Consider the following 57595-nt stretch of genomic DNA (forward strand, 5'->3'; position numbering starts at 1 on the left):
GGATCTGGTACTTTGGTAGCAATCACCAGATTTGAATTTCAGCGCAGTGACTCTGGTTTGCGTGAAGAGCAGACCAAAGGCTGCTAAGAGTGGAAAGGTGCGCGGGGGGGGGGTTGTCTTTGACTTCGGACTGAGTCTGGAAAACTTGTGGCTCCAACGGGACTAACAGACTCTCTTTCTAAGCATCCTGACTTGCACTTGGCTAACACCCAGCCATTCCGGGATCTCCCAGTTTTCTCCTCCCCTAAGGCCCCGTGGGCGGGAAGGCCAGCAGGGAGGGCGAGGCCAAGGGTGGGCCTGCCTGGGTGGTCTCCTGACCCGCCCCCTCCGCCGTTACCTAGCAACCGCTCGGTAGCACGGCTCTGGCTAATTTGCTGCCCCTTCAGCCAATGGGAGGGCGTCGCCCAGCCCGTTGCCTTTTTCTGAGGCCGCAGCTGCCCCCCCAGAGCTGTCTTGAGCTGTGCGCGCTAGTTCTACCTACACGTGGAGGCCACTGGGGGCCACCCGGCGCTGCACTTGTGCACCCAGCCTCTCCTACCAGGGAATCCCCGAGCGAGGCCGGGCTGTACAAGGGCCCAAGTTAGCCCATGGGAACATTCAGATAACGCAGGTTGGGGGCGCCAGTCGCGCCCCCCTCTTCATCCTAAACAGCATGGCGGGGCCACCGCCTCTTGGAGAGCTGCCTCCGTGCTATACACCCCCAGCTGCATCTTCAGCACCTCAAGTGAGTAAATGAGAGGCTGGAAAGAGTATGACGCGTCTGTCACTTGGACCTTTGCGGGGTGTGTTAAGGTCTTTTAATGCTAATGTCATTGGATATGTCTTTGAAGACAAGACGTTGTGCAAGTGCTGTGTGTCTGTTTCTTCTTGTCATCTGGGCAGTGAAAAAGTGTGTGTGTGTGTGTGTGTGTGTGTGTGTGTGTGTGTGTAAACTCACAAAATGGATCTGTATCTTATGTGTGTGGTTTTGTTAGGGGGGAGGGTAGAGGGGAAGGAAGTAAATCGTCCACGTTTGAGCCTCTATCTATAAGATGCATCCTGTCCTGCCTCCAAAAATCAAGAAGCTAGGGCTTGATAGAGGGTGAGAAGAGAAGAATTTCTTGCTTTGTTACAGTGACACCTGGCTGACCCTTTTCTTTCCATCCCAGATTCTAGCTGGGAGCCTGAAGGCTCCTCTCTGGCTTCGTGCTTACTTCCAGGGCCTGCTCTTCTCTCTGGGCTGTGGGATCCAGAAACACTGTGGCAAAGTTCTCTTCTTGGGACTGTTGGCCTTTGGGGCCCTGGCACTGGGTCTCCGCGTAGCCACTATTGAGACAGACTTGGAACAGCTCTGGGTAGAAGGTGAGTTCTGGACCCTGGTCATAGTTGCTTGGGTATGTCAAGTCCAAGACCAGGAACAGGATAAGGAGCTGGTCCCTGAGCCAGAGATCAGATGGGGCATCTCCTGGCCAGAACCTGTGTACTTAGGCATGTTGGAGAATTCCTGCTTTTCCCCCACACTTCCCAGAGCCTTCTGCATGCTAGGCAAGCACTTTACCACAGACATCTTCAAGCCTCTCACCCATAGAGGATGACTGCAGATTTAGTTATCTATGAATAAATGTGTAGAATATTTACTTTCATTATACAAATGCTAATTTATCATTTATTACCAGCCTTCTTTTTATTTATTTTTATTTATTTATTTATTTATTTTTGTTTTTTGTTTTTTCAAGGTAGGGTCTCACTCTGGCTCAGGCTGACCTGGAATTCACTATGTAGTCTCAGGGTGGCCTTGAACTCATGGTGATCCTCCTACCTCTGCCTCCCGAGTACTGGGATTAAAGGCATGCGCCACCACGCCCGGCTTCTTTTTAATTTTTTTAAATTTTTATTTATTTATTTGATAGCGACAGAGAGAGAGGGAGAGAATGGGCTTGCCAGGACCTCCAGCCACTACAAATAAACTCCAGATGCATGCAACCCCTTGTGCATCTGGCTAACATAGGTCTTGGGGAATCAGAGCCTCGAACAGGGGTCCTTAGGTTTTACAGGCAAGCGCTTAACCACTAAGCCATGTCTCCAGCCCACCAGCCTTCTTTTTAAAAAAAAAAATATTTTTTATTTATTTGAGAGAAAAAGAGGCAGATAGAGAATGTTTACACCATGGCCTCTAGCCACTGCAAACAAACTCCAGATACATGCACCACTTAGTGCATCTGGCTTATATGGGTACTGAGGAATCAAACCTGGGTCCTCAAACTTTGCAGGCAAGTGTCTTAACTGCTAAGCCATTTCTCCACCCCACCAGCCTTTTTTATTGTACATCAGTGTTTACAAATACAAGAAAATCCATTTTTCAGTAGCAAGGAAAGTAAAATACATGTTGGGATAAGTGAAATAGAATACAATTATTGAGCTGGGTATGGTGGTGCACGCTTTTAATCCCAGCACGTGGGAGGCAGAAGTAGTGAGTTAGAGGCCACCCTAAGACTACAAAATGAATTCCAGGTTAGCCTGGGCTAGAGCAAGACCCTAACCTCAGAGAAACCAAAAGGAAAAAAAAAAAAAAGACAAAAGAAAGAAAAAGAAAATGCTTATTGTCATGTAAGAGAAGGCAGAGAAAGATCTCTGACCAGGAGATTCAGAAAAGTTAGGACTGTGGTCCTAGCTACTTGGGATGCTGAGACAAGAGCATAACTTAAGCCCGGAAGTTCAGTGCTAACCTGTCAAGGAGAGAGAAGAAGAAAGAAAAGTCCTAACTGGAAGTATGGGAAAAAAGAGTAAACCATCTGGCTAGGTCTTCAGATAGAAAGCACATACAGCCAGACCTCCACAGCCATTTAGTGGAAAAGTAGCATAAACTGCACTTTGAGGCAACAGTCAGGGTCACATGGGATCAAATCCTTACTTCCTAATAGAAGTATTAGGAAATTAATAATTTCAGCATGTCTGTATTCTTTCCTGAAACCTGGTTTCATATGGCAATCATTTGAAAAAGTCAAAAGTCGGCTCTGTTCTTCCCTGGGAAATTTTACATTTGTGGGCTCCCCAGACCTCCCCCAACCCTGGCTTATACCCAAAGGCAGGGCCCAGGTTGGAGTCTCACCCTTGAATCATTTCAAACGCTGGCAAGTCCTAGGATTCAGAGCAGATGTTTCTTGGAGCCTGCTTGCTTCGTGGGCTCCCACACTCCATCCCCACCCTACCCCCAGTCCTTTGCAGGCACTCTTACATTCACACTCTACAACAGCCCTAGGGTCCAGAGCAGATGTTTCTCCCTGCCTGCCAGCCTGCCCCCAGCATCAGGACACTCTTGTGCATACATGCACGTATGCATATATCCACCTCTCCACACACACAGACCATTGCTTTCTGGGTGGTCCCGAATGACTTGAGTTTCCTGACATAACTCTAAGCAGTCTCTTCCTTTCCCTCATCTTCCTCTTTCTCCATTCCTCAGATGTTCCCTGGCTAAACACTTTTTGGACTCCCCATGTTTCCTTCAGCACAGGGAGTCTAGGTCACCCCTGGTTGTTTTTTTGTTGGTTTTGGTTTTGGGGTTTTTTTGTTTGTTTGTTTAGTTGGTTGGGTGGGTGTTTTGTGTGTGTGTGTGTTTTTGGTTGTTTTTTTTTTTTTTTTGTATTTCAAAGTAGAGTCTTGCCCTAGCCCAAGCTGACCTGGAATTCACTATGTAGTCTCAGGGTGGCCTTGAACTAACAGCAATCCAGTCCTCTTACCTCTGCCTGGGATTAAAGATGTGCACCACCATGCCTGGCTTTTTTTTTTTTTTTAAACCATTGTTTGAAGAAGGGTGTAGCTGATTCCTAAACTTCTTGAAACAAGATCTCCTTATGTCACTCAGGCTAACCTAAACCTTGGGGTCCTTGGTTCAACCTCCCTCCTGTTGAATCAGAGCCATCACACCAGTCTGAAAAGGCCACAACCTGGGTCTGGAGAGATGGCTTAACGGTTAAAGTGTTGGCCTACGAAGCCAAAGTACCCAGGTTCAATTCCCCAGGACCCATGTAAGCCAGATGCACAAGGGGCACATGCATATGGAGTTAGTTTGCAGTGGCTGGAAGCCCTGGCGTGCCCGTTCTCTCTCTGTCTGTCTGTCTCTCTGCTTGCAGATAAATGAATTAAAAAAAAATTTTTTATAAAAGGCTATAATCCTGACACAACCTTCTCTATAGTTGAGGCTCCCCACATAATGCCCTGTGCAATGAGTAGTTGACCAAATTGAGAACTGAAGGGTATGTTTCTTTTCCATTTTGCTAATGCACAAAGGAGAAGCAGGACATTGATTATCAGAGTTCATCACCAAATCCCTCAACCCTGGTCAACACTAAAGGACTCAAGGCAGATAGTTCTGTAAAATAAAAATAATATCTTTAGGAAAAAAAAATAATAGCCAGGTGTGGTGGCTCATGCCTTTAATTCCAGCACTTGGGGGGCAGAGGTAGGAGGATCGTCATGAGTTCGAGGCCACACTGAGACTACATAGTGAATTCCAGGTCTGCCTGAGCTAGAGTAAAACCTTACCTCAAAAAAAAAAAAAAATCATATCTTAGGGCTGGAAAGATAGCTTAGCAGTTAAGGTGCTTGCCTGCAAAGCCTAAGGACCCAGGTTCAAGTACTCAGTACACATGTAAGTCAGATATAAAAGGTAACACATGAGTCTGGAGTTTGTTTAGAAGTGGCTGGAGGCCCTGGTGTGCTCATTCTCTCTATCTGCCTCTTTCTCTCTCTCCAATAAATAAATAAAATATTTTTTTTAAATAATTAAAGTAGCTGGGCATGGTGGCACAAGCCTTTAATCCCAGCACTTGAGAGGCAGAGGTAGGAGGATCACTGTGAGTTGGAGGCCACCCTGAAACTCCATAGAGAATTCCAGGTCAGCCTGAGTTAAAGTGAGACCCTACCTCAAAAAACAAAACAAAAGTAATAAAAGATACTTTTATTTATTTTTTTTTTTTTTGGTTTTTCGAGGTAGGGTCTCAAGGCAGCCCAGGCTGTCCTGGAATTCATGATGTTGTCTCAGGATAGCCTTGAACTCATGGCAATCCTCCTACCTCTGTCTCCCCAGTGCTGGAATTAAATGCATGAGCCACAACACCTAGCTAAAATACATTTTTTAAAAATATTTATTTATTTATTTATTTAAAGAGAGAGAAAGAGACAGAGAGAGAATGGGCATGCCAGAGCCTTTAGCCACTGCAAACAAACTCCAGATGCATGCGCCTCCTTGTGCATCTGGTTTACTTAGGTACCGAGGAATCGAACCTAGGTCCTTCAGCTTCACAGGCAAGCACCTTAACCACTAAGCCATCTCTCCAGCCCTATTTTAATTTTTTTAATTTGATGAGAGAGAGAAAGAGCCAGGACCTCTTAACCTCTATAAATGAACTCCATATCCATGTGCCTTTATGTATCTGGCTTTACATGTATGCTAGGAAATTGAACCTAGGCCAGCAGGTTTTGTAAGCAAGCACGTTTAACTGCTGAGCTATCTCCCCAACTAAAAGTTTTTGTTGTTGTTTTCGAAGTAGCGTTTTACTCTAGCCCAGTCTGACCTGGAACTTGTCTTGAACTCACAGCAATCCTCCTACTCTGCCTCCAAAGTGCTGGGATTAAAGGTGTGTGCCACCACACCATGATGGTATTTTTACGCGGGGAGGGTTTTGAGCTAAGGTCTCGCTCTAGCCCAGGCTGACCTGGAACTAGCTATGTAGTCTCAGGGTGGCCTTGAATTCACTGTGATCCACCTACCTCTGCCTCCCGAGTGCTGGGATTAAAGGTGTGTGCCACTACGCCCAGCTCAGTTTATTAAAAAAAATTTTTTTTAATGTATTTAAGAGAGAGAGATGGGCGTGCCAGGGCTTCTTACCCCTGTAAATAAACTCCAGATGCATGTGCCATTTTATGTGCCTTGTTTCACATAGGTGCTAGGGAATTGATTGAGCCCAGGCTGGCAAGATTTGCAACCAAGCATCCTTAACCACTGAGCTATCTCCACAGCCCTAAAAGTGTGGGGTTTTTTTGTTTGTTTGTTTGTTTGTTTGTTTGTTTGTTTGTTTGTTTGTTTGTTTGTTTGAGGTAGGTTCTCACTGTGGCCCAGGCTGACCTAGAATTCACTATGTAGTCTCAGGGTAGCCTTGCACTCATGGCAATCTACTTACCTCTGCCTCCTGAGGGCTGGGATTAAAGGTATACCCCACCATGCCCAGCCCTAAAAATATTTTTTCACATTTTATTTATCAGAGAGAGAGGGAGAATGAAAGGGTGAGAGAGAGAAAATGGGCAAACCAAGATCTCTAGCCACTGCAAACAAACTCCAGACACATGTTCCACTTTGTGCATCTGGCTTTATGTGGGTACTAGGGAATTGAACCAGGGTTGCTGGGCTTTGCAGGAAAGTGCCTTAACTGCTATGCCATCTCTCCAGCCCCTAAAAGTTTGTTTTTTTTTTTTTAACATTTTATTTATTTATTTGAGAGAGTGAGGGAGGCAGATAGAGAATGGGTGTGCCAGGGCCTTCAGCCAGTGCAAATAAACTCCAGATGCAGGTGCCACCTTGTGCACTTATGTGGGTTCTGGGGAATTGAACCTGGGTCCTTTGGCTTTAAGTGCCTTAACTGGTAAGCCATCTCCCCTTTGTTTTTTGTTTTGTTTGGTTTGGTTTTTTATTTTTCAATTTTTTTTTCTTTTCTTTGTTTTTTTGTTTTTGTTTTGAGAGTGACAGAGAGAAAGAGGCAGAGAGAGAGAGAATGGGCATGCCAGTGGCCTCCAGCCATTGCAAACAAACTCCAGATGTGGGCATTCCCTTGTGCATTTGGCTAACGTGGGTCCTGGGGAATCTAGCCTCAAACTAGGGTCCTTGGGCTTCACAGGCAAGTGCTTAACTGGTAAACCATCTCTCCAGCCCTTATTTTGTTTTTTTTTTGAGGTAGGGTTTCACTCTAGTCCAGGCTGACCTGGAATTCACTCTGTAGTCTCAGGGTGCCCTTGAACTCACAGTGATCTGCCTACCTTGGCCTTCTGAGTGCTGGGATTAAAGGTGTGTGCCACCATGCCTAACTAGAAGTATTTTTAAAGAGGACTGAGGATATAGTTCAGTGATAGGGTGCTAGCCTGACATGCCAGTGCTCTAGGTTCAATCCCCAGCACCACATAAACCAGGCAAGGTAGATTGTGCCTTTAGTTCCAGCTCTTGGAAAGGAAAAGCAGGAGTATCAGAAGTTCAAGGTTATCCTCAGCCTGAGATACATAAGACTCTGCCAATAGATGGAAAGATGATGATGATAGATATATACATAGATGATAGTCATATAGATAGATAGTTGGATAGATAGATAGATAGATAGATAGATAGATAGATAGATAGATGATAGATAGGTAGGTAGGTAGAAAAAGAGAGCAAGAGGGAGAAAGGAAAAAATTACCAGAAGCCCCCCAGCCCATTTCCTATTTGATGTCTTTGGCAAAAACATACTATTCCCAAATCCCTCACCTCACTTGACAAAATGTAATAAGGTGAATGTGACTGGCTTCTTAGTCAATCTGATTTCACCTCCTGATGCTGGGATGGAGTCCATTTGTCCTTAATAAGTAGGCCATTCAGAAAATGGCCAATGAGGGTTGTGGGGATGGTTTGATTTAAGTGCTCACAGCTCAAGCTGGAGTACCAGAGTTCAATCTCCAGGCCACACATAAAAAGCCTGAAGCTGTGGTGGGCGTCTGTAATCCCAGCTCCTGACACTGACAGTGAAGTGGGAGGTGAAGATGCGAGCATGTGTGAACATGTACATACACACAAATAGATAATGAAAAAAAATGTTTTTTAATGGAGGCTGACCCAAACATGGTGTCGCACATCTCTAATTCCAGCACTCGGGAGGCAGAGGTAGGAGGATCACTGTGAGTTCAAGGACACCCTGAGATTACATAGTGAATTCCAGGTCAGCTGGGCTACAGTGAGACTCTACCTTGAAAAAAGAAATTGACCTGGGCTACAGCAAGACCCTGCCTCAACCCCACCCTCCCCCCCCAGCCCAAGAAAAAGAGAAATTGGCAAGTCTGGGGAGTTGGCTTAGCAGTGAAGGGTGCTTGTTTGCAAAGCATGCAGCCTGGGTTTGATCTCCCAGTGCCCACATAAAGCCAGATGTACAACTTGGCATGTATGTCTGGAGTTCATTGCAACAACAACAGGCCCTGGTGTACCCATACTTTGTGTGTGCCTCTCACTTTCCCTCTCTCTCCTCACAAATAAATAAATTACACTAAAAAAAGAAAAAAAGCCGGCCATGGTGGCACATGCCTTTAATCCCTGCACTCCTTTAATCCCAGCACCAGAGGCTACCCTGAGACTACATAGTGAATTATTCCAGGTCAGCCTGGACTAGAGTGAAACCCTACCTCGAAAAATGAAAGAAAGAAAGAACGAACAAAAGCCATGTGTGATGGCTCACGCCTTTAATCCAGCACTTGGGAGGCAGAGGTAGGAGGATCGCCGTGAGTTCAAGACCAACCTGAGACTACATAGTGAATTCCAGGTCAGCCTGGGCTAGAAGAGACCCTACCTCTTTGAAAAAAAAAAAAGAAAGGAGGAGCCGGATGTATTGGCGCACGCCTTTAATCCCAGCACTCAAGAGGTAGAGGTAGAAGGATTGCTGTGAGTTTGAGGCCACCCTGAGACTCCATAGTGAATTCCAGGTCAGTGTGGGATAGAGTAAAACCCTACCTCGAAAAACCAAAAAAAGAGAGATCAGCCTCACCTTCAAGTCTGCCTCCATATCGCCCTCGTGTGGTAGATCTAAAAGCTGGCCAAGTCAGTTCTGGGCTTAGAGCCTTTCCCTTTGCTCTCTGTCAGATCTTAAAGTCTCAAAAGTCCTATCTAAGTTCTACACAGCACACATTCTAGGTCCTTCATAGACTGCCGAAATTGCTTCTCCAGCATTACACTGGCTCCTCCCTGCTGCCTCTTAACACTATCAAAACTTCAAGCAAAGCCTGTGGTTGTTACAGATCTTCACCAAGCCTGTCTACTTCTTCTGAGTCTAACTCAAAAAGCCCAACTTTGGGCTGGAGAGATGGCCTAGTCGTTAAGATGTTTGCCTGCAAAGCCAAAGGATCTAGGTTTGATTCCCCAGGACCCATGCAAGCCAGATGCATAAGGTGGCACATGTGTCTGGGGTTAATTTGCAGCGGCTGGAGGCCCTGGTGCACCCATTCTCTCCCTCTCTTTCTCTCTCTCCTTCTTTCTGCTTCCTTCTCTCTCTCAAATAAATAAATAAAATTTTTTAAAAGCCTATTAGCCGGGTGTGGTGGCGCACACCTTTAATCCCAGCACTCAGGAGGCAGAGGTAGCAGTATCACCAAGAGTTCAAGGCCACCCTGAGACTACAGAGTGAATTCCAAGTCAGCCTGAGCCAGAGTGAGACCCTACCTCGAAAAAAGAAAAGAAAAGGAAAAAAAAAAAAAAAAGCCCAACTTCCTTTGCTCCACTTTTTCTAGGTCTTCCATGGGTACTGGCCAAAATCCTATGCATGTTTGCCCTGAAATGGTGGAACTTCTCCCTCTTTTTCTACAGCTGCTTTCAGACCTCTATTGCTGATCCTAACTCAAAAGGCCTGGTTTTCTCTCTTCCTCTTTTCCATTTCCCTCTTTCTACCAACTACTAAGATTTACAGCTGACCTGCTGTATTGCTTTTCTCTCTAACTGTAATAAAATGATCCTTAAACTTTAAAAAAAAAAAATCCTCCAAGTCTTTAACTGTGCCTTGCAACACTGGATCCTAAATGCCTTTCCCTGACTAATTCCCTCGGCCAGCTCTTTCTTACTAGGTAATAAGAAGGTCAGATCATCTCCCTCTGTTCAGAACCCACATTGATTCTAAAGTCTCTAAAAAATAGGCCTCAGCCAAGCCAGGCATGGTAGCTCACACCTTTTTCCTAGTAGGAGGCAGGTAGGATAATCACCGTGAGGTCAAGGCCACCCTGAAACTACATAATGAATTCCAGGTCAGCCTGAACTAGAGCAAAACCCTACCTCAATAAGCCTAAAAAATAAAAAATAAAAATTTTAAAAAAGGCCTCAGTCCCTAAAATGGCTCTTAGCTCTTAGGAGTTGTTACTCAATAGATCAATAGATGTTGTAAAAGGAAATGATATGGCAGGAAAATCAAAGTGTCAGGCATGGTTGTAGTGCACACCTTTAATTCCAACACTAGGGAGACTGAGGTAGGAGGATCACTGCGACTTGGGGCCACCCTGAAACTTACATAGTTGAATTCCAGGTCAGCCTGGGCTAGCGCAAAACCCTACCTTGAAAAATCCAAAAAAATAAAAAGTTTCTGGACCAGTGATTATGAACAGTAACATTGCAGAATCCAGATCTTGTACCAAATTATATTCCCATCATTGATTTATATAATCCAGCAATGGATGCTATCAATGTTTAATTTTTTTGCTAATTTGGTAGCTAATAACTCACTACTGCTTTATTGTGACTCTCAAGCCGGCCTGAAATTCACAATACTGCCTCATCTTCCCAAGTACTAGGATTTGAGGGCCAGCCTCAGCTACATAGTGATCTGGAAGCCAATCTGGGCTACATGAGAACACAAAACAGGAAAAGAAGGGAAGCTGGGATATAGTCATTTGGTAGAGTGCCTGTAATCTAGCATTTGGGGGGTGATACAGGAGGATCAGTAGGTCAAGGTCTGCATAGAAACTTCAAGGCCAGCCTGGGCTACATGAGAACTTGTCTCCAAAAAAGGAATGGTGGCACACACCTTTAATCCTAGCACTCAGGAGGCAGAGGTAGGTGGATCGCCGTAAGTTGGAGGCCACCCTGAGACTACATACTGAATTCCAGGTCAGCTTTGACTAGAGCGAGACCCTACCTCAAAAAAAAAAAAAAAAGGAGAATTAGGACAAGGACACTGCAGATTAGCTCAAAGACAGAGAGCTTGGCTAAGGTGCTACTTCCTATGAGGCAGACTTTTTCTATGTCTTCATCCTACCCTCTTCTCCTGTCCTGATCAACCCACAATCCTTTTTCTCTTCCAATTCTTTCTGAATTCGATTTTTTTTTTTTTTCTGTAGGTTCTCACTCTAGCTCAGACTGACCTGGAATTCACTGTGTAGTTTCAAGATGGCCTCAAACTAACAGCAGTTTTCCTACCTCTGCCTCCCAAGTGCTGGAATTAAAGGCATCTATCACCATGCCCAGCAATATATATGTATGTATGTATGTATGTATATATTTTTTTAAGTTAAAATCAGTGCTTGAGAGATGGCTTAGTGGTTAAATTAAAACACTTACCTGCAAAGCCTAAGGATACAGGTTTGATTCCTCAGTACTCACATAGAGTTAGATGTACAAAGTGGCATACGTGTCTGGAGTTCAATTTTTTTTATTTTTTGAGGTAGGGTCTTACTCTAGCTCAGGCTGACCTGGAATTCACTGTGTAGTCTCAGGGTGGCCTCGAACTCAAGGCGATCCTTCTACCTCTGCCTCCCAACTGCTGGGATTACAAGCATGTGCCACCACACCTGGCTAAATAAAATATTTTTAACAAGTTAAAATTGGTGCTGGAAAGGTAACTTAGCCATTAAAAGCATAACAGCCTATGTTTGATTCCTCAATGCCCACATATAGCCATATGTACACATGGGCACATGCATCTAGAGTTCATTTGCAGTGGCAGGAGGCTTTGGTGTGCCCATTCTCTCCCTCCCTTTCCCTCTCTCTCTCTTTACAAATAAGATAAAGAATCCTTAGGAGGAAGAATGGCAAGAGAGCCAATTATGCATGATGGTGCATGCCTTTAATCCCAGCACTCAGGAGGATCATATGATTTCAAGGCCAGCCTAGGCTTCAGAGTGAGGTCCAGGACAGCCTGGGCTACAATAGAGAGACCCTACTTCAAACAAAACAAGACAAAAAAAAAACGCAGAATGAGGGCCCATATATTCTTTCTCGCATGTATACACACACACTCTCTCTAATAAATAAATAATTAAATTATTATATTTATTTATATAATATATATAATATGATTATATATAATATAATAAAATATTTACTTATTAGAGAGAAAGCATGGTTGCACCAGGGCCTCTAGCTGCTGCAAATGAACTCCAGATGCATGTACCACCTTGTGCATCTGCATTATGTGGGTCCTGAGGAATTGAACCTAGATCCTTTGGGTTTGCAGGCAAGTATCTCACTGCTAAGCCATCTCCCCAGATCAAATAAATTTTTAAAAGTTAAAAAAGCCAGGCATGGAGCTAGAGTGATAGCTTAGCAGTTAAAGCACTTGCCTGTGAAGCCTAAGGACCCTGGTTCAAGGCTCGATTCCCCAGGACCCACTTAAACCAGATGCACAAGGAGGCACATGCATCTGGAGTTTGTTTGCAATGGCTAGAGGCCCTGGCGTGCCCATTCTCTCGTGCTCTCTTTCTCTCTATGCCTGCTTCTCTCTGTCTGTTGCTCTCAAATAAATAAATAAAAATTAAAAAAAAAAAAATAGCCAGGCATGGCTAGGCATGGTGTCGCACACCTTTAATCCCAGCACTCGGGTAGCAGAGGTAGGAGGATTGCCGTGAGTTTGAGGCCACCCAGAAACTACATAGTGAATTCTAGGTCAGCCTGGGCTAGAGTGAAACCCCATCTCGAAAAACAAAAACTAACAAACAAAAAAAGAAACAAAAGGCCAGGCATGGTGGTGCACACCTTTAATCCCAGTACTGGGGAGGTAGAGGTAGGAGGATCACTGTGAGCTTGAGGTCAGCTTGAGACTACATAGTGAATTCTAGGACATCCTGGGCTACAGTGAGACCCTACCTCAAAAAAAAAAAAAAAAAGAAAGAAAGAAAGAAAGAAACAGAAAAGATTCCTAGACAGAAGGAAGCAGAACTAGGTCTTATAGAAGACAAAGTTCACTAAGCTTCCCTGCTGTGGCCCTTGCCCACCTCCAAATCATAGGTCCTATCCCTTCAAAATGTGACTACATGGTTAGCATAATGCAAGGCTTGATGAGAGATGCTGAGATAAGGAGACTTAAGAAAGGACTGGCACTACACAGGCTGGTGAGAGAGATCTAGACCTTTTGACTCACATTAATTCACCTCTGCCAGGGTACTTCTTGCCTAGGTGTACGGGAGGATCACACTGACAGACTGAACCACAGGGCCCATCATTACCAGACACTGCCATCGCTGACCCAGGCAACCTAAGCTATAAGCCAGACCCTAAATCTATTCGTTTAGGATATCCCCCTAATGGCAACCTCCCCACTGGTCCCTGTTGTGCCTCCTATCCTGCCCTGCTGAGCAGAAGGCCTGAGTAAGGTGTCCTCCAGAATCTACCATAACACTAGCCCAAATCCAGCTCATAAATTCATATCATATATAAATTCAAGGCCTTATCCCTGCTACACGGGTGCTCTGCCTCTGAGCAACGCCTCTAGCCCCTATTCTCATTCTTACTTTTTAAATATTTTTTAAATTTTTATTTACTTATTAGAGTAAGAGTGAGAGAGAGCAAAAGTGAGAATGGGCGCACCAGGGCTTCTAGCCACTGCAAACAAACTCGAACTCCAGACACATGTTCCCCTTTGTGCATCTGGCTAACATGGGTCCTTTGGCTTTGTAGGCCTGGGCTGACCTGGAATTCACTTTGTAATCTCAGGGTGACCTTGAACTCACAGTGATCCTCCTACCTCTGCCTCCCAAGTGCTGGGATTAAAGGCTTGAGCCACCACGCCCAGTCCCTCATTCTTAAATTTTTGTCCTCAAACCAGCCAACGTGGCTCACACGTAAACTCCTGAGTGCTGGAATTATAGAAGCCCATCATGCCTGAACTCTAAAGCCCCATCGTGTCCTACAACTGGGACTTCCTTTGCTTGAAGAGGGGCGGGAGCTTGCAGAGTCAGTGTGGGTCATGGTAAGGCCTTCAGCGAGAAGTCAGAGCCTCTTCTTACAGCACTTTTCCCTGTTCTGGGAGTCCTTGGGTTATAGAACCCTGTCTCCCAGAACTGTGGTCCACCTGGGCTGTCTGTCCCAGCTTTCTCTTTCCTCTGGCAGTGGGCAGCCAGGTGAGCCAGGAGCTCCATTACACCAAGGAGAAGCTGGGGGAGGAGGCTGCGTACACTTCCCAGATGTTGATTCAGACTGCACGCCAGGAAGGGGAGAACATCCTCACCCCTGAAGCCCTTGGCCTTCACCTCCAGGCAGCCCTCACTGCCAGTAAAGTGCAAGTGTCTCTCTATGGAAAGTAAGTCTAGCTAAGTCCCTGAGTGGCTGGGGGTGAAATGTGCTGTGGCAGCTCTAGAAACCGTCTTCCGATGATCATGTACTATAGGTCCTGGGATTTGAACAAAATTTGCTACAAGTCAGGAGTTCCCCTTATTGAAAATGGGATGATTGAGCGGGTGAGTATCCTGAGCGGTTCCCATGGAACTGAGTAGAGACATTGGAAGGCTCAGAGGGATGCTACAAGGGTGCAGGTGTGAATGCTGGGAGGATTACAGAGGGCACCCTACCTAGTTCATGAGAACAGGAGCTCAGGGCCAGGACTGACATGACCTCTGGTGTCCTTGGCAGATGATTGAGAAGCTGTTTCCATGTGTGATCCTCACCCCACTCGACTGCTTCTGGGAGGGAGCCAAGCTCCAAGGGGGCTCTGCCTACCTGCCGTGAGTGCTGGCTGCCACAGCTGCTCCTGGAGCTGCTTCATCTCTTGCCAGGGGCTTCCCCCGCAGACAGCGGGCGCAGACAGCGGGCGCGAGACAGGAGGGAAGAAGCCCAGGAAACCTTGCCAAGTCAGTTACCTCTTAGCACAGGGTCGACTCTGAAGGAAAGGAAGCTTTGACCTGTCTAATTTAGACTACACACATCCTTACAAAGAGGAGGAAAAGATCCCCAGAAAGACACTTGCCTGCTGGAATTAGTATCAACTAAGCCATTGCCTGGACTAGGAACAAAAAAAAAAAAAAAACCTGTTAGGTAAAGGTGTCTGTCTGATTATAGGTTAGAACCATGGTTAGACAGCTTAGTATGAACTCACTGGGCTTTTCGGGTCTTTTCAGTGCATTAAGTACATATGTCCTATTGTCCATCTTAGCCCCTCATATGCATCCACAGCTCACTGCAGCAGCATCTTTTTTTTTTTTTTTTTGAGAGCAACAGACAGAGAGAGAAAGAGGCAGAGAGAGAGAGAGAGAGAGAGAGAATAGGTGTGCCAGGGCCTCCAGCCACTGCAAACAAACTCCAGATGCATGCGCCACCTTGTGCATCTGGCTTATGTGGGTCCTGGGGAATCGAGCCTCAAACTGGGGTCCTTGGGCTTCACAGGCAAGCACTTAACCACTAAGCTATCTCTCCAGCCCCAGCAACATCTTTTTTTTTTTTAATATTTTATTTATGCCGGGCATGGTGGTGCACACCTTTAATCCCAACACTCAGGAAGCAGAGGTAAGAGGATTGCTGTGGGTTTGAGGCCATACTAAGACTACATAGTGAATTCCAGGTCTGTCTCAGCTAGAGCGAGACCCTACCTCGAAAAACCAAAATATATATATATTTATTTATTTGAGAGAAAGAGGCAGCTAAAGAGACAGAATAGGCACACCAAGGCCTCTAGCTACTGCAAATGAACTCCAGATGCATGTGCCACCTTGTACATCTGGCTTACATGTGGGTCCTAGGGAACTGAACCTGGATCCTTTGACTTTGCAGGCAAGCACCTTAACCGCTAGGCCAGCTCTTCAGGCCTACAGCAATATCTTGCACAGTCTCCTTATGGAAGGAGAGAGAAGCACATAGGAGGATAGAGTGCAGCAGGGGTCCATAGCAGCTGTCTGGAGGATAGGTATTGATTCCTGATCTCCACTAACAATGAGCTCATCCTGTAGGGGTCGCCCTGATATCCAGTGGACCAATCTGGATCCCCAGCAGCTGCTAGAGGAGCTGGGTCCTTTTGCCTCCCTGGAAGGCTTCCGTGAGCTGCTAGATAAGGCACAGGTGGGCCAGGCCTACGTGGGACGGCCCTGTCTGGACCCTAATGATCTGCACTGCCCACCTAGTGCTCCCAACCATCACAGCAGGCAGGTGGGTTCCAATAAGCTCTGCCAGGTCAAGTCTGTCCCTTCTCTTTCTCACCTGTTCCTCTCTTCTGGCCACCTCCTCCCATTTTCTGGACATTGGCCACTCTCCACCCCTACTGTGAGTGATCCATGTGCTAACCCTCATGTGGCATATGATTCTTCCCCATTTTGTTGAGGCTGGGACTTACTCTCCCCCAGGCTGACTGAATTCAGGGTAATCAGCAATCCTTTTACCTCCACCTCCTCCTGAGTGCAGAATTAGCCATTTTCCTCTCCCTCTATCCCCCAAGTCAGGGTCTCACTCGATAGCCCCAGTCTGGCCTCAGGAAATCCTTCTACCTCAGCCTCCAGAGTACTGGGATTAAAGGTATGCATCTTGAGCCAGGTGTGGTGGTGCACGTCTTTAATCCCAGCACTTGGGAGGCAGAGGTAGGAAGATCGCTGTGAGTTCAAGGCCACTCTGAGACTACAGAGTGAATTCCAGGTCAGCCTGGGCTAGAGTGAAACCCTACCTTGAAAAACCAAAACAAAAAAAGGTATGTATCTTTATGACAAGATATTGTGTGTGTGTGTGTGTTTTTAATTTATTTGCAAGAAAGAATGGGTACAGCAGGGCCGTCAGCCACTGCAAATGAACTCCAGATGCATACACCACCTTGTGCATCTGGTTTATGGGGGTCCTGAGGAATCAAACCTGGGTTCTTTGGCTTTGCCCACTAAGCTATCTCTCCAGCCTTTTGGTTTGGTTTGGTTTGGTTTTGGCTTTTCAAGATAGGGTCTCGCTGTAACCCAGACTGACCTAGAATTCACTATGTAGTCTCAGGGTGGCCTCGAACTCAGGGTGATCCTCCTAGCTCTGTTCTGGGATTAAAGGTGTGTGCCACAATGCCCTGCTGTTTTGTTTTTTTTGTTTTTTGTTTTTTCCTTTTTCAAGGTAGGGTCTCACTCTGGCCCAGGCTGACCTAGAATTCACTATGAAGTCTCAGGGTGGCCTTGAACTCCTCCTACCTCTGCTTCAGGAGTGCTGGGATTAAAGGTGTGTGTCGCTGGGCGTGGTGGCGCACGCCTTTAATCCCAGCACTCAGGAGGCAGAGGTAGGCCGATTGCCATGAGTTCGAGGCCATCCTGAGACAACATAGTGAATTCCAGGTCAGCCTGAGCTAGAGTGAAACCCTACCTTAAAAAAAAACACAAAATAAATAAATAAATAAAGGTGTGTGTCACCATGCCTGGCTTAAAGATTTATTTTTATTTATTTATTAGCGAGAAGGAGAGAGAGAGAGATAGCCATGTCAAGGCCTCCAGCCACTGCAAATGAACTGCAGATTCATGCATCACTTTGTGCATCTGGTTTATGTGAGACCTGGAGAATGGAACCTGGGTCCTGAGGCTTCATAGGCAAGCACCTTAACTGCTAAGCCAACTCTCCAGCCCATAAATAAAATATTTTAAATATTATTTCTTTCTTTCTTTCCTTCTTTCTTTCTTTCTTTTTTTGAGAAAGAGGGAGGGAAAGAGAGAGAACAAGGCAGAGAGAAAGAATGGGCACATCAGGGCCTCCAGTTCCTGCAAACAAACTCCAAACACATGTAGCACCTTGTGCATCTGGCTAACATGGGTCCTGCAGAGTTGAACCTAGGTCCTTTGGCTTTGCAGGCAAGTGCCTTAACCACTAAGCCATTTCTCCAGCCCAATAAAATATTTTTTTTAATGGGGTTTCATATAGTTACAGGCTGGCCTATAACTGTGATCCTCCTACTTCAGCCTCCTGAATTCTGTGATTAAAGGTATACACCACCATGCTCTGTAGCCTCTAATTTACCCTTAAACTGCTGATCAACTTGCCTCTGTCATCCAAGTGCTGGGATTGCAGGTGTGCACCACCACATTTAGGTTCCTTTTGCTTCTTTCCTTCTTGGCTTTTTTTTTTTTTTAAAGATTTTTTCGAGGTAAGGTCTCACTCTGGTCCAGGCTGACCTGGAATTTACTATGTAGTCTCAGGGTGGCATCCAAACTAATGGCGGTCCTCCTACCTCTGCCTCCCAAGTGCTGTGATTAAAAGCATGTGCCACCACACCCAGGTTTTTGTTGTTGTTGTTATTTTTTAAGGCAAAATCTCCCTCTGTAGTCCAAACTGGCCCGGAACTCTTCTTTCTCGGTCTCTTAAATGCTGGGATTATATATGTGAGACATTGTACCTGACTCCTTTTAAGCTTTTCTAAGCTAGACTCTATCAAAATAGACTATATGGGCTGGAGAAAATGGCTTAGCAGTTAAGTTCATTTGCAGTGGGCCCTGGCACGTCCATTCTCTCCCCCTCTCTCTCTCGCTCTCTTTCTCTGTCTCTATCTCTCAAATAAATAAGTAAAAATTTTAAAATTATAAAAAATAGACTACACATAGAAACCAAGAACAAAATAAATATAGTTATCATACCTAGTTTCCTAAAACCCACTATAGTTATGCCACCTCTTCCCAGCAGCCTAGTTCCAAGCCTCTGCTCCCTCTTGTGGCCTGCTGTCTGCAGAACACTAGCTCTTCACTACAACAGAGAAGGCAAAAGGCTCACACCTATAATCCCAGCACTGGAGAAAAATTACTTCCACTTCAGACCCACTAAACTCTGTGGCAGGCATGGCTCCTAGAGGTAGGTAGGAGCCGAAGCCATACTTTTTTTTTCTCAAATTTTTGCTTTGTAACTTTTTTGTTATGTTAGTGAACTTACTGGGCTACAGGAACATGGGTGACTCAAAGGTGGCAACATCTCTAGAAATCCTACCCCAGTATGAGCTTCCTGAATCATTTTCTCTCCCTCTGCTTTTTAATTTTTAAAAATATTTTTATTGAGCTGGAGAAATAGCTTAGCTGTTAAGGTCCTTACCTGCAAAGCCTAACGATCCATGTTCTACTCTCCAGGTCCAATGTAAGCCAGACACACAGGTGATGAAAGCATCTAAGGTCATACGTGCCCACAAGATGGCACATACCTCTGGAGTTCTATTGCTGTAGCTGGAGGCCTTGGCATGCCAATTCTTTCTCTCAAAAAAAAAAAAAAAAAAAAGCTGGGCATGGTGGCACATGCCTTTAATCCCAGCATTCTGGAGACAGAGGTAGGAGGACTGCTGTGAGTTCAAGGCTAGCCTGAGACTACATAGTAAATTCCAGGTCAGCCTGGGCTAGAGCAAAACTCTACCTTGAGAAACCAAAATAATAATAATAATAATATAGGGCTAGAGAGATGGCTTAGCAGTTAACTGCTTGCCTGTGAAACCTAAGGATGCCAGTTCAAGGCTTAATTCCCCAGGACCCACATAAGCCCAATGCACAAGGGGGCACATGCATCTGGAGTTAGTTTGCAGTGGCTGAAGGCCCTGGCATGCCCATTCTCTATCTACCTCTTTCTCTCTCTCTGTCGCTCTCAAATAAATAAATAAAAATAAAATGCAAAAAAAATTATTTATCTGCAAAGAGAGAATGAACCTACAAGGATCTCCTACCAGTAGAAATGAACTCCAGATGCATGCAACACTTTGTACATCTGGCTTCATATGAGTTCTGGGATCAGACTGAGCCATCTCTCCATCTCCAGCCCTTTTTTTTTACTTTTAATTTTTTGTTTTATTTTAATTGAGAACTTTAATATATGAACCTATTGCAAATTGGTCATACTCCCATCAGGTTATACTCTTTTTTGTTTGTTTGTTTGTTTTTGTTTTTTATTATTTTTTTAATTTTTAAATTTTTATTAACATTTTCCATGATTATAAAAAAATATCCCATGGTAATTCCCTCCCTCCCCACCCCCACACTTTCCCCTTTGAAATTCCATTCTCCATCATATTACCTCCCCATTACAATCATTGTACTTACATATATACAATATCAACCTATTAAGTATCCTCCTCCCTTCCTTTCTCTTCCGTTTTTTTGTTGTTGTTGTTGTTGTTTTTCAAGGTAGGGTCTCATTCTAGCCCAGGCTGACCTGGAACTCACTACATAGTCTCAGGGTGGTCTCGAACTCATGGCGATTCTCCTACCTCTACCTCCCAAGTGCTGAGATTAAAGGCGTGAGCCACCACGTCCAACTCCCAGGTTATACTCCTATGTCCCCTCTCCCTTGCCACCATTTCTCTGAGGACCTGCCTCAGTAGGATTATTGGTAATTACTATGGGGCCATGACTATACCAGTCAGTTTTTGTTGAGGGGACACAACAATGCCTCAGAGTACATATTTTCCTTTATTTTAACTTTTTAAAACAATTTTTATTTTACTTTTATTTATTTATTTACTTACTTATTGGTTTTTCAAGGTAGGATCTCGCTCTAGCCCAGGCTGATCTGGAATTCACTGTATAGTCTCAGAGTGGCCTCAGACTCATGGTGATCCTCCTACCTCTGCCTCCCAAGTGCTGGGATTAAAAGCGTGCACCACCACGCCCTGCTATTTTTTTATTTTTATTTATTTATTTGAGAGAGGGAATGGGTGCACCAAGGCTTTCAGCCACTGCAAACGAACTTATTTTTTTTATTGATTTATTTTTGGTTTTTCAAGGTAGGGTCTAGCTCAGGCTGACCTGGAATTCACTCTGTAATCTTAGGGTGGCCTCGAACTCACAATGATTCTCCTACCTCAGCCTCCCGTGTGCTGGGATTAAAGGCATGCACCACTACACCTGGCTTTTTAACTTTTAAAGTATGGTTTTTCTATTTAGAACTCAAGATCTTCCTGCCTCCGCTTGCTATAGGCTGTTTACCATGCTAAGCTGAATCACAGCCTGTTCTTTTCACTTCTTTTGTATTTTTCTTTTATTTCTTCCTTTTGTTTTCTGTGGGGATTGAATTTAGAGCCTCAAGCATGCCAGGCAGGCTCTCCATCACTTCAGCTTTATTTCTGGCCACCTAGGGCCTTGAAAATTAAACCTTCCTTAATCCCTTCCAGGTTCCCAATGTGGCCCAGGAGCTGAGTGGGGGCTGCCATGGCTTCTCCCACAAATTCATGCATTGGCAGGAGGAATTGTTGCTCGGAGGCATGTCCAGAGACCTCCAAGGACAGCTGCTGAGGTAGGGCCTCCCTTGGGAGTCAGTGAGTGAACCTGGTACAAAGGAATACACACTGTAAGGCCAGCCGGCTCTGGAAAACACACTGTCCATACTCGCACTGTGTGTTGAGCCAGCTCTGACCCCTTCTCCTCACCCCAACTAGGGCAGAGGCCCTGCAGAGCACCTTCCTGCTAATGAGTCCCCGCCAGCTGTATGAACATTTCCGAGGTGACTACCAGACGCATGACATTGGCTGGAGTGAGGAACAGGCCAGCACCGTGCTACAGGCCTGGCAGCGGCGTTTTGTGCAGGTCAGTCAGTGTGGACAAGGACAAACAAGAATGCCCTGTAGCTGCTCCTTTCTCCTGTTCCTTCAGATCTCCTGTCTCTCTCCAGCTAGCCCAGGAGACCCTGCCTGCCAATGCATCCCAACAGATCCACGCCTTCTCCTCCACCACCCTGGATGACATCCTGCATGCATTCTCTGAAGTCAGTGCTGCCCGTGTGGTGGGAGGCTATCTGCTCATGGTGGGTCCTTCTCCCAGAACTTTGTCCCACCCCTACCCAGTACTCACCCTGGAAGCCCCTGTCTGAAACTGTCCTCTCTTCTCACAGCTGGCCTATGCCTGTGTAACCATGCTACGGTGGGACTGTGCCCAGTCTCAGGGTGCTGTGGGTCTTGCTGGGGTGTTGCTGGTGGCCCTGGCAGTAGCCTCAGGCCTTGGACTCTGTGCCTTGCTTGGCATCACCTTCAATGCTGCCACTACTCAGGTATAAAGGGGCTTTGTAGGGAAGCCTTTGGGGGCCATCACCAAGCTACGCTATCCTCTAGCTGCTTCCCCCTCTCCCTCCCCAGGTGCTGCCCTTTTTGGCTCTGGGCATTGGTGTGGATGACATATTTCTCTTGGCACATGCCTTCATCAAGGCCCCACCTGGCACCCTTCTCCAGGTAAGGCCTCATCAGGACATTCAGTATAGTAGCTAAGAACTTTTAGTTCGTTTTTTGTTGTTGTTGTTGTTGTTGTTGTTTGGTTTTTTGGTTTTTCAAGGTAGGATCTCACTCAGGCTCTGGCTGACCTGGAATTCACTATGTAGTCTCAGGGTGGCTTCAAAGGCTAACTTTTGGGTTTTTGAGTGAGGTTAGGCTGACTGTTTGATTCACCTCTTTGTGTGCTGGTTTTCCATCTGTAAATGCAGATAATAATAGTGCTTATGTCCTTTGGGTTGATGTAAGAGTCAGTGAGATCATTCAAAATGTGTGCTCAGAACAGAACATGAACCATTCATGGTTCTCAGAAATTATTGCTGCTGTGGTATGAAAGCTCCGTCTGCCACCCAGGTTTCTGAGCCTCCTCTTCGCCCTATCTTGAAGACCTCTAGTCCTTTTCCCCTGTGACTTAACAGTGTGCTTGCTCTGTCCTAGCAGGACCGCATGGGCGAGTGTCTGCGGCGCACAGGCACCAGCGTTGCACTCACGTCCGTCAACAACATGGTGGCCTTCTTCATGGCTGCTGTAGTTCCCATCCCAGCACTGCGAGCCTTCTCTCTGCAGGTAAAGCCTCAGGAATGGGCAGGTGGGGCGGAGTGGCTGTGGAGCCAGGAACAGGCTCCATCCAGCCTTTATACCCCCTCATACACTCCCATCCCAGGCAGCCATAGTGGTTGGCTGTAACTTCGCAGCGGTGATGCTTGTCTTCCCAGCCATCCTTAGCCTGGACCTGCGCCGGCGCCACTGCCAACGCCTTGATGTGCTCTGCTGCTTTTCTAGGTACTGTCCCTGCGTGCCTACCTGCTTCTTCCTCACCCCTACCCTAGTGTGTCCCCTGCCCTGCATCTATTTTTCCTTTTCTTTTCTTTTTATAGTTGCATTTCTTAAAAAAAGAAATATTTACTGGGCTAGAAAGATTGCTTAGTGGTTAAGGCACTTGCCTGCAAAGTCTAAGGACCCAGGTTCAATTCCCCAGTACCCACATAAGCCAGATGCACAAGATGGTACATGCATCTGGAGTTTGTTTCCAGTGGTTGGAGGCCCTGGCATGCCCATTCTCTCTTGATCTGCCTCTTCCTCTTTCTTCTTATCTCTCAAATAAATAAATAAAATATTTTTTAAAAAAATATTTAACAGTCAGGCATGGTGGTGCAAGCCTTTAATCCCACTACTCGGGAGGCAGAGGTAGGAGGATCACGGTGAGTTGGAGGCCACTCTGAGACTACATAGTGAATTCCAGGTCAGCCTGAGCTAGAGTGAGACCCTGCCTTAAAAAACAAAACAAAATTTTATATATGTACATATATATAATTTATTTGCAGATGAGAGAAAGAATGGGTACTCCAGGGCTTCTTGCTGCTGTAAGCAAACTCCAGATACATGCACCACTTAGTGCATCTGGCTTTACATGGGTATTGGGGAATCAAACCTAGATCAACATGCTTTGTAACCTTTATCTACTGATCCATCTCCCCAGCCCACATTTCTTTTTTTTATTTTTATTTATTTTTTCTCAATTTTTATTAACATTTTCCATGATTATAAAAAGTATCCCATGGTTTATACAATGGAGTTCTACTCAGCGGTAAAGAAAAATGAAGTTATGAAATTTGCAGAAAAATGGATGGACCTGGAAAGGATTATACTAAGTGAGGTAACCCAGGCCCAGAAAGCCAAGCGCCACATGTTCTCTCTCATATATGGATCCTAGCTACAGATGATTGGGCTTCTGTGTGAGAATGAAAATACTTAGTAGCAGAGGCCAGTAAGTTAAAAAGGAGACATAAAGGGAAGAGAAAGGAAGGGAGGAGGATACTTAATAGGTTGATATTGTATATATGTAATTACAATGATTGTAATTGGGAGGTAGTATGATGGAGAATGGAATTTCAAATGGGAAAGTGTGGGGGTGGGGAGGGAGGGAATTACCATGGGATATATTTTATAATCATGGAAAATGTTAATAAAAATTTTTTTAAAAAGTATCCCATGGTAATACTCTCCCTCCTCCCCCCCCCCCCACTTTCCCCTTTGAAATTCCATTCTCATTATATCCCCTCCCCATCTCAATCAGTCTCTTTTATTTTGATGTCATGGTCTTTTCCTCCTCTTATGATGGTCTTGTGTAGGTAGTGTCAGGCACTATGAGGTCATGGATATCCAGGCCATTTTATGTCTGGAAGGAGCATGTTGTACGGAGTCCTACCCTTCTTTGGCTCTTACATTCTTTCCACCACCTCTTCTACATTAGACCCTGAGCCTTGGAAGGTGTGATTGAGATGTTACTCAGTACTCCAGTCACTTCTTTCTAGCACTATGATATCTTCTGAGTCTTCCCAAAATCATTGCCATCTGAAAAGAGAAGATTCTCTACCCAAAATGAGAATAGCATTATTATAAGGGTATAAGTATTAAGAGAAGTGCTTACTGGGCAGTTTGATAAGCATAGTATATACGTTTTTCCATAGCAGATGTTACACCCCTAGGGCTCATGACTACCCCTGTTTTAAGTTTTCAGTATTAGGGATATGTTCCCCCATGGAGCAGGCCTCCAGTCCAATTGGAGGGCAGTTGGTTTCCACCATGACAGATGTGCCACTATTGCACCCGTTGGCTCATTTGGCCTGGCTGGCCAATTATAAGGCTTGCAGTGTCCACTGTTGAGTATCTTCACTGGGGTATCTCTTTTTCCCATTGAACTACATGTAGAATGGCTTCTTCCAACTTTCTGTCAGCTGCATTTCTTTTTTTAAAAGACTATATAGGGCTGGAGAGATGGCTTAGCAGTTAAGTGCTTGCCTGTGAAGCCTAAGGAAACCAGTTCGAGGCTCGATTCCCCAGGACACATGTTAGCCAGATGCACAAGGGGGCACAGGTATCTGGAGTTCCTTTGCAGTGGCTGGAAGCCCTGGCGTATCCATGCTCTTTCTGTCGGCCTGTTTCTCTCTCTGTCTGTCACTCTCAAATAAATAAGAATAAACAAAGAAAATTTAAAATGAAATAAAAGAATATATATATTTTTAAATTTTTAAATTTAATTTTTATTTATTTGACAGAGAAAGAGGCAGAGAGAGGGAAAGAGAGAATGGGTATGCCAGGGCCTCCAGCCATTGCAAATAAACTTCAAACACATGTGCCCCCTTGAGCATCTGGCTTACATGGATCCTGGGGAATCGAACTGAGGTCCTTTGGCTTTGCAGGCAAATGCTTTAACCACTAAGCCATCTCTGCAGCCCTTTATTGTTTTTTGTTTTTTTGTTTTTTTTTTTTCAAGGTAGGGTCTCACTCTAGCCTAGGCTGACCTTGAACTTACTCTGTAGTTCTAGGCTGTCCTTAAAGTCACAGCAGTCTTCCTACCTCAGGCTCCCAAGTGCTGGGATTAAAGGCATGTACCACCATATATATATATATATATATATATATATATATATAGTTTTGTTTTGTTTTTTGAGGCAGGGTCTCACTGTAGCTCAGGCTGTCCTGGAATTCACTATGCAGACTCAGGATGACCTCAAATTCTCAGAGATCCTCCTACCCCTGCCTCCCAAGTGCTGGGATTAAAGGCATGTGCCACCCACCATGCCCGGCTCTTAAAAAATATTTTTAATTATTTATTTGAGAAAGAGAATGGGTATTCTAGGACTTCCTGTCACTGCATACAAAATCTAGCCACATGTGCCACTTTGTGCATCTGGCTTTATGTGGGTACTGGGGAATTGAACCCAGGCCAGGAGGCTTTGCAAGAAAGTGCCTTAGCCAGGCATGGTGGCACATGCCTTCAATCCCAGCACTGGGAGGCAGAGGTAGGAGGATTGCTGTGAGTTCAAGGCCACCCTGAGACTCCATAGTGAATTCCAGATCAGCCTGGGCTAGAGTGAGACCCTACCTCGAAAAACCAAAAAATAAAAAATAAAAACAAAAACAAAGTGTCTTTAGGGCTAGAGAGATCTGTCTTAGTGGTTAAGGCACTTGCCTGCCAAGCCTAAGGACCCAGGTTTGATTCCCCAGTACCCATGTGAGCCAGATGCACAAGGTGGCATATGCATGTGGAATTCATTTGCAATGGCTCGAGTCCCTGGTGCTCCCATTCTCTCTTCTCTATCTGCTTCTTTCTCTCTCTCTCAAATAAATAAATACATAAATAAATTTTAAATAAAAGTGTCTTTAACTTCTGAGTCATCTCCCCAGCCCTCCCCTGCATTTCAAGGTACAACCTGTCACCCAGTCTCTGCCTCTTTCAGCCCCTGCTCTGCTCGAGTGGTTCAGATTCTGCCCCAGGAGCTGGGGGATAGGACAATACCAGTGGGCATTGCCCACCTGACCACCACAGTGCAAGCCTTTGCCCACTGTGAAGCCAGCAGCCAACATGTGGTCACCATCCTGCCTACCCAAGCCCACCTGGTACCCCCGCCTTCTGACCCACTGGGATCTGAACTCTATAGCCCAGGAGGGTCTACACGGGACCTTCTAGGCCAAGAGGAGGAAACAAGGCAAAAGACAGTCTGCAAGTCCCTGCTCTGTACCCACTGGAATCTTGCCCATTTTGCCCGCTATCAGTTTGCACCCTTGTTGCTCCAGTCACAAGTCAAGGTAAGTAGGTGAGGAAAGACAGATGCTCAGTGTCTGTGGGGCCTGAGAAGGGCAGGGGGCCCAGGCTACCACCTGAAGGCTAAAGGACAGCCTTGAGTTTCTGGCTTAGCTACTGCCATTTTCCACAGGCTGTGGTACTGGTTTTCTTTGGGGCACTTCTGGGCTTGAGCCTCTATGGAACCACGTTGGTGGAAGATGGGCTGGCCCTGACGGATGTGGTGCCTCATGGCACCAAGGAACATGCCTTCCTGAGCGCCCAGCTCAGGTACTTCTCCCTGTATGAGGTGGCCCTGGTGACCCAGGGTGGCTTTGACTACGCCCACTCCCAACGTGCCCTCTTTGATCTATATCAGCGCTTCAGTTCCCTTAAGGCTGTACTGCCTCCACCCGCCACCCAGGCACCCCGCACCTGGCTGCACTATTACCGCAACTGGCTACAGGGTAAGAGGCCAGGAGGCTCGCAGGAGGGCTGCTATAGGAAGAAGCCCCCAGGGGCATAGACTCATTTTACCTTATCTTGTTCCTCACTAGGTATCCAGGCTGCCTTTGACCAAGACTGGGCTTCTGGGCGCATTACCCGCCACTCTTACCGCAATGGCTCTGAGGATGGAGCCCTAGCTTACAAACTTCTCATCCAGACTGGGAATGCACAGGAGCCTCTGGATTTCAGCCAGGTAGGGAGAGCACTAGTCAGAGTGAAGCGGGGCTCCAGACCTCATGTCCCAGCTCCACAGCTGCCCCTCTACCTCCACAGCTGACCACAAGGAAACTGGTGGACAAGGATGGGCTGATCCCGCCAGAGCTCTTCTACATGGGGCTAACTGTGTGGGTGAGCAGTGACCCCCTGGGCCTGGCAGCCTCTCAGGCCAACTTCTATCCCCCACCTCCTGAATGGCTGCACGACAAATATGACACCACTGGGGAGAACCTTCGCAGTGAGTGCTGGGGGGCTCTCCTCGAACCTCGTCCTCGGTCCGCACAGGCCCTGCTCACTGTTCCCATTCTCACTGTCCCTTTCCTCTGCCCACTCTCTCCTCCACAGTCCCCGCAGCCCAGCCCCTGGAGTTTGCCCAGTTCCCCTTCCTACTTCATGGCCTCCAAGAGACTGCAGACTTTGTGGAGGCCATCAAGGGGGCCCGGGCAGCATGCACAGAGGCAGGCCATGCGGGGGTGCATGCCTATCCCAGTGGCTCCCCCTTCCTCTTCTGGGAGCAGTATCTGGGCCTGCGGCACTGCTTCCTGTTGGCTGTCTGCATCTTGCTGGTGTGCACCTTCCTCGTCTGTGCTCTGCTGCTGCTCAACCCATGGACAGCTCTTCTCATAGTGAGTACTTGCAAGGATTGGTTGGTTGGGAGGGACCCAGTGGGACTCCACCAGGCCCTGTTCAGCCCCACAATCCTCCAGCTAGGAGCCCTGGGTAAGCCCTGCCATCCCCAGGTACTGGTCCTGGCTATGATGACTGTGGAGCTCTTTGGTATCATGGGATTCCTGGGCATCAAGCTGAGCGCTATCCCTGTGGTGATCCTTGTGGCCTCTGTAGGCATTGGTGTTGAATTCACAGTTCATGTGGCTCTGGTAAGCATAGGCACCTGGAGGGAGGGGTCAACTGATTCAGTAGCCAACCAAAATAGTTAAAGCACCATCTGTGTACTGGGAAATTGGGAGATGGGCTAAGGAGTTGGATCTGTTGGTAAAGTGTACACCATGTAAACATGAGGACAATAGTTCTGATCTCTGCCACTCAATGTAAAAGCTGGTCCACCCAACAACAACCTCAGATCTCCATAGACATCCACCTAAATGCACACACGCACACATACACACACACATAAACAAATAAATAAATAAAAGTGGCTAGGCATGGTGGTGCATGCCTTTAATCCCAGCAATTTGGGAGGTTGAGGCAGTGAGACCCTTCCTTGAAAAACCAAAAATAATAATAGTAATAATAATAAGTTGAGTGTGGTGGCACACTCCTTTAATCCCAGAATTTGGAAGGCAGAGATAGGAGGATCACCATGAGTTCAAGGCCACCCTGAGACTACATAGTGAATTCCAGGTTAGCCTGGGCTAACCCTGCCTTGAAAAACCAAAACCAAACAAACAAACAATAAATAAGTAAGTAAAACTAGGGCTATAGAGGTGGCTTAGCAGTTACAGAACTTTCCTGAGAAGCCTAAGACCCAAGTTTGATTCTCCAGGTCCCATGTAAGCAAGATGTACATGGTGGTGCATGCATCTGGAATTCATTTGCAGTGGCTAGAGGCCCTGGTGTACCCATTCTCTCTTTCTCTCTCTAATAAGTAAATAAATAAAAAGAAATATGAAAACAAACTTAAAAATAAGTAAAAATAAAGCAAGGTGTGGTAGCACACTCCTTTAATCCCAGCACTTGGGAGGCAGAGATAGAAAGATCACCATGAGTTCGAGGCTACTCTGAGACTATAGAGTGAATTTCAGGTCAGCCTGGACTAGAGACCCTACCTTGCAAACAACAACAACAACAAAAAAAAAAAAGTTAAAATAAAAGCCTGGCATGGTGGCACACGCCTTTAATCCCAGCACTTGGGAGGCAGAGGTAGGAGGATCACCCAAAGTATGAGGCCACCCTGAGACAACATAGTGAATTCCAAGTCAGCCTGAACTATAGTGAGACCCTACCTCAAAAAACCAAACAAATAAAATAAATTTGGGAGCTGGAGAAATGGCTTAAAAAGAGATTAAGATGCTTGCCTGAAAAGCCAAAGGACCCAGGTTCAATTCTCCAGAACCCATGTAAGCCAGATATACCAGGTGGCACATGTGTCTGGAGTTCGTTTGCAGTAGCTGAAGGCCCTGGCACACCCATTGGCCCATTCTCCCTCTTTCTTTTTCCCCCTCCTGATCTGCCTCTTTCTCTCCCAAATAAATAAATAAGTAAAATAAAATTTAAAAAAATAAAAAATAAATAAATTTGGGGCTTGGAAAATGGCTTACTGGTTAAAGGCAGTTGCTTACAAAGCCTGCTGATTCAGGTTCTATTCTCTAGACACTCAAAAAGCTGGATGTAAAAAGTGGTATATCTGGTGTTTGGAGTGGCAGGAGACCTTGATGTGCACATACACAGACATACACACATAATAAATAAATGTTTAAAATTTAGGAGGGCTAGAGTGGTTAAGGTGCTTGCCCACAAAGCTTCCCCATTACTCATGTAAAGCCAAATGCACAAAGCGACACATTCGTCGGGCGTGGTGGCGCACACCTTTAATCTCAGTACTCGGGAGGCAGAGGTAGGAGGATCACCATGAGTTCGAGGCCACCCTGAGACTACATAGTGAATTCCAGGTCAGCCTGGGCCACAGTGAGACCCTACCTTGAAAAGCCAAAAAAAAAAAAAAAAAAAAAAGCGACACATTCATCTGGAGTTTGAGGCAACTAGAGGCTGTGGCATGCCCATTCTCTCTGTCTCTCCTATCTTTCTCTGCTTGCAAATAAACATATTTTCTAAAAAATTGGACTGGTTGTGGTGGCTCATGCCTTTACTCCCAGCTCTTGAGAGACAGTTGTAGGAGGATCACTGTGAGTTTGAGGCCAGTCTGTGACTACACAGTGAATTCCAGGTCAGCCTGGGCTGCTATGGCGAGACCCTATCTGAAAAAAAATAAAAGATAAAATTTGGGGTGGATCCACAATGCACGACCCATATACCTCAACAAGGAGGGGCCAAGGGGAGGGGGTAGGTCACAGATGAGCCTAATAACGGTACCAAACTGACTGTATTTGCTGAATACAAAACTAATTAATTTTTAAAAATTGGGGGATAGAGAGATCAGTGGTAAGGTGCTTGCCTGCAAAACCAAAGGACCCAGATTCAATTCCCTAGCACCCACATAAAGCCTGATTCACAAGGTGACTCATGTGTCTAGAGTTTGTTTACACTGGTTCAAGATTTTGGTATACCCATTTTCTCTCTCTCTAATAAATAAATAAAATTATATTAAAAAAAAACTATTTATTTATTTGAGAGTGAGAGAGAGAGAATAGGCGTGCCAGGACCTGTAGCCCCTGCAAATGAAATCCAGATGCATGCACCAGCTTTTTTTTTTAATTGGGAGATCACCAGGCGTGGTGGTACACGCCTTTAATCCCAGCACTTGAGAGGCAGAGGTAGGAGTATCACTGTGAGTTCAATGCCAGCTGAGACTACATAGTGAATTCCAGGCCAGCCTGGACTAGAGTGAGACCCTACCTCAAAAACTAAAGGAAATTGGCAGATGGCACAGTTGTTAAAGGCGCCTGCTTACAAACCTGCTGGTCTGGGTTCAGTTCCCCAATACTCAGGTAAGGCCAAATATACAAGGTGACACATACATATGGAATTTGTTTGCAGTGGCAAGAGGCCCTGGCCTGCCTATTCTCTTTCTCTCTCTTTCTCCTCCCTCCCCCTACTTGCAAATAAATAAACACATGTTATTTATTTATTTTTATTTATTTGACAGAGAGAAAGAAGGAGAGAGAAAAAGAACAGGTGCACCAGGGCCTCCAGCAAATGAACTCCAGACACATGCGCCACCTTGTGCATCTAGCTAACATGAGTCTTGGGAAATAGAACTTGGGTCCTTCAGCTTTGTAGGCAAACACCTTAACCACTAAGCCATCCCTCCAGCCCAAATAAATACATATTTATTTTAAAAGATGAGATAGCTGGACATGATGGTGCATCCCTTCAATCCCAGTGTTCAAGAGGCCAAGGTAGTAGGATCTCTGTGAGGCCAGCCTGAGACTACATAGTGAATTCCAGGTCAGTCTGGGCTAGAGCAAGACCCTACTTGGGGGGGGGAGGGAATCAGCATTCAGAACAACACACACAAAAAAATTAGAAATAATCTGAAATGCTGCCCTGAGAAGTGACTTGTCACCTTGGTGGACCAGGAATTGGATGAGGGAGTATTTCACGTTTGGCCTAACATACTCTCTAGAGTAGTTGTGCCATCACAGCAGGAAAGCCTCCACAGGTGACACTCATGAGTGGGCGTGGCACTCTTTTCCGCAGAACTGTACTTAAAAACACTTTTAACAGACTGTGGTTTGCCTACCCTGTCCTGGACATTTTTCTTTTTTGTTTTTTGGTTTTTTGATTTTTCGAGGTAGGGTCTCACTCTAAGCCAGGCTGACCTGGAATTCACTATAGAGTCTCAGGGTGGCCTCGAACTCATAGCAATCCTCCTACCTCTGCCTCCCGAGTGCTGGGATTAAAGGCGTGCGCCACCACGCCCGGCTGACATTTTTCTGTTTGACCAGATACATCACTAATTTAACCCAAGAGGACTCATGAGTGTTTCCAGACCATTCTCATGAACTCGGCTCCCCGGGCCTTCTGTAGGCCCAAAGCCGCGGGGAGCCCTGGAAGATAAGTAGGACCACTCTGTTCCGCAGGGCTTCCTGACCACGCAGGGTAGTCGGAACCTGCGCGCTGCTCGTGCTCTAGAGTATACATTTGCACCTGTCACCGATGGAGCCATCTCTACGTTGCTGGGCCTGCTCATGCTTGTCGGCTCCAGCTTTGACTTCATTGTAAGGTACAGAGGGTCAGGAGGATGACGAGGCGGGCACTACCTCAGAGCCTGCCCGCTGACTCGCTCCTTCCCCCAGGTACTTCTTCACGGTGCTCACGGTGCTCACACTCTTGGGCCTCCTCCACGGGCTTGTGCTGCTGCCGGTGCTGCTGTCTGTCCTGGGCCCCCCACCAGAGGTGACATACTCTCCCTGTGCAATGAATCCCCAGGGACAGGGCAGGAACAAGCAGAAGAAGGGATAGAGCCATTACTAAATTCCAGAGAGGTCAAAAGACGGGACCCAAACCAGGCATGGTGGCGCACGCCTTTAATCCCAGCACTTGGGAGGCAGAGGATTACCGTGAGTTCAAGGCCACCCTGAGACTACATAGTGAATTCCAGGTCTGCCTGGGCTAGAGTGACACCCTACCTTGAACCCCCCCCCCACAAAAAAAAGACGGGACCCAAAGTCTCCGCGTCCTCCTATTCCCAGATACCATCTTTTTCCCCCTCAGCCTTCTTATTGGGAACTAAGATGGTGGCCTGTTAGGACCCAGAGCAAGGGCAGGGTTTACCCTAAGTCTTGAAATCTTGTCTTATGAGCTCTGATATACTACTGGCAGCCAACAAGGACCAACAGAGATCATGGGGGAGGAGGGGGGGGAGAGATGCTAAAGAGCACTGAGCCTCAGACTCATTGGCCCTGGTGTCTCCTCCCAGGTGGCACAAGCATACAAGGAGAGCCCACAGGTCCGGAGCCCTGCAACGACGCAGGGAGGTGGACTCAGATGGGGAGTTCCCCCCACTCTGTCACAGAGCTTTGCCAGGGTGACTACTTCCATGACTGTGGCCCTCCACCCACCCCCACTACCTGGTGCCTGTGTGCACGCAGCCTCTGAGGAGCCTGCGTGGGCCCCTACTCCCACCCCGGCTGCCAACAGCTCCAGCGCCCCCAGCTCCAGGGGACCACATACCGAGTGAAGGAGCAGCTGAGGGGCAGAGATCCTACTTGAGTCACAAGAAGGCACGGGAAGCAGTGGCCATGTGGACTGCAGTTTGGGCCCCTGGAGGATCCTGCTGCTGCAGTTTGCCTCCGCTCCCCGGACCGCCACCCAGACTTCCCTGAAACCCATACAGAAGAGCCACTCCTTGGAGAACCTGGGGTGTCTGTGTCTCCCCCTGTCATTTCCTCTTCAGGCTGCAGTGCAGACCTGTCCCCCTTTTACCCACACTGGCACCCATCCAGACCAAGCCTGAGGGCTCCCCTTGTACACTTTGCCAGTCCTGGCCCTTTACTATGTGGTGACTCCTGGAGAGGCCCTCTGTACCCTGCCCACCTCCTGCCATATTTATATGAAGATGTTTATTTTTGTATATATATATTAGCACTACTGAAAGTTTTATTTTTAAAGAGTGAAATATATTCTATATGAACTCATCTCACATGACTTTTTTTTTTCTGCTTTCTGATATTCAAGGTAGGGTCTCATTGTAGCCCAAGCTGACCTGGAATTCACTATGTAGTCTCAGGGTGCCTCAAACTCGTGGTGATCCTCCCACCTTTGCCTCCCAAGTGCTGAAATCAAAGGCCTGTGCCACCACACTGGGCTCACATGACTTTGATTCTTTTCTTTTTTATTTATTTGCAAGGAGAGAGAATGCTCATGTCAGGGCCTCTAGCTGCTGCAAAAGAACTCCAGATGCATGTGTCACCTGGTGCATCTACCTTTATGTGGGCCCTAGGGAATTGAACCCAGGTCGTTAGGCTTTGCAGGCAAGAACCTTAACTTCTGAGCCATGTCTTTAGCTCTGGTCTTTTTTTTTTTTTTTAAGATATTTTATTTTTATTTATTTATCTATTTGACAGAGAAAGAGGGAGAGAGAATGAGTGGGCACGCCAGGGCCTCCAGCCACTGCCAACGAACTCCACATGCATGCACCCCCTTGTGCATCTGGCTAACTTGGGTCCTGGGGAATCAAATCTGGGTCTTTTGGCTTTGCAGGCAAATGCTTTAGCCGTTAGGCCATCCCTCCAACCCAGCCCTGATTTTTTTTTTTTTGTTTTTGTTTTTTGTTTTTTGTTTTTCAAGGTAGGGTCTTGCTCTGGTTCAGGCTGCCCTGGAATTCACTGTGTAGTCTCAGGTTGGCCTCGAACTCTCTGCAATTCTTTTACCTCTGCCTTCCAAGTGCTGGGATTAAAGGCCTGCACCACCACACCCAGCAGCCCTGGTTTTTTTGAGGTAGGGTCTTACCCTACCCTAGGCTGACCTGAATTCACTCTGTAGCCTCAGGCCAACTTAAAACTCACAGCGATCCTCCTGCCTCAGCCTCCTCTTGGAATTCACTATGTAATGTCAGGATGGCCTTGAACTCACAGCGATCCTCCTACCTCTGCTTCCTGAGTGTTGGGATTAAAGGCGTGTGCCAACATGCCCTGCTGTCCAGACACAGTCACACTCCGCATCCTAGACATAACTGAACTACTACTACTAGTGTCAGCCTCATCTTGAACTTGCATCCTGTCTGCCTAGACTCTTTCCAGCCTCCCCTTGTCCTAACCTCAGATCGTTCTTTAAAATGAACTGGATGCTACTGATGGTATCTCAGGCCTGTAATCCAAGCACTTGGGAAGTGGAGAGAGGACTGCTGTGAGTTCAAAGCCAGCCAGGGCTACAGAATGAGATCCTGTTTCAAAAAAAAAAAAAAAAATACGATGAGAGCTAGGGAGATAGCTTAGCAGTTAAGGCACTTGCCTGCAAAGCCAAAGGACCCAGGTTTGATTCCCCAGGACCTACATAAACCAGATGCACAAGGTGACACATGTGTCTGGAGTTTGTTTGCAGTGGCTGAAGGCCTTGGCACACCCATTCATTCTGTCTCTCTCTCATCTTCCTCTTTCTCAAATAAATAATATTAAAGTTCAAAAAAGAGTAATCCCTGCCTGCATGAGGGAAAGAGAGGGATCGGTCCCAGGCAGCCCTCAAAGAAGAGAGAACAGTGGCTTGGGGCAGGCGGGGTGAGTGGCGGTGGAGAGGGTTCTACAGTTCCACGTGGGCAGTGCCAGTGGGTTTCCACTGCTGGTCTACAGAATCAGTTGGCAGCCATCTCAATTTGCATACCCATGGTGAACCTGAAAACAGTTTCACCATGCTTGAACTCATCCCCAAGGGCATTTCTTCACAACTGCAGGGCATACCTCACATCTGCTGTAAATATACATGTAAAAACTATAGCCATCTAGGAGGTGCAGCTAGGGCACTGAACCTCTCTGGGAGGTTGGAAGTGAAAGGCCACACCCATACTCTGGCTTTCCTTATCACGTAAATCTTTCACCTTTTACTAAAGATTTGCATGGAGAAGAAGAACAGTTGAGTCATTGACCAATTTTTCTTTTTTTTGTGTTAGGGTCTCACTCTAGCCTAGACAGGCCTTGAATCCTCAGGTTATTCTCCTGCCGCAGCCCTACAGAGCTGAGATTATAGGCGTGAGTCATTAGGTTGGGCTCACTAATGAGTTTCTCTTAACTTTTTTTAATACTGATTTATTTGCAAGCAGAGCTAGAGAGACAGCTAGAGAGAAGAGAGACAGACAGAGAGAATGGGTGTGCTAGGACCTCTAGTCACTGAAAACTCTAGAAGCATACACCACTTTGTGCTTCTGGCTTACATGGGTACTGGGGATTTGAACTTGGATCCTTAGGCTTCACAGGTAAGTGCCTTAACCACTAAGCCATCCCTCCAGTCTACTAATGAGTTTCTTGAAGCTATTTTCTACCACGTTCTCAGAGACTTAAAAGTTAGACGGGCTGGAGAGATGACTTAGTGGTTAAGGTGCTTGACTACAAAGCCAAAGGACCCAGGTTTGATTCCCCAGGACCCACATATGCCTGATACACAAGGGGGTGCGCAAGTCTGGAGTTTGTTTGCAGTGGCTGGAGGTCCTGGTGTGCCCATTCTGTCTCTCTCAAACAAACAAATAAATAAAGTAGACTCTGGGGTGGGATAGTATGTGCTGGTAATCTATCACTTCAGAGGCTGATCACTGTAGTCTTTGCTTGCTTTTTTTCTTTTCAAGGTTCAGTTTCACTCTAGCCCAGGCTGACCTAGAACTCACTCTGTAGTCCTAGGCTGGCCTTGAACTCACATCAATTCTACCACCTCTACCTCCCAATTGCTGGGAATAAAGGCATGTGCCACTATGCCCAACTATTTTTAAGTACTTTTATTAATTATTTATTTGCAAAAACAATAGAGAAAATGGAGCATGCCAGAGCCTCCTGCCACTGAAAATGAACTCCAGATACCTATGCCACTTGAATCAAACTAACCACACCGAACATGCTTTTGTTTTCTCTTTCTTTCCCCCCTCCCACAATCCCAGGGAAGACCAGCAGACTGCTTTTTTTTTCAAGGTAGGGTCTTGCTCTAGCCCAGGCTGACCTGGAATTCACTCTGTATTCTCAGGGTGGCCTTGAACTCTCAGCAATCCTCCTACCTCTACCTCTCAAATGCTGGGATTAAAGGCCTATGCCACCATGCCCAGCTGCCTTTTTTTCTTTTATGTGAGAGTGAGAGGTATATAGAGAGAATTGACATGCAAGGGCCTTCAGTGCATGCATCCCCTTGTGGTATGTGTGACTTTGCACACTTGTGTCACAATGCATCTGGCTTACATGGGGCATGGAGAATTGAACATGAGTTCTTAGGCTTCACAAGCAAGCACCTTAACAGCTAAGCCATCTCTCCAGCCCTTTTTTTTTTTTTTTCTTTTGGTTTTTCATAGTAAGGTCTCACTCTTATCTAGCCCAGGCTGACCTAGAATTCACTATGTAGTCTCAGGGTGGCCTGAAACTCAGTGATCCTCCTACCTATGCCTCCCAAGTGCTTGGATTTAAAGTTGTGTGCCACCACACCCAGCTCTTTATATATATATTTATTCACTTGTTAGAGAATGGGTGCAGCAAGGCCTCTAGCCATTGCAAATGAACTCCAGACGCATGTAACACCTTGTGTATCTGGCTTATGTGGGTCCTGGGGAATTGAACCTGGGTTCTTTGGCTTTGCAGGCAAACACCTTAACCAATCAGCCATCTCTCTCTCTTTTTTTTTTTTTTTTTCTTTTAAGATAGGCTCTCACTCTGTAGTCCCAAGCTGTTCGTGAACTCACAGTGATCCTCCCACCTCTGCTTCCCAAGTGCTGGGATTAAAGGTGCATGCCACATACTGGGCTCACACCCAGCTTTTGAGCCTGTTTCATTCTTTTTCATAGCATACATTGCTCTCTGAAATTAGATTATACATTTACTTAATATTTTAATTTATTTATGAGACAGAGGGGCATTCCAGAGCCTCTAGCTACTGCAAATGAACTCCAGATACATGTGCTACCATGTGCATCTGGCTTACGTGGGTACTAGGGAATCAAACCTGGGTCCTTAGGCTTCATAGGCAAGTGTCTTAATCACTAAGCCATCTCTCCAGCCCTACATTTTTTAAAATTTTTTGTTTATTTTTATTTATTTATTTATTTGAGAGCAACAGAGAGAGAGGCAGAGAGAGAGAGAGAGAGAGAGAGAGAGAGACAGAATAGGCATGCCAGGGCTTCCAGCCACTGCAAATGAACACCAGATACTTGCACCCCCTCATGCATCTGGCTAACGTGGGTCCTGGGGAATCAAGCCTTGACCCAGGGTCCTTAGGTTTCACAGGCAAGCACTTAACCGCTAAGCCATCTCTCCAGACCCCCTACATTTATTATTTTAAGACTTATTTTATTTATTTATTAGAAACACAGGGGGAAGCTGGGCATGGTGGCGCACGCCTTTAATCCCAGCACTTGGGAGGCAGAGGTAGGAGGATCACCGAGAGTTCAAAGCCACTCTGAGACTACATAGTTAATTCCAGGTCAGCCTGGACCAGAGTGAGACCGTACCTCGAAAAACCAAAAAAAAAAAAAAAAAAAGAAAGAAAGAAAGAAACACAGGGGAGGGGAGAGAGAATGAGAATAGGCATGCCAGGGCCTCTAGCTATTGCAAACAACCTCCAGATGCATGCACCACCATGTGCATCCATGGTTTACGTGGGACCTGGAGAATCAAACCTGGGTTCTTTTGCTTTGCAGGCAAGCGCCTTAACCACTAAGCCATCTCTCCAGCCCAGATTATACATTTATGTTCTTACTTGTTCACTGTACATTTCTCCTCCTAGAATGTAAATTCCATGAGGTAGATCCTTTACTTTTCTCTCATGTACTCCATGATGCTAATACTTCCAGTGAGTGTTCAATGATTATTTTATCAAATGAATATATTTATTTCCTAAACATGTAATATAGTATTTAACACTCTACTATAATTCTATGTACAATTTTTAAAATTTTTATTTATTTATACATATGTGTGTGTGCCACAGCAAATGTGTGGAGGTCAGAAAGTAACTTTGAGGTATCTATGCTTTACCTTCTTTGAGACAGATATGCTTTTTAAAAATTTATATTTATTTATTTATTTAAGAGAGCAAAAGAGAAAGAGGCAGAGTGAGAATGAGCACACCAAGGCCTCCAGCCATTGTAAACAAACTCCACATGCATGCACTACCTTGTGCATCTGGCTTACATGGGTCCAGGGGAATGGAACTGAGGTCCTTTGGCTTTGCAGGCAAACGCCTTAGCCACTAAACCATCTCTCCAGCCCAAGAGAGAAACTTTGTTTTTGTGGAGGCAGGGTCTCAAATTTGCCTTGCACTTACAGTGATCCTCCTACCCCATCCTCCTGAACAGTGGACTAAAGACATGTCCACCATACCCAGCTAACACAGACTCTCTTTTACTACAGATGGACAGCCAGACTGCCAAGATGCTTCTAGAGCTTCCAATTTTCTTGGCTGTACCTCCCACTGTCATAGTTGTTGAGATAGTAGTTGGGATCATAGATGCATGTGCCACTTTGCATCAGGCTTTATGTGGTTGATAGAGAATTGAACCAGGCCAGCAGCCTTTTATTTATTTATTTATTTATTTATTTATTATTGAGAGGGGGGGGGAAGGGAGAGAGAGAGGGAGGGAGGGACAGGGCATGCCAGAGCCTGCAGCCACTACATAGGAACTCCAAATGCATGTGCCACCTTGTGCATCTGGCTTACATTGGTACTGAGGAATCAAACCTGGATCCTTAGACTTCACAGGCAAGCACCTTAACTACTAAGCCATCTTTCCAGTCCCAGCCCCTCTTTTTATTTTTTTCAGACAGAATTTTACTGTCTACCCTGGACTGATCTTTATGAGATCCTCTTGTCTCAGCCTTTCAAGTGCTGGATTACAGGTGAGTACCACTAAACTTAGAGACCTTAGCTCTTAAAAAAAAATAAATAAAATTTTCCAGGCATGATGGTGCACAACTTTAATTCCAGCACTGGAAAAGCAGAAGTGAGCTTGAGGCTACATAGTGGATTCCAGGTCAGCCTGGGCCAAAGTAAGACCCTATTTCAAAAAAATAAAAATAAAGAAAGAAACTGGACATGGTGGCATATACCTTTAATCCAAGCACTTGGGAGGCAGAGGTAGGAGGATCACTATGAGTTCGAGGCCAGTCTGGAACTACAGAGTGAGTTCCAGATCAGCCTGGGTTGGAGTGAGACCCTATCTCAATAAAACAGGGTAAAATTAAGTCATTCATTTAACATTAGCAGAACATCAATGTGACACGAAGATTCATGTCTTCAGTAATTGAGTAATGAAACAACTGGCAAAAGGTATTCAAGAGCCTGAGTATATAGGCCTGTAATCCCAGCTACTTCTTCAGAGGCTAAGACAAGGAAGATGGCAAGGTCAAGTCTTGTCTGGATACAAAAGTGTTTAATTAAAAAAATAAAAACAAAACTACAGGGCTGGAGAGATGGCTTAGTGGTTAAGGTACCTGCCTGTGAAGCCTAGGGAACTGGATTAAATTCCCCAGTAACCACATTTTAGCCAGATGCACAAGGTGAAACATGCACCGAATTTGTATGCAGTGGCTAGAGGCCCTGGTGCATCCATTTTCTGCCTCTCTCTCTCTCAAATAAATAAATAAATTTTTTTTTAAATATTTTTATTTATTTTTTATTTGAGAGTGACAGACAGAGAAAGAGGCAGAGAGAGAGAGGGAGAGAGAATGGGCGCACCAGGGCCTTCAGCCACTGCAAATGAATTCCAGACGCGTGCGCCCCCTTGTGCATCTGGCTAACGTGGGACCTGGGGAACCGAGCCTCGAACCGGGGTCCTTAGGCTTCACAGGCAAGCGCTTAACTGCTAAGCCATCTCTCCAGCCCTATAAAGTTTTTTTGTTAACTTAAAAAATTTATTTATTGGGGCTGGAGAGATGGCTTAGCAGTTAAGCGCTTGCCTGTGAAGCCTAAGGACCCCAGTTTGAGGCTCAATTCCCCAGGACCTACGTTAGCCAGATGCATAAGGGGACACACACATCTGGAGTTCTTTTGCAGTGGCTGGAGGCCCTGGAGCACCCATTCTCTCCCTCTCTCTCTCTCTCTCTCTCTCTCCCTCTCTCTCTGACACTCTCAAATACATAAATAAAAATAAATAAAAACATTTTTTAAAACTTTATAGTTTATTTTTGTTTCTTTGGTTTTTTTTCTTCAAGGTAGGGTTTCCCTCTAGATCAAGCTGACCTGGAATTCAGGGTGGCCTTGAACTCACAGCAATCCTCCTACCTCTGCCTCCTAAGAGCTGGGATTAAAGGCTTGTGTCACCATATCCAGCTATATATAGGTTTTATGAGGCAGGGTCTCCCTCTAGCCCAGGCTAATCTGGAACTATGGAGTTTTGGGCTGGCCTCAAACTCATGGCTATCATCCTATCTCTACTTTCCAAATGCTGGGATTAAAAGTGTGTGCCACCATGCTTGGCCTAAAAAATATATTTGCAAGGAGAGTATATATAGGTGTTGTGGTAGTTTGAATGTATGGCCCCACAGACTCAGATGTTTTATTAAAATTGAGCCCCTAGCAAGCAGGTCCATGCTACAGGGGGTGTGTCTCTGCGGGTGAATCTGAATTCCAGCTCTAAGGTGTATGGAGGGCAGTTTGGAGCTCTGCCTGTTTGCTAGTGTTGGTATTGCTAATGCTGGCTTCTCTCTTTCTGTTGTGATGCATGCTAGAGTAGTGAGCCAGCCTTTGCCACGATGGAACTTCCCCAGGAATTTTTTTTAAAATATACTAATATTTATTATTTACTTATTTGAGAGAGAACAAAATGGGCATGTCAGGGAGACACATGTACCACCTTGTGCATTTGTGCATCTGACTTTACGTGGGTACTGGAGAATCAAACCTGGATCCTTTGGCTTTGCAGGCAAGTGCCTTAACCACTAAGCCATCTCTCCAGCACAAATTTTTTGTTTTTGTTTTTGTTTTTTTGAGGCAGGGTCTTCCTCTAGTCCAAGCTAACCTGAAATTCACTCTGTAGTCTCAGGATAGCCTTGACCTCATGGCAATCCTCCTACCTCTGCCTCCCAAGGGCTGGGATTAAAGATGTGTGCTACCACGTCCACATCCAGCCAATGATTTTTTAAATTTATTTATTAGAGACAGAGAGCAGGAGAGAGTGTGTTAGAATGGGCACACCACGGCCTCTAGCCACTGCAAATGAACTCCAGACACATGCGCCACCATGTGCCTCTGGCTTATGTGGGGCCTGGAGAATTTAACTGGGGTTGTTAGGCTTCACAGGCAAGTGCCTTAACCACCAAGCCATCTCTCCAGCCCTAAATTAAAATTTAAAAATAAACAATAATAAGGTGGGAGATGACTCAGTGATTAAAGGCTTTTACTTGCAAAGGCTACCAGCTCAGCTTATTCAGCCACCCACATAAAGTGGGACATAAAAAGTAGCACAAAGCCTGGAGCGATGTTGCACACCTTTAATCCTAGCACTAGGGAGGCCGAGGTTTGAGGATTGGCGTGAGTTCGCCAGCCTGAGACTACATAATGAAATCCAGGTCAAACCTGGGCTAGAGCTAGACAGGACCCTACCTCGGGAGGAAGAAAAAAAAAGGTGGGGGGCTTGAACTGTGTCTTCCTTAGCTTAAGCTCTCTTTCACTTAAAGCTGTAAACTATAAGATGTTTACCATAAAGGAAGCCGGACATGGTGGCACACCCCAGCACTTGGGAGGCAAAAGTAGGATCACTGAGACTACATAGTGAATTCCAGGTTAGCCTGGACTAGAAACTCTACCTCAAAAAGGACCGAACAAATAGCTCTGTGGCAGAGTGCAGTGAAAGGCTCTGTACCGCAAAATAAAATAAAATAACAAATGAACTCTGTGAACTCCAGGACTCCCAAAGACAAAAGCAGGGTTGAGGAAAGATTGTTATATATTCAAGAACACAGTAGTTTTGAGTATTCTCAAATAAACTGTATTTTGTCTTAGAAAGCAACAAGGACGGCGGGGGGAGGGAGGGCACGGATTGAGAGGGCGCTGGCTGGGTGACAGGAAGGCAAGCAGACGAAACCCACGTGAAAGGACGCTTCCAGGAACCTGAAAGAGGTGTTCATGGAGGCAAGAATGACATTCAAGTTTCTTTTTCCTTTTTTGGCTTTTCGAGACACTCAAGTTTCTGGAGTGGGCATCCACGGGTGTGAGAAGCGCTATCTGTGCAGCTGGGCGAGGTGGGGTGGGGCAAGCTGGGGAAACTCGGTTGTGCGCGGCGGACTCTCCAGGAGGGACTTGTTAACAGGCTGAGCTGAATAAACACCTGAGGATCTTCAGAGCGGACGCTCCCTCGAGCGCCCTGAGGAAGGATACGGAGTGAGGGCGTGGAGGGAAGGCAACCTTTACTTTGGGGTCTCGGCCCCGCTCACAGAGCCGAGCCCAGCCCCAAACACTAGGATAGACGCGCCCCTCGCGTGGCGCCCAGCGGAGAACTGTCCTTCCGGTCCGGCTAACCGGGCATGCTGGGAGCGGAAGCCAACTCCAAGCGCAGAGCACGTCGGGAACTGTAGTTTTGAGCAGGCAAATGTCTCACAGGTCGCGGGATGGGATTACTTGAAAGGAAGGTCCAGAAATCGGTGGTGTTCTCGAGGCAGGGTGCCCCTCCGGCAGCGGCACGGGGCACCGCGCACTGCGTCTCCTCTCCGCAGGGCGTGGCACTTCCACGCCTCCACGATCTGCTCCACCTGCAGGAGAAACTGGTCCCCACGCAATCCAGACATGGCCCCTCGCCCGAAAGACCCTGGGCAAGGCCCCGCGTCTTGTCCCCACGCTGCGAAGTGGATATGAGCCTGGTTACTTGCGTCCGCACCGGGATGAGCGGTTCCCGCCGGTTCTGCTCTTCCAGGGCGCTCAGCTCAGCCGGGGCGAGCAAGGCCAGTCTCAGCTCTGGGACCACTGGAGCCGCCACCTCGGCCACAGGCCGCTCCAACACTGCCTGTGAACGTCAGCCCTGAGCCCTGGCAGGGTAGGGCATATACCCCACCGCCCTTTGCCCGGTTCCTGCTGCCCGCGCTGCCTTCATAACCCTCCCCTAGACTTCACTCACAGCCCCTACGCGCGCCCAGTTCCGGGCTGCCTGGACCAGCTCAGCCTCGTCCACGCACAACTTGTCGCTGCGCAGCAAGGGCAGCAGCGCCGTGGCGGACAGCTCCAGGAATCCGCGGGTCCTGAGCGCCTCCTATGAGCCGCAGGATTGGTGAGGGATGTGGGGGAGCAGAATGGCGTGTTGGGGTTTACGAATATGAAAGTGGGAAACAGTACCTGGCTGTGGACCTCGATGAAGGCTATGCACCGCTCCTGCAGGGGCCTCAGGCCAAAGGTTACCGCTACCTGAGAGCAGAATGAAAGAGGTCAGGCTGGAAAATGGAGAGAGCCTGAAGCCCAGTCCTGCACACTGGGGACCACCACTGTAAGCCTGACTCCATTCCTAACTGGGGAAGCTGACAGGAAACTAGACCTGGGGAAAATGCTTTGGAACATCAATACCCAGGTGAAAGCTAAGCCAGATCCTTCAAACCCTACCCTGGGGCCGAGGTTTAGCATCTAGACTCCGCACCTGACCCCATCTTTACCATGTCCCACCATTAATAGAAAACCAGCAAAAACTTCCTAGCCCTTTGACTGCTATATCCTGCACCCCACAGATTTGGGCACAGAGTTGATCTCATAAATATCTTTGGAGCACCTCTGTCCCTGTCGTGTCTCGAGACTTTTCCAGGGTAGACATAGGCAGCCAAGGCTTCTGGCACATGGAAGGAATCTAAGACCACATACTGAAAGCCAGATTCTTCCCAGGCCTGCTCAGCAACACTCACCTGCAGGGCCTCACAAACCAACTCCACATCCAGTACCTTCACTACATATTCCAGGCACAGCTGGGGGCAGAAATGAACGTGAGTGCTGTGTGGAGGTGTCTCTGTTTCATACCCCATCCCTACCCCAGAAGCAGCATAAGTAAGTTTGGAGCAGTGAGTCAACCAGACTCCTAGTAGGAGAGTAAGGGAATTGTTAAGCCTTAAGACTTGGCAGCCAGGTGTAATGGGGCACACCTTGGGATGCTGAGGTAGGACGACTGCAGTGAGTTCAAGGCCATCCTGAGACTACAGAGTGAATTCCAGGTCAGCCTGGGCTAGAGCAAGACTCTTATCTCCCTCTCTCTCTCTCTCTCTCTCTTTTTAGAGGTGCAGGCTGACCTGGATTTCACTATGTAGTCTCAGGGTGGCCTCAAACTCACAGTAATCCTCCTACCTCTGCTCCCTGAGTGCTGGGATTAAAGGCATGTGTCACCATGCCTGGCACCTATTTATTTCTCTTGAGGCAGGGGCTCATGGTAGCCCAGGTTAACCTAGAAATCACTGGTAGCCCAGGCTGGCCTCAAACTCATAGCAATCCTCCTACTTCAGCTTCTCCAGGGCTGGATTAAAGCATGAGCCACCACATCTGGCTGACATGTCTATTTTTACCAGAAACTTGAATTTCATGATTGACATCTCCCTCTCATCCAAACATCCAGGAAAGCACTGGGTCATGACAGTTCTGCCTCCTCTCAGAGCCACCCACCTCTCTCTTGGGCTTCCAGTGCCAGCTTCATCCTGATCACACCCTCTTGACTGCTTCCCTAATTGGACTGGACTGATAAGCTCTTTCCATTTCTCTCTGTCACTTTCCCCTTTAGCTTCCAAATCCCACTCCTCTGACTGAAATCTTCAGTGATTTTCCATTGCCCTCACATGTAACATTAAAAAAAATTCTAAAATCTGGGCTGGAGAGATTGCTCAGTGGTTAAAGGCATTTGCTTGCAAAGCTTGATAGCATGGGTTCAGCTCCCCAGTATCCACATAAAACCAGATGCACAAAGTGGTGGATATCTCTGGAGTTCTGGTATGTTGCATTTGCTAGCCTGGAACTCTATGTAGACCATGCTGGCCTTGAACTTGCCTCTGACTCCTAAGTGCTGAGATTATACTCATGCATCACACTAGGCTTGTGCTGAGAATTGAACCCAAGGTCTGTAGCATGCTAGGCATGCTCTGCCACTGAACTTCACTCTCAGAGAGACTGCATGAATCTGCCCTTGGCACCCTTTCCAATTCATCTTGCCTCCTTGTCACACTCCTAGTCCTACCACACCAAATACCTAACTACCTCCTTTGATCCCACTGTGAATAGAATGCCATCTTCCCATTCTCCTCCTGAGCAAAGCCCTCCTTGTTCTGCCAGATCTAGTACAAATATTTCCTTTTCCAGGAATCTCCTTTCCCCACACATCTCCAGTTGGCTCTCATCTGTCACACTAAATCTATACTCTTTCTTTCTTTCTTTCTTTCTTTCTTTCTTTCTTTCTTTCTTTCTTTCTTTTTTTTTGAGACAGGGTCTCACTCTAACCCAGGCTAACCTGGAATTCACTCTGGAGTCTCAGGGTGGCCTCGAACTCACAACAATACTCCTACCTTTGCTGCTCGAGTGTTGGGATTAAAGGTGTGTGCACCACCACACCTGGTTGGCTAAATTTCATTTTTTGAGGCAGAGTCTCACTTTATAGCCCATGCTACTTTGAACTTGCCATTCTTAGGCTCCTAAATGCTGGGATTATAGGTCTGTGACATGATGGCCCAGGCAGCCCATGCAGGCTAAGTGTTTTCATGTATTTATCCCCACTGTTGAGAACAGAAGCCAAAGCTGATTTTTTTTTTTTTTTGGTGTTTTGTTTGATTGTTGTTTTTCAAGATAGGGTCTCACTCTAGTCCAGACTGACCTGGAGTTCACTATGTAGTCTTAGGGTGTTCTCAAATTCATGGCAATCCTCCTACCTCTATCTCCCGAGTGCTGGGATTAAAGGGATGCCCATGTAAAGATGATTTTTACTTGTACCTACAGCACCAGGCATAAGTACCCCCATGACTTGCCCAAGGCACAAGGAGCGCGCATGGACCCTGTGAACACAGGCACAAATACATGCCCTGGACACAGAGACATACCCACACTTCTGTGTGCACAAATGTTTCCTTCCAAGCCAGACTGCATGTGAGGTGAGGGAGAGTGTGAACTGATCCTACAAGAGGCAAGGGAAAGATGCCCTGGCAGAGACACCCACCTTTCGCAATTCTTCTAGCCCGTACTCCACAGCCGCTGTCAGCACCTCCAGCACCTGCAGAGTGGGTGGATAAGGGAGCCGAAGGGAGTTCCCTTACCCCTTGGCTCACAGCAGGATAAGCAGACTTCTGCCACTTGTACCCCCAGTCTTTCCCACCCAGGCCCCTGCTTGATGGGCTCACAGACTGGCGGTGTAGCTTGACACTGTTGGTATACAGGAACTCTAGCACTGCTAGGAAGGCCTCAGCTGGCACAGTGCTTAGCACCACAGGACTAGGTACCCCAGGGCCTGGCTCTGTGCCCAGAAGTCTCTGGAAGAAGTTGCATCTACAGGCCAACAAACATCGGTGGGCAAATACCTCTTGCCGTTCTTGACCAACCACAAAGCGAACATCACTGTGGAAGAAAGGGGCAGAGAGCCAGGGAAGAAGAGAAGTCCCTTGCCTAGAGCAGTGTACTCACTCTGGCTTTGTCTTTGCCCATCCTGGGCTTTTCTTATATGTGCGGTTAAGAGTCATGGCTTAGCCTGACTTAGGTCCGGGAGACACAGACCTGAGTTCTAGTCTCAGCTCTACCCTGTGGCACTCTAGGCAGTCGACTTCTTATCTTTGAATCTTGGATTTCTCACTTATGTCTGAATGTCTAAGTGGTCTGAGTTGACTAAGCTTGGTCACTGAAGAAAACAAAGCTCATGGAGGAAGGGAAGCTCCTCCTGGTACTCTTGCCAGTAGCTGCAAACTCAGCTTTCTTTCAGCCTTCCTCCTGGAAGAGGATGTGGGGGTGTAGGGTACAGACTGTGCCTTGACTGCAGAAATGGTAGTGATGAACACATCATGAGGTCAGACCACATTTTCCACCTTCATGATCACTTCCGGCCCCAGCCTCTGGGCCTCTCAACAAGGTAGGAGGTAGGAGGCAGGAGCAAGAGAAAAAGCCCAAGGCCTAAGGTTCCCATTACTCAGGGCAGACTATGACCCCTTCTGCCCACCAAAGAGGAAGAATTATGGGAGTCACTAACCTTTGGGGAGAAGATCTGGGACAGATAAGAGACAGTGGGGATACTGAAGCTATATTCTGGTGCTCATGACAAGCCCTGCCCCCAATCAACTCTATTCCTGGTTCCAGACATCACTGACATCTTGGGCAAGCAATGAGCAGTCAGCAACCCTGAACTACTTCCTGTCTGGGTCTCTGGCTCAATCCCTTGAGCTTTGTTCCTCCTGTGAATCCCCAGTTCTCAGTCAGAATTGTCATCTGCTCCTCTGCCTCTTTAAGGAGGGAGGCCCCAGCATGCAGCAGAATGCTCAGTGGAGGGAGTCAAATTACAATTCACCTCTCTGGACTGAGACTCTTTCCCCAGATCCAGACAGGGAAGGGCTTCCCCTGAGTTTACACAGCAACTCTCAGCTCTATCCCCCACTGTCCCCATCTCCAGCTCTCAGGAGATCATGGACACCGGTCAGTTGCCATCCTCTGTAGCTAATTTCCCAGAAAAGGCCAAGTCCTTATTACCTTCCTCTTCATTCAGGACCTCCTCAGAGTCATAGGCCCAAAGGAGCCAGCTGGGGAAAACCCACCAACAGGGCCCACTGCCTCACCTGTACCAGGGGTTGTTGACAAGGCTTCGGAGTGCCGTGGAAAAGGGTGCATCCTGCCCATGCACAACCAGTCCTGAGGTCTCCATAAGAAAAGATGGCGTGGCCTGGGAAGCCTGCTGCTATCTGTTGGCCTGTGGGAGGCCTGGTCAGTCCCAGAGCTTGTAAAGAAACCAGACAGCCTAAAAGGGAGGTGTTGCTCTAGAAAACTGTTCGCTGAAAAGCTGAAATTTAGGAAGAGAGGCCCGGGTTCCCGAAGAAAGCATCAGAGGTTAACAGAGGAGGCCAGAGTGATGGGAACAGAGTGGGGCCCAGACAGAGTAAGGCTGGAGAGGCCTTTGTCAGTCCCAGTACAGGAAGAAGCTGGTGGTAAACTAGGCCCAGACTGGGAGTCTGCCCAAGCAGCAGCTGGGTGGGAAGCCTCTGGTTTCCATGGAAACTGGAACTGAGCCTGTGGAGGCCCCGCCTAGCTCCCTACAGGCCCAGGAAAAACCCTCAGCTCCTAGTCAGCTCCTAATAGAAGGCTAAGGGTCCTAGCACTATGCTTACCTACCCTTGGTCCACAGTTCAAGCCCCCTACCTTCCCAATCCCTCCTGCACAAACGCACAGATCAGGTCCACGTTAGCCAAATACCAAGGAAATTTTTCACCTCCAAAGATAGTTTTCAAGACCCAGATTTAGCTTGTCTGGAGGGGGCGGTCCCATCCCTGGTAGTGGCGGGGGAGGGTTAGGAGAGTAGGCGTCAGCTCTACCAGAAGCAGCCCAGCCCCTGGCATCTTTGAAAAGCAATCGCCTGTGGAGTGAGGGGAGGGGTACTAGGCATACAAGAGGTTTGGCCAGCTTGGCTGGTTCAGCAAAGATCAAGAGACTGGATTCAGATTCACCATTGAGTCATGGCTGCGTCAGGCCTGGGTCCTCCCTGCTGAGCCAATGGGCCTTGGCTCCCCAGCATACAGCCCAGGACTGAGGAAGTCATCCAAGCCCCACCCCAGCTGTGCCCTGGAGCGGAAATGTTTGTCCTTCTTGAGGCTGATGGGGAGACCATAGAACCATGACGTGTGTGCTTCTTCCTGTGGGCCCTGAGGCTGGATTCCTGAGCAGCTGTCTCAATCAAGGCCTTTGCAAATCCCAGGCCCCTGTGACTTGTGCACAAATGGCCAATCATTTCCAGTAGCTCAAGAGCCTTGGGTAGACACCTTCTTGACCAGCACCTCTCAGTTGTTCCATGGTAGTATGTTCTTGAGCTCCAAATCCCTGGGGGCCTCTTCACCCCCATAACTCAGGGAACACCACCCTCAGCAGGTGCCTACACTAGTAACACACAGGTTATTCCACAGCGTGGCTGGAGGGAGGAGCTCCGGGACAGCATGCCTGCCCACTGCAGCAGCCCCATGGTAACTGCACAACACAGCCCTTCTCCGCCCACCTGCTGGCCAAGCCAGCTCAGCAAGAACTGTGGAACCGGGAGAGAGCTCGGAGGCCAAAGGCTACTGGTGACTAAGGTGCCTGAGGGAGTTTCGGGAGAAGAGGGCAAGCCATCCCAGAAGTGATTCTGTGTGAGGTGGAGTCCGAGGCCTAAAGCAGAGGATGGAACTAGCTTCACAGGTGGCCTGCCCCCAGCTTCAGCCCGTCATGGGGAAGATATGTCTTACCCTAGCTAGAGGGGCCTGCAGAGGTGCCGGTGGGCCTGTCCTTCCCGGTGACAGTTAGGGCCACTACTTCCACTGCCTGGAAGCCGGCTTTGCCTCATATCCTCATTGTGCTGGTGAAGTCAGGTGAAAGGGAAAAAAGGACCTGGACTTCATGCTCATCCATCCCACCTCCACAGTGACAATGACAAGTGGAGCTCAGGTTCACAGACTGAGCAACATCCCATTCCCTGCTTACATCCCTAACAGCCTTTAGCCTCCAGGCGCCGAGGAACCCACACAGACCGTCTGATCTACTTGATCCAAAAGTACAGGTAAGAAACGAACAGAGGGTAGCTGGGCATAGTAGTGTGTACCTGTAGCCCCAGATACTTAGGAGTCAAGGTGGGAAGATCCCCTGGGCCCAGAAGTGCAACGCTAGCCTGGACTACATGAGATTATCTCGAAAAGAGACAGACAGCCATGAGGCTAGAGGGTAAAATGCCCTTCTATCGCTGAGGCAGGGGCTGGGCGGTGTAGAAAGATGGACCAGTGAGGAGACCCTAAGTGTGGGTCCCCTACCAGGCAGACCCATGGCTGGCAGGGCCCTGCCACCCGGACGCCAGGAGGAGGAAACTGCCAAAGATCAAGCTTTGAAACCACCGCCAACACGGCCTGGAGGACACCTGCCCAGCATTGATGAGGCCCGGCCTGCAGGTGTGGGCCCGGCCTCCCGCCGGGGCTCCATGTTGGGCCTAGCAGCATCCTTCTCTCGCCGCAACTCACTGGCCGGAACACTGGTGGGTCCTGGAGGTCGTCGCCTATCCCTAGGTCCAGTTCCCCCTCTAGGCTCACGGGTCAGCTTTTCGGGCCTGCCCCTGGTGCCTGTCCGTCACGCGACACCTTCGTATCGCACGGAGCCGCTGCCGGGGGAATGCTGGGAGGCTGCAAGTGCACAGCGCGCCCTGGAAGCACTGTTGGACGCAGAGCTGTGCAATGCATCCTACTCTGGCACTGAGGCTGGGAGACTGGCACGGGAACTATGTGAGCAGGTACGCATGCGCATGCGTGAGCTCTGCCCACCGCGCTACAAGCTTGTGTGTAGCGTGGTGGTGGGGCCACGTGCAGGCCAGGGCGTGCACGTGGTCAGCCGAGCACTCTGGGACGCAGTGCACGACGGGCTGGCTTCTGCCACTTACACAAACGCCTCACTGTTCGCAGTGGCCACGGTCCACGGGCTGTACTATGAATGAGGAGGCCTTCAAATTCTGCAAAAATGGTTTATTGTCCCAGAAGGAGGCCCCCCTGGGGCTCACATCCCAATAAATAAATGTCAAATAAATAAAAGTGGTCCATAAATAACGCCCCCTAGCTGGGGACTAAGGCTCAGGCTTATCTCAGGGAGCAAGGGCAGGCTGCCCCCAACTCCAGTAAAGCTGATCCCTGATTCCCTGGGGGACTTGGCCCAGAGCCCCCAGTGAGGCACCAAAAGAAAAGGGAGGGCCAGGGCATTCCAGGCACAGGCCTCAAGCTTGAGGGGTTGGATAATAGTCTGCTCTGCAGTTTAGGACCTAAGGGGGACTTCGGTCCCTGAGCAGACGCAGAGCGTAGCGCAGTCGCTGCCGCAGGTCTGGGGAGCAGCCCAGCTGCCGGAGGTGGGAAGCGAGGTAAGTATAAGCACTGCGATTCCGGGCCACAAAAGTCACAAGAAGTGGCTCCCAGCCACTGAGGATCAGCTTTGTGTGGTCCCCATAGAAGTTCACCTGCGTACAAGAAGATGACATTGCTCAAGGCTTGGGCCCTCGGCCTAATTTCCTTCCCAGCAACCAGGGCCTCCCAGACTGTCACTCCAGCTCCAGGACAGGCTCTTACCTGGACAGTGCCATCACTAAATAGCATGAGTAGGGCCTGATCTGTCTTGACCCACTGCAACAGCAAGGGCGGAGCAGGCACCTCTACCTCTTCCACACTGGGCAGATCCCCACCCTGTGAGAAGAGACAGGGCAGGTCACTAGTCTGGCATGAGCTGGGTCTCTCGCTATTGACACCTCCCTCATGTATGGGACCAGCCTCTATCTTTGACTCCACCATCACCACCAACAGGGAACTAGAAGGGTTCAGGATGCATTAGTCTCTGAAATGCCCAACCCCAGCCCACCCGCACACCTTCATGAGGTGCTGCTCCATGTAGGAGGCAAAATACCGCAGGATGCCCAGCTGAGGCTGCAGAGCCCGGGGTACAGCACCCACGGAAAAGGAGAAATGCTTCGTGCTGGTGGGGTTGTAGTGCACAGTCCTAGAAGGGGGAAGCAGAGATCAGAGGGAACCCTGCACCAATGTCTCTTCACCTGGGCTTGAAACTCTAGACCCCTGAGCCCAGGAATAAACACCAAGGTGCAAACTTGCTGGGTATAACAGCCTAAGTACCAAGCCCCCCCACAACAGCACTTACTTTCTATTGGCCGACAAGGCCATGTGTGTGCCGTCGTTGAAAAGCACAGCCACGCGGCGGCTGGACAGTTGGTACCCAAAGCCAAACTTGTTGGAGTAGTCAACCCACTTGCTGACCCATACCAGAGGCTCTGGCTGTGCCAATGGGGCCGGGTTCTGTTCCGCTGTTATGGAAAAGGAGGGAGTGAGTGAGGCCTTTCCTCTGGCCTCGAGACCAAAGAACTTCCCAAACCATTCACATGTACCAGACCCCAACCTTACCCGGGGGCATAAAGGCCACACAGTTTCTTAGAGCACAGAGAGCAGACTCCACCACTGTGGCAACAGTCAGACCTTCTTCAAATCCTGAAGGGAACAAGGCACAGATGGACTGGGTGTCTTGAGTCTCTGAACTAGATGGGGGTAAAGAACTCTTAGAAGTGTATGACTGACTTCGTGTGTGTGGATGAGTTGACAATATAGGTCAGTGAGTGTGTGTATGTGAGACAGACTGACTGAGGAAATGGCAGGGCACAATGCCATTTAGACAATAGCTACCATGGACCCAGGCCATGTCTTTCTGCCAATTCCTTCCTTCTGATCCCTGGTCTCCACCCCAGCAACCTCCAGCACCTCTCGTCCTTTGGCTCCTCACCATCTCCACTGCTCGTCAGCGTCCCACGGGGTGAGCTGTCTTCAGCAGCTGTCTCCACAACACTGACAGGGGCTAGACCCAAACCTGCTGGAGCCTGGAAAGTGGAGTAGGGATGGGCAATGAGGCAAGCCCTGAAATCCAAATCCTTGAAAGTCCATGGCCCTGCCCTGCCCTGGCTCCCAGGGCACTTCAGGTCAGTCCCAGCTGGCTAATGAGACACAGCCAATTAAGCCACCATGAGGCTGGGTGCTTCATCAGCCTTTTATGCTGGGCTTTCCTCACCTGCTACAGTTGGGGTGAGTCAGGGAAATAATGCCCACGTGAGTACCTCACCTCAAGCCTGGCATCTGGATGACCAATGGAGGTACGCAGGAGGCCGCTCACCAAACAGGAGACATTGTCCCGTTCCTCAGGATGGTTCTTATCTGGGAGTGAGGGAGGATATATTTCTCAGTGTCCTGAACAACCCCATTTCCCACAGGGCTGGCACACGGACAGGCCTTTCTAAATGTCTGGACAACATATGCTGTCCTCAAGAGTTCATTCACAGGCATCCACACTCTCATACCCCTTAAATGAATGTGACAAGCCACTCTATTACTCACTCTTGTTCTTCTTCCTGCCAAACAGGCTCTTGGTAACTTTGGCAAACAGACTCCTTGCAGGGTTGGGGGGTGTCAGATCTGGGACTGTCACACAGCTGCTGACAGGAAGCCGATCAGGGGTGTAGCCCTAGAGAAGGGAGACATGTCAACAGAGAATAGAGAACCCTAGAGGTCCTGTCACTTGCCCTCATTTATCTCTCAGAAACACGCAGAGCCAATTCAGGTGTCTGGCAAGCTACAGACCTTGGTGAAGAAATCATGGCGCAGTATCTGCTCAATAGAAGGGCGGTCTCGAGGAGAAGCTCGAAGGATGGCAGCCAGGAGCTGCCGGGCAGGCAGTGAGAGACTGGCAGGCAGTGTGTAATGAACCTGCTTGATACAGCGGTAAGTTTCCTTCAGGTCAGCAGTCTCAAAAGGGGGGCTCCCACAAAGCAGTGTGTACCTGTGGCCCAGGGTTAGAAGGTCAGTACAGTGATAGGAATGCCCCGCCCATGTGCCTACTACCTGTCTGCCACTAACAGCAACACTCACATGACGCAGCCCAGTGACCACACATCTGCCTCAGGGCCATGGCCCTGTCTCAGCAGCACTTCTGGAGCCACATAGTTTGGAGTGCCACAGATGGTCCTGAAAGAGGGTAGGGTGGAGAGGGGAAGGCTGAGATGCAGCCCAGCAGCCAACACTCCCCCTCAGGCCAGCTCCTGCTGTGAGTGCAGGCAGAGCAGCTGCCTGTCACCAAGGACCAGAGAACTTCTGCTTGTCTTAGGACAATGGATGCTGGGAATGGCAGCTGAGTCCCCACCCACTTGCCGAGCCCAGCTGCTCTGCACGACAGGAGGCCCTCACTCCCAACCCAGTCCCCTCCCCCAAGGTCAACACAGAGGGTCCATTGCTGACCCCTTACCCCATACCCATCTGTCAAACACTCATCAGGCTGTCATCTTCTTTGGTCTATGTCACATATGCATCAACACCAGCTGTCACCACCACCCCCTCCGTAAATACTCATCTGCCATACATGCTAAACGTGTCATGAACACCTTACTGCAGTGGTCACAGCAGGGTCTTCTTACACACATCCACATGAAGCATTGTGCCCTGCCATTTCCTCAGTCAGTCTGTCTCACATACACACTCACTGACCTATATTGTCAACTCATCCACACACACAAAGTCACTCATACACTTCTAAGAGTTCTTTACCCCCATTTAGTTCAGAGACTCAAGACACCCAGTCCATCTGTGCCACACATTTGTAAGAACTTCATCCTCTCCACCAGACCCCAAAACATAGTTACCACCCCCACCTTCACACATACAAAAACAGCCCATCACCCCTTCTCCATCACATATACACATCAGGTCACCTTGCTTCCCACATACATATCATCTGTGACACGTATCTGTGCCCCACAAAAAAAAAAAAAAAAAGCCTATTCCTCCCTTCACTCACTTTTTCCTCTGGTCTGGGGGCTCTAACCGAGATGCCAGCCCAAAATCCCCCACTTTCAGTTCCATGTTCTCAGTGATGAAAAAATTTCCTGGACAGGGGCAGAAAGATGTGTCAGATGCCTCCTCCCTTCACGGCAGCCCCAACGACCCACCCTGCGGGGGCCTAGGGAGTCTCACCTAGCTTGAGGTCCCGGTGTAAGATACCCCTCTGGTGCAAGTACTTGAGGCCTGAAAGGATCTGCCGCAGGTAGTAGCGCACCTCTGGCTCCAACAGGGTGTGCCGGGCCTTCCAGATGTGGGCCAGTGACTGCAGAAAACCACTGTCTCAGCCCCGGCTCACCTTCCGTAGCCCTCCCTCCATCTGGGCTTGCTGAGAAAGAAAGGGCTCCAGCTTTGGGTCTCAAGAACCCCTTCCTTCCCCAACCTTTCGGCTGCATAGCTCCAGGAAAATGTATATGTTGTCAGCATCCTCAAAGTGGTGCGAAAAACGAACGATATGGCGGTGCTGGAGGTCTCGGTGCAATTCGATCTCGTTTAGGATCTGTGACAGGGACACGGATCGTCATCTTCCCACGGTTCCCAAGCCACTGTCCCTTCCTCACCCCTTGCCCTCTGGGCCTGGACCTACCTTCTCTCGTTGATGAGGCTTGGCGACGCGGCTCTGCGGGATGATTTTGACGGCGTAGGAGACGCCGGTGTCTGTGTCAGTGGCCTCGTAGCAGCGAGCGAAGCCCCCCTGGAAAGAGGGGGGACATCAGGCTCGGCCTTCCAGGGAGGCTGGGTCTGGCCCACACACGTCCCCACGTCGAGGTCAAGCTCACCCACCCCGCCCGGCAAAGGCTCCCCTCCACCTTCGCCAGCGCGCCCCCACCGAGCCCCCGGCCCACCTTGCCCAACAAGCGGCCTTTGACGTAAGTGCGGCCGCTGCCCGGGTCGGTGATGAGGCGTCCAGGGTCCGGCGCCCGTGGCCCAGCTAGCATCTCCAGCTCGGATCCTGGCGAGGCGGCACTGGAAGGCGGCCCTGGCCCGGCGGGGGGCGCGGGCGGGGCGGCCGCACGCGGGAAGGGGCGCGGGGACAGGAAGCCCGCGGCCGGCTCCATGCAGGCGGCGCGTCACAGCGCCTGCCCGGTGCTCTCGGTTCCGCCCGGCCCCGGCCGCGCGTGGCGCTGCCTGGTTTAGCTACGCTGCGCTGGCGCCCGAGGGAGCCCGGCGTTTTTATCAATGAACGCCTGCCCCCTCCCCCGACAGCTCGTCACCCAGAGCCCCGCCCCTTTCCTGACGAGAAGCCACGCCCCCGTTGCCGGGCCTTGCATCACCCCGAAGCTCCGCCCCCGTCCGGCTCACCCTGTGACCACGCCTCCTGGTCCTACCTTAAAGGCACCGCCGTAGTTCTAGTCACCATGCAGATGCCATCTGGGCAGCTGGCTGCAACTCTTTCTTTTTTCAGCTACTCCACAGTAGTGACGTGTCCTGCTAATTTTTTTTTTTTTTTTTTTTTGGTTTTTTCGAGGTAGTAGTCGCAGTCTGGCCTTGAATTCACAGCAGTCCTCCTACCTCTGCCTCCTAAGTGCTAGGATTAGAGGCGTGCTCCACACATCAGGCTACATTTTTATTTCAAGGGATAAGTGTGTAGAAACAGTGTAGCCAGCATGTAGCCCAGGCTGAGCTCCAATTTGAGATTCTCCTGCCTCTACTTCCACAGTGCTGGGTTATAGGCATGCACCCCTAATGAGGATGACTTCTGCCATCGTGAGTGGATGATCTCCTGCAAAGTTCCTTCTGAAAATGCCCAGCGCCCTCAATCTCAGAAGGCTACAAAGTAAACCAGAATTGGATATTCTCAAATGGTAGAGATGAGCAACTGACCAGTTAGTCTTGGGGCCACGTAGAGCCCTAGACTCATGGTCAGTGCTCACTCTTCCCAGAGACAGAAATGGGGCCTAATGTCTTTGCAATTTTTGTCCCAGATCCTAGACCTCCTGGCTTTGGAGTCTCCCAACTCTTTTCACTCTGTTCCTTCAGGCCCCAGGTTTTTTTTTTTTTTTTTTTTGGTGGGGGGAGTTTCAAGGAAGAGTCTCGCTCTAGCCCAGGCTGACCTGGAAATCACTCTGTAGTCTCAGTGATCCTCCTACCTCTGCCTCTGGAGTGCTGGAATTAAAGGTGTGCGCCACTGTGCCCGGCTTCAGTCCTCAGATTTATTGAGAACATCTGCTGAATGCCAGCCCCTGTCTCCAGTAAGAGTGGTCAAAGTTGTAGCTCCTCTCACTTGGTTCTGCTTGAGGGAAACAGTAGGGAAGTATGGAAACAAAGTAATTGCAGCCTATGAAAAATGCTATGAAGGAAGTAAACAAAAGAACCAACTTTAGCAAGAGTAGCAAGCCAAGTTAACAAATATTTACACC

General features: G+C 48.1%; 4 protein-coding genes and 1 pseudogene across 20 annotated transcripts; 3 read left to right on the forward strand and 2 right to left on the reverse strand.

The window, feature by feature from the left end:
* Positions 1-411: 411 nt before the first annotated feature.
* On the forward strand, positions 412-33635 carry Ptch2 (patched 2). 6 transcript variants are annotated; one of them, XM_045150596.1, is made up of 22 exons: positions 412-724; positions 1149-1341; positions 14075-14264; positions 14352-14421; positions 14594-14685; positions 15904-16099; positions 21036-21157; positions 21300-21447; positions 21533-21664; positions 21752-21907; positions 21993-22085; positions 22560-22688; positions 22786-22904; positions 26366-26714; positions 26843-27155; positions 27246-27388; positions 27469-27649; positions 27757-28037; positions 28152-28289; positions 32133-32275; positions 32349-32448; positions 32972-33635. In XM_045150596.1, exons 1-22 carry the CDS (start codon positions 653-655, stop codon positions 33230-33232), a joined length of 3621 nt encoding a protein of 1206 aa, XP_045006531.1. In that variant the 5' UTR covers positions 412-652; the 3' UTR covers positions 33233-33635. The 6 variants fall into 6 exon arrangements, 5 of the variants coding, with proteins under 5 accessions (XP_045006531.1, XP_004670527.1, XP_045006533.1 ...); XM_004670470.2 differs by having other exon boundaries at positions 22563-22688; XM_045150598.1 differs by lacking the exon at positions 28152-28289.
* A 1914-nt stretch (positions 33636-35549) lies between these two features.
* Positions 35550-35659, forward strand: LOC123461051 (annotated as a pseudogene).
* A 6983-nt stretch (positions 35660-42642) lies between these two features.
* On the reverse strand, positions 42643-49347 carry Btbd19 (BTB domain containing 19). 8 transcript variants are annotated; one of them, XM_004670508.2, is made up of 8 exons: positions 48426-49347; positions 47010-47223; positions 46829-46882; positions 44550-44609; positions 43996-44064; positions 43781-43912; positions 43544-43669; positions 42643-43418 (listed from the first exon to the last, which is right to left on the reverse strand). In XM_004670508.2, exons 1-8 carry the CDS (start codon positions 48509-48511, stop codon positions 43284-43286), a joined length of 876 nt encoding a protein of 291 aa, XP_004670565.2. In that variant the 5' UTR covers positions 48512-49347; the 3' UTR covers positions 42643-43283. The 8 variants fall into 8 exon arrangements, with proteins under 8 accessions (XP_004670565.2, XP_045004713.1, XP_045004711.1 ...); XM_045148778.1 differs by having other exon boundaries at positions 43532-43669; XM_045148776.1 differs by having other exon boundaries at positions 42643-43669; positions 47187-47223.
* On the forward strand, positions 43260-51392 carry Dynlt4 (dynein light chain Tctex-type 4). 5 transcript variants are annotated; one of them, XM_045148781.1, is made up of 4 exons: positions 43260-44627; positions 49761-50028; positions 50322-50386; positions 50637-51392. In XM_045148781.1, exon 4 carries the CDS (start codon positions 50645-50647, stop codon positions 51302-51304), a length of 660 nt encoding a protein of 219 aa, XP_045004716.1. In that variant the 5' UTR covers positions 43260-44627; positions 49761-50028; positions 50322-50386; positions 50637-50644; the 3' UTR covers positions 51305-51392. The 5 variants fall into 5 exon arrangements, with proteins under 5 accessions (XP_045004716.1, XP_045004715.1, XP_045004717.1 ...); XM_045148780.1 differs by having other exon boundaries at positions 49761-49925; XM_045148782.1 differs by having other exon boundaries at positions 43260-44143; positions 49761-49925.
* Plk3 (polo like kinase 3) lies at positions 51318-56293 on the reverse strand. Its single transcript, XM_004670510.2, has 15 exons — positions 56081-56293; positions 55822-55929; positions 55618-55734; positions 55371-55500; positions 55195-55282; positions 54273-54368; positions 53985-54183; positions 53742-53868; positions 53470-53561; positions 53137-53230; positions 52764-52847; positions 52504-52666; positions 52218-52347; positions 51924-52037; positions 51318-51814 (listed from the first exon to the last, which is right to left on the reverse strand). Exons 1-15 carry the CDS (start codon positions 56291-56293, stop codon positions 51623-51625), a joined length of 1947 nt encoding a protein of 648 aa, XP_004670567.1. The 3' UTR covers positions 51318-51622.
* Positions 56294-57595: the final 1302 nt, after the last annotated feature.

Source organism: Jaculus jaculus, chromosome 5, assembly GCF_020740685.1.
Source record: "Jaculus jaculus isolate mJacJac1 chromosome 5, mJacJac1.mat.Y.cur, whole genome shotgun sequence".
NCBI lineage: Eukaryota > Metazoa > Chordata > Mammalia > Rodentia > Dipodidae > Jaculus > Jaculus jaculus.

What these genes read in the sequence shown, in the direction of transcription:
- Dynlt4 (XM_045148781.1), top strand. Translation starts at nt 50,645, where the DNA reads ATGGCTGGCAGGGCCCTGCCACCCGGACGCCAGGAGGAGGAAACTGCC.
- Ptch2 (XM_045150596.1), top strand. Translation starts at nt 653, where the DNA reads ATGGCGGGGCCACCGCCTCTTGGAGAGCTGCCTCCGTGCTATACACCC. An exon ending in GGGGGCTCTGCCTACCTGCC is followed by an intron (nt 14,686 to 15,903) that starts GTGAGTGCTGGC and finishes CTCATCCTGTAG; the next exon opens with GGGTCGCCCTGATATCCAGT. An exon ending in TGCGAGCCTTCTCTCTGCAG is followed by an intron (nt 22,689 to 22,785) that starts GTAAAGCCTCAG and finishes CTCCCATCCCAG; the next exon opens with GCAGCCATAGTGGTTGGCTG.
- Plk3 (XM_004670510.2), bottom strand. Translation starts at nt 56,293, where the DNA reads ATGGAGCCGGCCGCGGGCTTCCTGTCCCCGCGCCCCTTCCCGCGTGCG. An exon ending in ACACCGGGACCTCAAGCTAG is followed by an intron (nt 55,283 to 55,370) that starts GTGAGACTCCCT and finishes GCCCCTGTCCAG; the next exon opens with GAAATTTTTTCATCACTGAG. An exon ending in TGTGGCCTTTATGCCCCCGG is followed by an intron (nt 52,667 to 52,763) that starts GTAAGGTTGGGG and finishes TTTCCATAACAG; the next exon opens with CGGAACAGAACCCGGCCCCA.
- Btbd19 (XM_045148772.1), bottom strand. Translation starts at nt 48,511, where the DNA reads ATGGAGACCTCAGGACTGGTTGTGCATGGGCAGGATGCACCCTTTTCC. An exon ending in GGCTAGAAGAATTGCGAAAG is followed by an intron (nt 44,610 to 46,828) that starts GTGGGTGTCTCT and finishes TTCTGCCCCCAG; the next exon opens with CTGTGCCTGGAATATGTAGT. An exon ending in TCATCGAGGTCCACAGCCAG is followed by an intron (nt 43,913 to 43,995) that starts GTACTGTTTCCC and finishes TGCGGCTCATAG; the next exon opens with GAGGCGCTCAGGACCCGCGG.